Here is a 72,089-nt window from a genome sequence, read left to right on the forward strand (position 1 = left end):
GTTTACATTAGAGACGTGTGGTGCGTCTCCCTTTCTGCCACACATGTGACAGTTAGCGCGACCCTTTTTTAAATGTTGCTTATGTTTTTTTTTTCAGAAATTGGATGTGGGTGTTGAGGACACTTGTTTGTATGTGTCAGCTTAATCCTATCTATGTACGTGGTATTTCTTTTTATAAATGATGTAACGTCTTTTAATAGATCTTGACCATCAAATTTATAATCTGATGGCTAGACTAATTTTGTTGATGTGGATTAACGTGAAGCCTCTTATGGTGCGTCCAATTAGTAAATACTATACCATTGATGGCGCGCGTTGTTGCTCCCGTCTATTTTTAGTGTTTTATAATAGTGAGATAGGAACTTTTTGAAGTACACGGAGATAAGATCAACTATGAAAAATTCTAAAATAGACTGAAACAAGTTGTTTCATGAAGTAGCAAGTAAAAACGGAAAAGCTACTGATATTGTACCGTACAAAGCTAGGATGGAGATACATCTGCTTTCACTCAGTGAATAGTAACCTTAAGCAAGAATTTGCAGAGAATTGCAAGAATGCATAAGAGATATCATTGACTCACACTTGTCATTGCAGTTTTTACCCATCTACAGGGAGAAAGATTTTAGATTGCAACAATTACTGTGAAGATGGAAGTAAAATCTTCATATTATGATTTTAGCTTTGCATACATGATACATCTTTCCTGAGAAACATGTCCTCTGCTGGATCCTAATTAAATTGATAAGAGCACGTTTTTAGCACAAACACACTAAGACAAAATTCATTACTATTGCTGTCTCGATCATGTCATTTTTGCAAGAATAAAAAACTCACTACCCTAAACACAAGAGGGAATGAAGTCTGAACTAGATATTTTCTCTACCTTCTGCAACTCCACAATATGGATGGCAACCCTATGGGCACAGGTACCGGTGAGTTCCATGGACATCCTTCGTTAGCTCGGTTACAATCCAGGTAGCGGCTCAATGGAAATAACAATCGACCGCTGCATCCAACACTGATGGGAAAGAAGACAACCAATCATCACATATTTGGTGCGTGAAAAAAGATCATCATGATGTTGCTACAAGTACAACCTTCAGAACACCAATATACTGGAAATGCTCATAAGCCATAATCATCTTCATACAGCGCTCAGTGCTGTAAAAAATCATTTGCAAGTAACACATGATAAAAGAAAAGCTACATACTAAGAGAAGTTGCATAAGCTTCTGTTCATTTCTTCACAAGGAATTTATGTATATACACTCAAGGACCATGGACTGCCAGTGAAGATAGATATCTTGATAGATATCTTTTTTTTTCTCTCTCTCGACAGGTGATGTAAGTACCAAAATTTTGCTGAAAATGGATTACACATACATGTACTAAATAAACCCGCTCACATAAAAATTTCCTACCCCGTCAATAGTATCAAATATTTGTATTAATTAACTAAGGGTTTTGGATCGCCAAGGCCATTAAAATGATATCTAACGTATACGCCAATATAGAGCCACATAAACATAGTGATGATCAAGATGGATGTATGGTTCTGATACATATAGGAAGATGTATCAGTCCAAAAAGTACGTGCACTGGTGCATCAGCAAAGAACTAACGGATATCTCAAAAGTAAAAAAAATTGTCAATATATTTTGAGCAAGTCAGCCGGTGCCAGTTTTATCCTAATTAACTACTTGACCATTCACAGTATAGTAAAGTACTATATGCATCACAATTTCCTAGCATATAACAGTATAGTAAGACTAAAAGACTCTCGGTAATGGGGTTGACCATTCGAGCAACCAATTTCATCACAGGTTTCCAGATATCTAGAGACAACACGTGTATGGAAATATATCACAACTAAGAAACAAAATCAGGAGATGAATAATTTCAACAAAGAATGAAGCTAAGAACAGCCGAATGTACAACACACTGACCTGATTTGCTAGTTTTGCAGCACCGTGTCTTGTTGGATGCTGGCCTCCTCCTGACCAATCAATCGATGCAATGGTCTTACTAAAACTGTATGAGAAGGAAATCATGGTGGCAAATGCAAAACCTAGGAAAGGAGATCAAGGAACCAAATTAAATTCTGAAAAAATCGGACCTCGCAATGAAACCTTACAAGGGGGTGAGGAGTGCAGGAGGATCAAAGATGGGATGCATCCAGATTTTGGCTGATGGTGAAGCTGAGAGTCACATAGGGGTCATATCCATCGCTCGGAAACAGGAGCAAGGCAATTGTCGTGGTCATCGCTGTCGTGTTGCAACCGAGGTTACCAGATGCCCCAGCCGATGAGGCACCACAGCGGCCAGCTGTTAGGTTGCCTCGAGGATCTGCTCCCGAATCCCAGCCGGCACGCCCTGACTATCAGCGACACCTCCTCGCCCACGCGGATCCGTCGCCCGCTCATCTTCGCTGCTGATCATGGGAGTAAGGCAAAAAATTTAAAAGGTTGGCGATTTTCTCTTTGGCTTTTTTACAGTACGTGGTGGAGCACAGGGCGGTGGCGGTGGCGGTTGCGGTGGCTGAGCAGATGGAAGGCAAGCAGCAGGGATGGCAATGCCGCAAACGCCAGCTGCGGACCTGAATCAACCAGAGTGTTCTGATTTTGCTACGGGAATAGCGGCACTTATGGCGTCAGCCCAGTCCGTCGCCCATTCTGGAGTGGAAGATGATCCGCGGCCCATGCGTGCATTGACCAAGGTCCAAGGCGTCTAATGGCAAGGAACGCCTAAAACAGCCGATCCAATGGCCAAAATTGCTAGTGCTTTTCCACAGCCATCCCGTGTTGACTCAGCAATAAGAATAGACACCGTGGAGGAGTGGAGATACAGAGGGCATGAGCCTCCCCCGTCGTTGTAATCTGATAGTTTCAGAGCTACTGTGTAACCAGACCATCAAATCAACTACTAACAAATTCCCTCACACAAAAATACATACAGTTTAACCAGATCCCAATTTAAAATCTTTCAATGAGAGCATGAGGGGAAGGAGGCGCGGGGAAGCTGGGGTGGGATACTTCTGAGTACAGACAGGAACACGGGGCATCTGCACAATCGATAATCAGATTGGCAACAACCGGGTCAGGGCCGGAGGACGAGCGAGACGACGGGTTGGGTCGGGAGGAGGTGGGAAGGAGGGAGACCTTGCAGGTGGCGCGTTGAGGTCAGGCGACGGCGACGCTTCCTGGCTGCTACATCCGCCTCGTCGCTTCCAAATTGATGGACAAGCGGGACAGGCACGGATGTACCCGCTAAGGATCTTCATGCTCGCCAAGTATTCTTCCTTTTCTGCCGGACAGAGTGGTGGCGCGAGGACTGGGAGCCTGGGAGGGATCTCGGCCACCACGGACATCTCTAATCGCAAAGGAAGCGAGGCGGCGTGGGGAGGGCGTCGGGCGAAGGGAGAGAGGTGGCGTTTGATGTTTTTTTCCTTGTGATGTTTATTAGGGCTTTGTGCGAGATGGCCCAATTAACCACAGCCCCCCAATTTTGTCGCACGAGTAGCTGCCCACTCCAGCCGCGAGAAGTACCGTGGTAGACTTTCATTGGACGGTCGAAACGCTGAAAAACTATAGATCCGATCAAGAAAGACCAAAACTGAAGATCCAACGGATACAAACGCAAATAGCCTGAGATGGCTGGAAAAGTGCACAGTTATAATGTCTTTAAATAAGAAGTATCACCAATTTGACAAAAGATTACTGGAATCTACATGCCTTCACAAATTTTTTTTTGAAAAGGAGGATGACCCCGGCCTCTGCATCTAGAAGATGCATGCAGCCATTTTATTAATTATTCACGAAGACCTTACAAAGCAGTACATCAATATGTCTGAATCCACCATCTTGGCAACATCTGTCGCTTCTCCTATCCACTTGATGAAGGGGTGCAGAAATACCGAGCCAAATACCCAGATCTCTCATCTAAGCCTAACAGCTAAAATCGGAGGCCCCGGCCTGCCACATACTGGGTTTGGGACACAGACCGGTTCGACGCACTCTGAAAGGTCGTCGCCGCCATCTTCCACCAATTCATCTTCAGAGCAAGTGCTGATGCATCGACCTTGCTAGGCCTGCCATCAACGTCGCCACAACGCCAAACAGCGCCACCGCCCTGCCCTCGCCCATCCAGCCGCATTCGTTGTCGAGATCCAGCTGCACTATGCCACAAATACTCGTCGTCATGGACGCGGTAGATACAACGCCGTCCTCCTACCAACCTTCACACCGTTGCCGCTGCTGGACCTACGCGGAGACCACCACCCATAGCATCTCTCGCTCGAACATCCGAGCCTCCCAAGACGGCACCTCCATGGAGGGTACGACGCGCAGGACGCCGTCGCCGCCCAATCTAGTACGAATTTTGGATGTTCGTCTCGGAGGGGTTCGGAGGTGTATAGGAGGGACCTCGGCTTTGCCTCCAGGGAGGGTAACAGCGTCGAAGGACGCCGCCGATGCCGGGCCAGCGCAGCCGAATAAATTTTCCTTCGGTCCCCAACCTATACCACCAAACCTCCAGCTGCTCTAGAACTGACAACGAGCCATGAACCTAAACCAGCAGAGATGAAAGTGCCATGGGGCTCAACCCACCATCAAGGAGGGTCGAGAAGAGCAACCGTCGTAGATCTCCAGGCATCGGATCTAGCGATCTGAGGTGGCCAACGACGAAGACCACCACCCTCCGCCGGCCCACAACGTCCAAGCATCGGATCCAGAGGGATCTGGTCTGAACACGACGGCGCTTGTGACGACCACACAGCCACCACGTCGCAGTGAACTCACATCCGAGCCACCGCCGCCGCACTGTGCACGCCGCCAACAAGAGTTGCTCGCCCTCCGTGCCGCCGACGTCCGCGCTAGCCTGACGCCTCCTCGCAATCTGTCCATCCCGCGCCACCTGAGACGGTTGAAGGGTGGAAAGCCCCACCGCCGCCCTGCCAGCCAGGCTTTGCCCAGCGTCATTGCGGACGGCGGCGAGGAAGGGAGGGGGCGGACGGGGTCGAGGAACGGCGGCTAGGGTTCCCCCGGGATCAAGAGGAGGAGGGGGTCCTTCAGAAATTGATCAGTGATAAGCTCACTAGATCGTGATACATGTATGAGTAAACCACCAACGGCAATCAAGCAGGGGCCATCGGAGCATCTTCAAGTGCCAAGTTGAAACAAGTAACGGAGATGCGCTAGGGGAGCGCCTATAGGGTGCAGCACGCGCTACGAAGGAAGCGGGCACACACCCTCCGCTCCCCTTCTGGGCCGGCCCATGTGTGGCCGGGACGCTGCCTGTTTTTTTTTGCGGATGTTTCCTTTTTCTTTTTTTTTCCTTTTCTTGTTTTCTTTTTTCAATAATTCGGGATATCAAAAGGTCCTAAATTTCAGAAAACTTCCTAATTTTGGATAAAACAATCATGAGTTCAAAAAATTATGATTTCCAAAAAAGATGCTCGGTAATGCAAAACTTGTTCATGAATTTGGCAAAAAATCTTCACAAATTTTAAAAATGTTCATGAATTTACAACAATGCTCATGATTTCAAAAAAATGTTCGTGAAATTGAAAAATCATCACAAAATAGGTAAATCACGATTACAGAAAAATGCTCTGGAATTCAAAAACTGTTCACGAGTTTTAAAAAAATGTTCACAAAATGACAAAAAATTCATAATTTAAAAAATGCAAACAAATGTCCGCTAATTCAAAAAATGTTCACGAATTTGAAAAAAAATGTTCATGGTTCAAAAAAATGTTCTCGAATTTGGCAAAAATGTTCACGATTCAAAAAAATTTCTCGAATATGTAAAAATTATTCATGATTTTGAAAAAGTAGTCTTTAATTTTAAAATGTTCACTATTTCAAAAAAAATGTTCATGACTTAAGAGAATGTTCACAAATTTCTATAAAAAATTGTTCATGATTTTAGAAAAATGTTTGTGAGTTTTTAAAAAATGTTCACAGTTTCAAAAAAAATGTTCATGATTTAAGAGTTTGATTTATAAAAAAAACCATGATTTTTAGGAAAAATGCTCATCATTAAAAAAATACGATTTTAGAAACAAATCGTGAATTAATAGATTTTTGGAAATTGAAAAACATGAATAAAAATGAAAACATAAAAGTAAAGAAAAACTGAAAAGAAAACAGAAAAAGGAAAAGAAAAACGAAAAAAGAAAAAGAAAAATCGAAAGAAAAACATAAAAACCCGGTTCAGGGAAGGTTCTAGAACCTTCCCAAAACCGGTTGGGGATAAACCCCGAACTGGGCCGGCCCATAGAAACAGCAGCGGGCGAGGGGGGGTACACGCCGTATAGGATCCCTGATGCGCCAGCCAGATCCTATTCGGCGCCTTTAGCGCCCGATACAGTGGTTTTCGCAAACGGGCGCACACCCCTCCTCCCTCCCTTCGCTACTAACAGGCCGGCCCATCTCCCCTTATAGGTTTTATAAGGCAAAAAAGGGTGATCGAGGGATAATCGAACCTCCAACCTTCAAGCTTCGACGGAGGCCGAACTAACCACCAGGCCACCCGCCCGGCTATGATAATGCAAATCTTTTTTATCCTTTCTACTTCTCTCGTTCCTTTTTCCAAATTTTCTTTTCCAAAATCGAGATTTTTTTTCTTTTTTTCATGTTTTTTCTGCAAAATGAATGACCTTTTTTTTTCAAATTCAACGAACTTTTTCCAAATTCGTTGACCTTTTTCCAGTTTTGATGAACTTTTTTCAAATTTGATGAACTTTTTTCAAATTCAGTGAACTTTTTTCAAATTTGACGAACTTTTCTTCCACTTCGATGAATTTTATTTCAAATTCGTTGAACTTTTTTCAAATCCAATGAACTTTTTTTCAAATTTGATGAAGTTTTTCCTAAATCGATGAACTTTTCTACAAATCCAATGAACTTTTTTCGAAAGTGTTGAACTTTTTTCATGAACTATTTTCAAATCAATGAACTTTTTTGAAGTTTGTGAACTTTTCCTCAAAAATGATGAACGTTTTCAAATTCACGATTTTTTCAAAATAATTCAAAAATTGAAGAGCGCGGCCACACTTGCTCTTAATATTTTGCGCTACTAGTGTCATGGATGTCCAGTGGCTATAGTGGTTAGCTAAACTTGGATAAGAATGCAACGACCTAAGTTCGAATCTAGTTGAAGGCGTTTTTTTGCTCATTTTTTGGCGTTATAGATCGCTGCGCTCTGCCTTCACGGGCCGGCCCAACAGGGTTCCGCTGCGTGCGCCAGTCAACTTGATCGATGGAGCGAGCGAGCGAGTGGCGGGGAGCGAGGGAGCGAAGGCAGAGTGGGCTGGCCCATAAAGGGAGCTCGCGTGGGCGCCGGAACTCCTTACGGGCGCTGAAGGCGTCTTTGATCTGTATCCTTGTGGGAAACCACACGGCGCTTTTTAGCGGTAGTCACACGCAGCAACACACTTGGGCCGGCCCAACGCGCTCGCTCGGTGTGTTCCTTCCGTTGGCCACTTCCTTCGCTCCTGCACTGTTGACTGGGCGGTTCCCTCAAAAAAAAAATGTTGACTGGGCGGCGCGCTGGTTTCGCGTTGTGGTTGACCTGTCACTGTTGACTTTATAAAAAAATCCTAAAACAATTTACAAAAATTCATGAATTCTAAAATGTTCATGGATTTAATAAAAGTTCACAAATTTGTAAAAAATAATCGAATTTGAAATAAAATTCACTACTTTAAGAAAATTCATCTTTTTTCAAAAAGCTCATGAATTTGAAAAAAAAGTTCCTCAATTTGGAAAAAGGCAAACAAGTTTAAAAAAAAGTTCATCCATTTTGAAAAAAAAGTTAATCAATTTGGTAAAAAAAAAACCTAAAAACAATTCATCAGTTTTAATTTTTTTCACGATTTTGACTTTTTAACATATAAGAAAAACAAAAAGGCCCAAATAAAAATTAAAAATGAAAAGGAATGTGAAAAAAGAAAAAGGAACAAGAAACTAAAGGAAAATAACAATGAAGAAACCATCCGAAATAATGTTCAGCGAACCAGAAATAACCAGTTAAACCGGGGGCTTTCCACTTCCCCTACCAGCCCTACCTACATCACCTTTCATATGGAACAGGCATGCTGAACCGAGATAGAATAAAATGAAATGAAGAAGTATGAAGGCACATGCATTAGTTGTCCCTAGTGGTTAATGCGGTTTAGACTTAACGAATAAATCGCAGGTTCGATTCACGACGACGCAAATGGGCCGACCCAGCACAAGGTGGGTGTGCGCATTTCTGGTAAATGCACAGTGACGGGCACCTGAAGCGCCAAATAGAAATGCCACTACCGGGAAGGCAAGGAGGCGCAAGACGATGACGCTAACAAAATTTTGGGTACGACGCATCGCTAATTTATTTGCATCGCTAATCACCGCCACTGGCCTCAATAGCATGCTAAAATTCGCTAAATTGTACATTATGCTATTGGCGTGATTCCCCTCCAAACGTTATAGCCCGAGATAGCACGCTATTGATAAAACTTGGTTTTCTATTTCGCTGGATTGGTTCCGTTCGGTTTTGAACTCGGATCTCGCCAAGATTATAGAGTAAACGCAACACCTTCGAGCTAAAAAAGAGAGCCTTTGTATTAATAAAGAGGACGTGACGAATATATGATGCGATAGAACTTATATATGTGGAAAATGAAAAATCTTTCAGGAAGCAGACATATATTTGTGGGCGGTGAATGAGAAAGGGTCCTATAGGACCACGAAACTGCATTGATATTGAAACAACGGTACATTGCAGAAAGCAAAAGGACCCAAAACTAATCCTAATAGCAAACTGGTCATGCATTTTACGAAGAGGACCGCAACAACTAGATGACAAACGTAATCGGGTCCCTGGCATCTTCATCGTTGTAGCCAAGTCGTCGTTAGGGACAACACCTCTGGACGGAGAAGCTTCCGTGGCACCACGCCATATACACCATGGAGAAGATGACTAGATGAGTTACCTCCCTTTAGGCTCTTTGGCATGAAGGAAGAAATAAGAAGGCTGCCCTTCTGCCTGCATGTAAGGCGGCGAGATGGAGTCAAATTAGCCACCGAAGATGAGCACAAACCCGATCAGGATCACCATCTCCTCTTTCCTTCGATTACACCACCATGGTGACCTTGGAAGCTAGAGAGAGAGAGAGAGAGAGAGAGAGAGAGAGAGAGAGAGAGAGAGAGAGAGAGAACCATGGACCTTATTGGTGGAGGCACCGGCTTTGTGTTCCATAGAAGCAGCTGACCTCCAGCCAACACCGCCAGGATCGCCAACACCGAAGGCCACCAACTGATGCTCGCTTGCCTCCAAACCGGGATTTTTTTTTTTAGGAAAGCGGGATTATGGTTGGTTTTATAGTGTTGGTAATTATCTGGAAACTTTAGTAGGAAGAGTATATATAACCGGGTGCCTCAAACCCGCCTCATACGCCCGTGCGGGTCGCCCGGGCACAATTTTTTGATCCAGACGGGTTCCATAAACGGGCCTCAGAAGCCCGGGCTGACTGGCACCCCTCATATCCAGTCCAAATATGGGACATATATAGGGGCGCTCGGGCACTCCCGCCCCATCGGACCTGACAGCCCGACCCCACCGCAAATTTCACCAAATCCACCAAACTCTTCCTCCTCCTCTTACCGCCCTCCAACATTTACCGCATCCGAAGCCCCGCCGTCCCCCACCCTTGCTCCCAATCCTCACCACCGGTCCCGATCCACCGCCGGATATGACGTCCAACCCCACCCAGACCACCGCGATGGAGAAGGAGTCCACCTTGTCCATCGGCGGGGTCCCTTCATTGTCAACGACTTGCAAGGCGGAGAACGTCGCCTAGAAGTTGATGCGACGCCGGCAGTGAGAGGGAGGCGGTGGTGACGTCGCAGGGCGGTTCAGACATGGTGGAGCAGGCGTCTCCTCTGTCGCACCCAGATCCCCGCACCCTTCCATCCGAGTGCTGATGCGGATTACGCCGTCCGACCCCGTTGGGACAGAGGACGATTCGACGGCCGGCTGGGACATTTCGGAGAGCTTTCCGCCCACGCAAATGCTGGCGGTTGACGTATGTGACTCGCTGCAGCTCGTTCGGGCGTGGATGAGCACGAGCACCGACAGTGCCCGGGCTACCCTCCACATGTTCGATGGGATGACCGAACAAGAGTCAGTGTGTTTTGTTTGCTCCTGTCGGTTCAGATTTTTGCATAGATCACTAGTTCATTTCACACATGATGAATGCTTTCAAACTATAGTCATGTAGGAGGCGTTCTTGTCGAACATGATTGAGGCAGTCCTGGACTAAGGGGTCCTCGGGCGGGCGGCCTATTTTATATGGGCCGGACTAATGGGCCGTGAATACGGAGGCAGAAGATCATCCCCCATGTCCGGGTAGGACTCCTGTATGCGTGAACGACAAGATTGGTGTCCGGATATGCTATTTCCTTTCTCTGGGAACCAACTCTGTACAACCCTATGCCCCTCCGGTGTCTATATAAACAGGAAGGTTTAGTTCGTAGAGGCAATCATAACATTCATAGGCTAGACAAGTTAGGGTTTAGCCATTACGATCTCGAGGTAGATCAACTCTTGTAACCCCTATACTCATCAAATACAATGAAGCGGGATGTAGGGTTTTACCTCCTTTAAGAGGGCCCGAACCTGGGTAAACATTGTGTCCCATTGTCCATTGTTACCATTGATCCTTAGACGCACAACTTGGGCCCCCCTACCCGAGATCTGCCGGTTTTGACTCCGACATTGGTGCTTTCATTGAGAGCTCCGCTGTGTTGTCAACAGAAGGATTGATGGCTTGCCTCTTCATCAACTATGATGTTGTGTCCGTGGAGACCTTTCTCCCTGGACATGTCTTTGTGTTCGGCGGCTTCGTGCTACATGCCAACTCAACCGACCACCTTGATTAGGTCGATAGTTACGCCCCCGGTCACCAGATTAGGTTTGGAAACCTGAACTACGTCGCTGATATCCGAGGAGATATGATCTTCGAGGGGTTCACGGCCTTGGCTGCCGCTCCCTACCCTCATGAAGAAGGCCCTTAGGATCCGCTATTAGATCCCGTCCAGGGGTTAACGCTCACACCTGCCTCGGCCTTAGATCCGGGGCAGATCATATTGTCCAAAGACGGGAGGATTGACCCCGCCGGACTCTTTCTTATTATGGAGCTCCCAACCGGAGACCCAGATGTGAACCCGAGACAAAGGGTTCAACGCTTCCTACCAAATCTTATAAGGAGGCATGGCTTGCCCGCCGGAGGAGGAAGCAGGGGCAGGTGCGCGCTGCAGGATGGCGAGGGCGGCTTGGGAGACGCCGGTGTGGGAGAAGTCAGCGCCGATCTCGTCCTGGAGGAGCATGCCAACTGCAACATGAAAGGGAACGAGAGTTTGAGATTTCTTGATGATTTTCGCCGTGACCTCATGACGGTCCTTGTTTACGCCGCGGAGGAGCTGAACAATGAGTTCATCATTATCCAACACCTTGCCGGCGTTTTTCAGCACATTTGCGATGGCCTTGAGGCGCGCAGAAGGAGGAGACAGGTGCATCTCCTTGTTTGACGGTGAAGAGCTCCGCCTTGAGCTGGAAGTGTCGAGAGTGCCGGTTGTTGACGAACAAGGACTCGATGGAGGACCACTGATGTGGCCACTAGTGCCATTGCTATGTTTCCGGCTCAACGGTGTACTGGTGCTGTCGTTACTATAAATCGCGAGCTTGATATGCAGCAGAACAATGGACCAAAAGATTGCAGGGCAGTCAAGCTAACGACGGAGCAAGCTTCAGGTAGCGCAGGGCATATGTTACGAATAGGGGACATGGTAATTAAAATACCAGTACAAGACAAGGTTGAGCCACGGTTTAGAACACCAAGCCAATACGTGATGGTAGGCACCATGAAAATCAAGATTTAGTTTATTTAAGGATATGTCACGTTGATTTCTTTTGGTCTAATAAAGAAGAGTCCTAGTTTTTCATAGGTTGCTATGTGATCAACGGTGCCGGATAATTAAGTTTGTTAATTTGTTAGTTGGGATAAGAGTAGGAGTCCAAGTCAGTTTAAGCTAGCTAGAGAGTCGGTTGTGTGCGCCTATATAAGGGGCCGGCTACGGCCGTGTACAGGGTCAGGTTTTATTTGAGAAGTTTTGTTTAGATCGTGAGTTGAATAAAAGTCAGAAAAGTCCCATGTCGGGGGACACCAAATATCGTGTTTGCTTTTGCTGATCCGTGACGGATTTTTTCGCTGCTACGCGTGGAGTTGATTCATCTACTCGACGCCAGTTTTTGATATTACGGTCTTGTATCTTTGCTCGATCGGAATTTCTTGTTGCTGCTAGTACCGTGAAAGTTCGGGCCGACGAACACCTCGCCATCTAGTCGAGTCTACATCAAGTGGTATTCAGAGCTAAGGTTGTTCACGGTATTGTGTTGATCAAGATGTCGACCTCGGTCAACAAGGAAGACGAGGTTGCTGCTGATTCTCAGGAAATTGTACGTCCAGTGTACGCGGATGATATTCCTCAAAATATTCGGGATGGTTTTGACCACACATGCAACTACATCAAGCAATGTCATGATGCGCTCGGCAAAAGGATAGATGTCCTGATCACTCGGTTCGATGGTTTGGCAGACATCATCAATATGCCGGCAACGAATTCTGCACCACCACAGACTGCTCCGGCTGCTCCACTGCGTTATGCACCACCGGCTCACGACGGACATGCCGGCGTGCATGATCGCCGTTTGGCGGCACCTCATGTTGGAGATGATGGTCTTGATGACGGCGTTGACCAGGCAGTGGGGTACGCTCCACGACCACGACACTATGAGCCTCGTCCTGAAACTTCCGCTCGTGGTGGAGCGCATGACCGTGTTGGTCAAGCTGTGCGTGTTCCTTTGGACGATGGAATTGGGCGCATAAAAATTTCAATCCCTTCTTTCTCCGGCAAGTGCGAACCAGAAGGCTATTTGGAGTGGGAGATGCGTGTTGATCAAATTTTTGATGCCCATCATTATAGTGAGGAGAAGAAAGTTCAACTTGCTGGAATTGAGTTCACCGGTTACGCGCTAATTTGGTGGAATCAAATTTGTCGTTCAAGACATCGCCCGACGACTTGGCGAGGTATGAAAGAATTCATGAGGCGACGTTTTGTTCCTGAGCACTATAAAAGAGATATGTACAACAAGTTGCAGCGGCTCTCTCAAGGTAATATGAGTGTGGATGAATATTACAAGGAGATGGAATTGCTTATGATACGTACAGGGACAACGGAGGATCCAGAGGCGACCATGGCACGTTTCTTTAACGGGCTAAATATCGAGGTGCAGGATCGTGTTGAGATGGTGGTCTACTACAACATACAAGATCTTGTGCACCAAGCTGTGCGTGCGGAACAACAGATTAAGCGACGCCAAGTCAACACAGTTTCCTGTGCCACTTTGAACACATGGCGACGCTCGCAGCATAAGAATGAGGATGACGGACCTAGCTCCAGGGCGACATCATCAAATCGCTCTCATGGTTCCGTGCAAAAGGATGCTCCAAAATCAGGACTGTCGATGGTTGATTCTAGTGCACAATCGACCGGCCGCACTAGTGGCATAGAGTGTTTCAAGTGTGGAGGAAGGGGACATATGAAGCGTGAATGTCCTAATGAGAAAAGAGTGTTGCTCACGAGAGATGGCTATGCATCCGCTAGTGATGAAGAGGCAGTTTCTGACACTTCTAGTGAAAAGTCTAAGGATACTGAAAATGTCGTTGCGAGTTTTGAAGCTGCTGAGTCATATCCTTCACTAATGGTGCAGCGAGTGCAAGACGATCGTATTGAGGATAAAGGACAGCGTTGGAATATTTTTCAAACTCAGTGCATGATCAACAACACAAGTTGCAAGCTAATCATAGATGGTGGAAGCTACACCAATGCGGTCAGCAAGGCATTGGTGGACGCATTAGAATTGCGAGCGTGGAAACACCCGCAGCCGCACTGCATCGAGTGGTTATATCAGTCTGGCAAATTAAAAGTTACTCACAAGGTGCGTGTCAATTTTTCAGTCGGTGACTATACAGATACAGTGATTTGCGATGTATTGCCAATGGATGCATGCCACTTATTGTTAGGTAGACCATGGCAATATGATCATCATGCTACACATGAAGGAAGATCCAATACTTATTCTTTCTGGGATGTTGGAAGACGGCGTGTGCTCCGACCGATGTTTTCTAGTGATATAAAGCAAGATGCTATTGATTCAGTCCCAAAATTTACCATGAAACCGAGGACGGCTTCATTCCAAGAGAGAGGGAATGATGTGGCCACTAGTGCCATTGCTATGTTTCCGGCTCAACGGTGTACTGGTGCTGTCGTTACTATAAATCGCGAGCTTGATATGCAGCAGAACAATGGACCAAAAGATTGCAGGGCAGTCAAGCTAACGACGGAGCAAGCTTCAGGTAGCGCAGGGCATATGTTACGAATAGGGGACATGGTAATTAAAATACCAGTACAAGACAAGGTTGAGCCACGGTTTAGAACACCAAGCCAATACGTGATGGTAGGCACCATGAAAATCAAGATTTAGTTTATTTAAGGATATGTCACGTTGATTTCTTTTGGTCTAATAAAGAAGAGTCCTAGTTTTTCATAGGTTGCTATGTGATCAACGGTGCCGGATAATTAAGTTTGTTAATTTGTTAGTTGGGATAAGAGTAGGAGTCCAAGTCAGTTTAAGCTAGCTAGAGAGTCGGTTGTGTGCGCCTATATAAGGGGCCGGCTACGGCCGTGTACAGGGTCAGGTTTTATTTGAGAAGTTTTGTTTAGATCGTGAGTTGAATAAAAGTCAGAAAAGTCCCATGTCGGGGGACACCAAATATCGTGTTTGCTTTTGCTGATCCGTGACGGATTTTTTCGCTGCTACGCGTGGAGTTGATTCATCTACTCGACGCCAGTTTTTGATATTACGGTCTTGTATCTTTGCTCGATCGGAATTTCTTGTTGCTGCTAGTACCGTGAAAGTTCGGGCCGACGAACGACTCGCCATCTAGTCGAGTCTACATCAACCACAGCTCAGTGGCCGTGGCTTCTCTGTTGAGGACGAAGCCGGCGAGCTCCGTGACCATGGATCCATAGAACCAGCGCTTGACGACTTTGTTGACGATGTTCCACGCCACATCGCCGGCACGGTTGGTGAAGTCCAGCGCGATCCAAGCCGCCACATCGTACTGGTTGATGACCTCGAGCATGAGGCCATGCCAAGTTGAGTAGTTGGCCCCTTTCATATCGAGGCGGACGCCGAGGTTGAAGTGGGCACTCTCGACGCGCATCGCGTGGACATAGGACGCAGAAGTAAAGCCGGCAACCGGCAGCGCGGTTTGGAGAGGGAGAGCCGTGTGTACAATGGGAGAGAGAGGAGGAGGAGGTGGAGGAGGAGGAGGCTGCGGGATGGAGCCCAGAGGTTGGGAAGAGGGTGCCGGAGGGGTAGCCGCAGCGGCAGCGGTGGCGGACTCGACGGCGGCGGCGGCGGCCATGGCGGAAGCGGTGGAAGGATCTAATCTGATACCATGATAGAAGATAGAGTAGGGTTGCAATGCATCACATACTCGTATTCATCCACAGTGGGATAATATATAATAGAGTACATGAAAGAGAGGGAAAGAGATACACACGCACGTAAACATGCTAACAATCGATCCTAGATCGATGGGGAAGATAGCGTGCGGCTAACAGCCTTGCATGCGCCATGCAAGGGCGGTAGGTGGGTGGAGCGTACGGCCAGCTCGGACTGGTAATACCAAGTCCAACAGTAGACCAAAGCATAGTCTAACAATGTATACCATTCACAATTTTAAAAACCATTGGAAAGAATAAACTTTGATATGGGCCGTACTAATGGGTTGTGAAGACGGAGGCAGAAGATCATCCTCGTGTACGGGTAGGACTCCTGTATGCGTGAACGGCAAGATTGGTGTCCGGATATGCTATTTCCTTTCTCTGTGAACCGACTCTGTACAACCCTAGATCCCTTCGGTGTCTATATAAACAGGAGGGTTTAGTCCATAGAGGCGATCCTAATATTCATAGGCTAGACAAGCTAGGGTGTAGCCATTACGATCTCGAGGTAGATCAACTCTTGTAACCCCTATACTCATCAAATACAATCAAGCAGGACGTAGGGTTTTACCTCCTTTAAAAGGGCCCAAACCTGGGTAAACATTGTGTCCCATTGTCCATTGTTACCATTGATCCTTATATGCACAGCTTGGGCCCCCCTACCCGAGATCTGCCAGTTTTGACTCCGACATTGGTGCTTTCATTGAGAGCTCTGCTGTGTTGTCAACATGAGGATCGATGGTTTGCCTCTTCATCAACGATGATGTTGTATCCTGGGAGACCTTTCTCCCTGGACAAGTCTTTGTGTTCGGCGGCTTCGTGCTACGTGCCTACTCGACCGGCCACCTTGAGCAGGTCGACAATTACGCCCCTGGTCACCAGATCAGGTTTGGAAACCTGAACTACGCCGCTAATATCCAGGAGATCCGATCTTCCAGGGGTTCGCGGCCTCAGCTGCCGCTCCCTACCCTCATGAAGAAGGCCCTTCGGATCCGCTATTAGATCCCGTCCAGAGGTCAACGCTCACACCTGCCTTGGCCTTAGATCCGCGGCAGATCGTATCGTCCGAAGACGGGATGATTGACCCCGCCGGACTCTTTCCTATCATGGAGCTCCCAACCGGAGACCCAGATGCGAACCCGAGACAAAGAGTTCAACGATTCCTACCAAATCTTACAAGGAGGCCTGGCTTGCCCGCCGGAGGAGGAAGCAGGGACAGGTGGGCGCTGCTGGATGGCGAGTGCGGCGTGGGAGATACCGATGTGGGAGAAGTCAGCGCCAGTCTCGTCTTGGAGGAGCATGCCAACTGCAACATCAAAGGGAACGAGAGTTTGAGATTTCTCGATGATTTTCGCCGTGACCTCATGACGGTCCTTGTTTATGCCTCGGAGGAGCTGAACAACGAGTTCAACATTGTTCAACACCTTGCCGGCGTTCCTCAGCGCGTCTGCAACGACCTTGAGGCGCGCGCAGAAGGAGGAGACCGATGCGTCTCCTTGCTTGACGGCGAAGAGCTCCGCCGTGAGCTGGAAGCGCCGAGAGTGCCGGTTGTTGACGAACAAGGACTCCATGGAGGACCACAGCTCAGCGGCCGTGGCTTCTCTGTTGAGGATGAAGCCGGCGAGCTCCGTGACCATGGAGCCATAGAACCAACGCTTGACGGCTTTGTTGATGATGTTCCACGCCACATCGCCGGCGCGGTTGGTGAAGTCTGGCGCGATCCAAGCCGCCACATCGTACTGGTCGATGACCTCGAGCATGAGGCCACGCCAAGTCGAGTAGTTGGCCCCTTTCATATCGAGGCGGACGCCGAGGTTGATGTGGGCACTCTCGACGCACATCGCGTGGACATAGGCCGCAGAAGTGAAGCCGGCAATCGTCGGCGCGGTTTGGAGAGGGAGAGCCGTGTTTACCACGGGGGAGAGAGGAGGAGGAGGTGGAGGAGGAGGAGGAGGCTGCGGGATGGATCCCAGAGGTTGGGAAGAGGGCGCCAGAGGGGTAGCCGCGGCGGCCTCGGCGGCGGCGGTGGCCATGGCGGAAGCGACGGAAGGATCTAATCTGATACTATGATAGAAGATAGACTAGGGTTGCAATGCATCACATACTCGTATGCATCCACAGTGGGGTAATATATAATAGAGTACATGAGAGAGAGAGGGAAAGAGATACACACGCACGTATAAACAGACTAACAATCGATCTATCGATCCTAGATCGATGGGGAAGATAGCGTGCGGCTAACAGCCTTGCATGCGCCATGCAAGGGTGGTAGGTGGGTGGAGCGTACGACCAGCTCTGACTGGTAACACCAAGTCCAACAATACACCAAAGCATAGTCTAACAATGTACACCATTCACAATTTTACAAACCATTGGAAACAATAAATTTTGATGTTCATTATCCAGTTCATTACAAATCATAGTGAAACAAACAAAACCAGTGTTCATCACTCCACAACATTACAAAACATATAGTAAGCAAATAAATCTGGTGTCCACAGTTCCACATTACAATTGCAGGCAGGCATGACATGATGGCTCGCCCACAATGCATCACAGCAAGGCACACAGAGCCACAAATCGCATACCCGGGCAGTTGGCAGCATATCATAACAATGGCGAGTCTTCGTCTTCAGCTCTGTCCGTATCATATGATTCCTGGTATTTCAATAGGTTAGTATAGATGTATTACAAAACTTATGTAGCAATCATGACGGTCATTTACTTGAAAGGGAGGGACCAAAGAGATTGATAGATGTATATACCTCCCAAAAAGTCATTGTCCATGGGAGCCTGACTTCAAAAGTTCCAGTTTTATTCACGCCAACATGCTGAATCTTTTCCCAGTTTGGATCACCTACTTGTTGGCACGACCTCATGAACACTTCATTGCAATCATGCACTTCAAACTTCATAAGAGACAAGGGAAGTTCTGGAAGTGATTTGAGGTGCAAGCAATTCATAATCATTAGGGTCTTGAGCGACCTGAGGTCCTTCATATTGTTTGGCATGCAGTCCCAGCTGCAGTCAGAAATGACGAGCTCACGAAGATGAATGAAGAACTCAAAAAGTTGGGGAGCTGGTCCCAATCGACTGCAGCCGCGGATCTTAAGTACATGTAGATGCTTTGGGCCGCCATTCTTCTCAGACACCATCCAATTTGGGTACCTCAATCCGTGGTAGTTCATGATTCCTAGACTTTTAAGATCCTTGGGTGGGCAAAGACCCTCAAGTACCTCTGCTTCAACTTCTGGCGTGCACGTCGAATCACAACTCCAGGACAGTCGCAGTCCTTGCAGTCCTTTCTTATCAGCTAGCTTTGCTTCATGTGCTTCCTCCTTACTTTTAACATTTTCAAGACTTTGGATTGCCAGACAGCTCCGAAGCTTGTTTAGGTCCCTCAACTGCTTTAACTCTTGCCCATGTTCCGTCCTCACTTGGAACACTTTTAATGTTTGGAGTGATGTTAGCCTCCCAATATTCGGAAAATATATTCCAATTTGACCACCGCTGATATGCCGCAAGTTGGTGAGGTTGCCCGTATTTATATCACTAGGGAATTCTGTATCGTGAACATACAAAATTAGAACCTGCAGATGGTAAAGCTTGGCTAATGTTTTAGGCAAAATCAACTTGGATTGGCCAAACATCCGTAAGGCAAGATAGCGCAGATGCTTTAAATGCACAATAGAATCTGGAATTTTGAACACTCTTCTTTCATTGATTTCTACAGCCAGTACCCGCAATTTTTGCAGCTTCTTAAACACTTTGGCAAAGAACTCTTCATTAAGTCGTGTAGACCATTCCTTACCATCAATAATGAGTGTGCGTAAGTTTTTCAATCCAAAAATCTTCTTAATGTTCATTCCCTCATTCCCAACAAAAAGATGGCGAACATCACGAGGAACTTCTCTTCTGGAGCCATTGTCCATTCTGAAACAATCACTCCCTGCTGCCTTCTTGGCTAAATCATGCATAAGATCATGGACTAAATAGTAGAAACTGCCTAGGTGGTATCCTCCTGGTTGCAGAAACGAGGTTGCCAATAACTCATCAAAGTAATCCCGACCAACAGCTTCCATGTCCTCTTCTGCATTAACAGTCTGTATGAACCCCTCTGCCACCCATAGTTTAACTAACTCATCCCGGTACAAGCGATGTCTTTCAGGAAAAATACTGCAGTAAGCAAAGCATCGCCTAACATTCTCATCAAGATGCTGGTAACTCCACCAGAGGGCCCCCAATGTCTCATTCAGAAGGTCCCGGTCTTGAACTTCTCTCCAAAAGCCAACATCATTTTTTCTTTTACGTAGTTGTCCCCCCACTGTACTAGCCGCCAAAGGTGAACCTTTCAGTTTCAGTGCAATAGCAGCCCCAATATCTTTCAGTTCTTTTTTATCTGAATCATCTGCATTTGTATTTTCAAGGGCATAATACATGAACAGTTCCAAGAAGACCTTTTCATCCAAGGCACTTATTGGGAAAACGGTACATGCCACACCAGGACCTAGATCTGAAAATGCATCTTTATTGCGACTAGTCGCTAGGATCTTGCTTCCTCTCTCTCCAAGCTTCAATGGAGAAAGTAACTTCGCCAGCTTCTGCTTATCAAAATCCTTATCGCACCAGATATCATCTAGTACCAAGAGGAATCTCTTGCCTTCTAGTTTCTTCTTCAATTCTTTTTCCAAAATATCAAGGCTACAGAATGTACGGCATGATTTCTCCTTATCTACTGAAGCTGCTTCAAACATCTCCTTGAAAATGTCACTCACACTAAAGTTGGGAGAAACATGAATCCACATAATAAGGTCGAAACGTTTTTCATCTTCCTCATACTTGCAAACATGTTGTGCAAGGGTTGTCTTCCCAGACCCTGAAATGCCATAAATGCCAATTACTGAGAAACATTCACTGATACTTGATCTTGAATTGCCATCACATTTTTCATCACGGAGCATTTCTGCTATCCGGTCACGATCCTCATCTCGGCCAATTACCGCTGCTGTTGGATCTGAAGTAGTGCTTGCCTGTGTATTTTTGGCAGTACCAGTTTTATCCTTGCTTGACGGCTCCGCGAGTGCAATAATATCTTGTGCTTTATCAATAAGTTCTTCTATCATGGCCATATTATCCTTCAAGCGATCATTTAAAGCTGCATTGAATGTCAAACTCGGTTCGACAAAAATATCCTGCGAAAGCGATCAACAGTTCAAAATTTAAACACAAGTCCAGTGAATTAATTTTGTAAACACTTTTTTCTCCTGAAAATCATCTTTCAATTTATTTATCGGATTTCCATGATTGTTCACCAAACAATTTGTATATGTGATGAAAACAATATGCATTAGGAGGCACATGACAAAAGGCGTGCCTGCGCCTCTGTTCCAGTAGAATAGATGCAAAGATGGATCTGCCGCTTGGCCTGGGTTAAAACTTGGGCATCATTGTATAGAGATGAGTGAATGAAGAAAGGCAATATGGTTCCTAAGATGAAAATGATTAAATCATAAATAAAATTTTGAAAATAAGTGAAGCCAATTACAGATATTAATGTTACTGTTTTCGGTATGTGTGCAAATTTTATCGGAAAAATAACATTTTTGCACCCTGTGAAAAAATTGATGCTACAAAAGTGAAGCATATTAAGCACTAAATCTTTTTAACTGCCAAAAATAATCTTTTTGCTATGAAATTTTGCAAGCACACAGCCGACTCACATTTATATGTCATTATCTTAGGAATTTTTGGACATTTTGAAAATTTTACTACTTTCCATCTTTGAACTATTTTGGGTGCATGCCTTATTTATAGAAAAAAAATACTGTCATATTGGCCATTAGCACGATCCATTCTACCAAAATACAAGAGGAAAACAGTACAACTTGACTATGATAAAGCAATAAAGACCGTGCAGGGTAGTTTACATCTACATAGCTGAAAATTGATAGTGGCAAGAAAGGACCTGGATCGAGGGACCGGCTTCAGCATCCAAAGTAATTATGGACTTTTTCTTCTCTATTTTTGACGAGAAACTTTTCTGCCTGTCCAGCTTCTCTTGATGACGAATGTACTCCAGCTCATCAAGGATATCTTCTATGGCATAGAAAGCAGATTTAAGGCCACTCACCATGTCCTCAAAGAGTGCCCTATGATTAATGGCATCTGCTGCTTCTAGAGTAAGCGTCAGGCGAGGAAGAACGTCTGTCAACAAGCGGTAAAGTGTCTTTTTTTTGTCATCTTTGCAGTAGGACAAGGCTTTGTCCAGAAGCCTCGAGATGATAGGGGACATGATCCATCCTGCGACGGATATGCCCCATGCAACACCTTCCACTGCCATTGAGACTTTGCAGAGGTAGAAGAGAAGAGATGGAAGAACTAGGCCATGTTGCTCAGAGAACCAACCCAGGAAATTGCCATGTATGTATTCTCAGAGCCAGCTGGTCAATGCCGTTCAGAGTGGAGAGAAAGCTAATCATTACCACGGATAGAATAATTAAATAAAACCGATGTTGCAACTTGCAAATCCTATGGAATGAAGTCGGTCAAAGTAAGCAACTTGGCATGTATGATATCACGTCAATAATTAAGAAAAAGTCAGAGCTCTATGGATGAACACGTTATTTCAAACAATTATTTGTGTCAGTTTGGGGAACATCCCACTGGCAAACAAGAAAAAGTCATGCTTGCATTGCTTAGAATCCCACTGGCAGCTGATAGAGAGAAAAAAAAAATACGTAGCTTGGTGTTAGTTTGTGTTCATCTGTCTGAACCAATGTGTGACAATCGGTGGATATCGGCGAAGTTCAGTGTCAAGGGTTAACCCAGACCTCAAGCAACCGAGTAGTCGTTGAACCTAATGTCTGCTGCTGCTGCCTGGGTATGACACAAACAGCGGATTTGTACTAACATTAATGTTTAATCTAATCTAGACATGGAATGGAAGCAATCATGCATAGAGCTCACAAGCATTAGGTGACTGGTGCTGTTGAGACTGTTTCACGCCGTGATATGGAAGACCACACATCCATCGTTCCCGACTGATTCAGACTACTCACCTATGCTACTCACAGTGAACTTCTCTAGACCGATGGAACCTAGTGGCTAGGCGTTGATTCATTATCTCTTGCATCAAGCACTGCTTTGATCTCAGGATCATTTTAACCCTAGTGACCAGATAGTTGAAGGTTTAGGACGCGGAGAATCTTGAACTCTCTAAGACAAGGCATACATTGGAATAATCTAAAAAAGTGAAGTGACCAAATTTGTGTCTTTCTGATGCTTGCTGGTATCTTGGCATATTTTGCATTGCCAAAGACGAGAGTAGTTGATGAAGCTTATGAGAAAGTGCTATATTCTTTCGATTGCAATCCACTACCACAATGAATTATCTTTTGCAGACTTGTGTGCAATAAGATCACGTACGACGTAACGGACTATACAGAACAATGCATTTGTGCCGTAGCTGATATATAAAGGTTGGATGAATGATCAAAATAAATTCCTGCAGCTTTCTCTAACAGTTCAAGATCTTGCCATTTTCCTTTTCTCGTAAGTATCACGAACATTTTTTGAAACCTCTGAACATTTTGTAAATGTCACATGTTTTTTTGAATACTACTAAATAATTTAAAATGATGTAACATTATTGAAACACGTGAACATTTGTTAAATGTCACAAACAATTTTTCAATGGTAGGATCATTTTTTAAAAGTTGCATGAACATTTGTTTTATATCGCATGAATAGTTTTAAATGTGCAATGAACACTTTAATAAATTTAAATAAATATTTGAAATATATATTTAGTTTCTTTTGCTCGGTTTTCTGTCCTTTTCTGTTTCTTTCTCGTTTTCCATTCTGTTTTATATTTTTAATCACAAATATATGTTTGTGTTCCTGAACTTTTATAAAATACCAGAACTAAAAAAAGAAAAACAAGTTTATAAGATTTGTCAGTTTGTGTTTTAAAAAAGTTCAGTGTATATTCAAAAATTTCACCATATATCAAAAAAAAGTTATGTTTGTATTAGAAAAATGTTCATCGCATAAAAAAGAACTGGAAAGTAGTTTTTAAGCCAGAGTAGAAGCCAACGAGAAATTCCAAGTGACGAGCATGTGGCCCGATCTAGTTGAGGCCATGAAACAGAGCCTGTTAATGGGACACCTTGTTCCACCAACAATCCAGATCTTGTCGGCGCCAGCCACCATGAACTTGGATAAGGAGCCGTAGCTCATCCGACTCTTACTCGGGGCAAGATCATCGATGTCCTTACGGTATTCACCGCTGCCTCAACACATGCATGTACCTTGCTCCATGTGATGTTTCCGTCGTTCGAATCTATAACATCGATGAGGCACACATATATGTTTCACAGGTGGGCATTTATGTACCCGTGCACTCTCCAAGCCATGGTGAATGACCAACTAAAGGAGGTTACATCAGTTATTTTTCAATGATAGGATCATTTTTCAAAAGTTGCATGAACATTTGTTTTATATCGCATGAATAGTTTTAAATATGCAATGAACACTTTAATAAATTTAAATAAATATTTGAAATATATATTTAGTTTCTTTCGCTCGGTTTTCTGGTTTTTCTGTCCTTTTCTGTTTCTTTCTCGTTTTCCATTCTGTTTTATGTTTTTAATCACAAATATATGTTTGCATTCCTGAACTTTTATAAAATACCAGAACTAAAAAAAGAAAAATAGATTTATAAGATTTGTCAGTTTGTGTTTTAGAAAAGTTCAGTGTATATATATCAAAAAAATGTTCTGTTTGTATCAGAAAAATGTTCATCGCATAAAAAAGAACTGAAAAGTAGTTTCTAAGCAATAGAAGCCGAAGAGAAAGTCCAAGTGACAAGAATGTGGCCCGATCTAGTTGAGGCCATGAAATAGAGCCTGTTAACGGGACATCCTGTTCCACCAACAATCCAGACCTTGTCGGCGCTAGCCACCATGAACTTGGATAAGGAGCCATAGCTCATCCGACTCTTACTCGGGGCAAGATCATCGATGTCCTTACGGTATTTGTCGCTGCCTCAACACATGCATGTACCTTGCTCTATGTCATGCTCCGTCGTTCGAATCTATAACATCGGTGAGGCACACATATATGTTTCACAGGTGGACATTTATGTACCCGTGCACTCTCCAAGCCATGGTGAATGACCAACTAAAGGAGGTTACATCAGTTATTGTCGCTTTACTTTTATTAAAACTTCTTACAAAACAATTATGTAAAAATTACAAAAATGTTAAACATGCATTTGAAAAGTGCTGAATATGTATATACCATTATTAATAATTTATAAAAATATAAACATGTATAAAAAAAGTTTCACATGTATAAAAAAATGTACGAAGTGTATTAAAAACTGTTTTATGAGTATACCAAAAATGTACAATGTGTATCAAAACAATAAACATCAAAACATATATTGGAAAAATATTAATCATATATTTAAAAAATGTTAAATGCATATTAAGAAAAGGTTAAAATGTGTATATATAATGTTTCAGATGTATAAGAAAAATGTATGATCTGTATGGAAAATGTAGACATCAACATATATATTTGAAAAAATGTTAATCATGTATATGAAAAAGAAATTATACATGTATAGTAAAAAAAATGATGAAATTCATGGGCACCAGAACCCATGGTTTATTGATATAGGAGAAGCATCCCTTGTGAGAAACCAGAAATTCGTCCCCGACGTGGCTCGAACCCTGGTTGCTGGAGACGCCACTGCGCTCCCTTGCCACAATGCTACAGCCTAGTTCTCCTATAGCAAATGTTTTACACATATGGAAAAAAATGTACACCGTGTACGGAAACAGTAGACATCAGAACATATTGGAAAAAATATGAATCATGTACCTGGAAAATGTTCTTGACGCATACGAAGAATGTATATTATTCGTGTGAAAAATGTACATGTCTTAGAAAAATGAAAAAAAATTTAAAGAAGGTCGAAGAGAAAAAGAAAAAGAATAGAGTAAAGCCATTGCAAAAATGAAAAATAAACAAAGAAAACCGGAGAAACCCATGAAAGAATAAAACCAAAGAAACCCAAAGAAAAATGAAAGAAAGTAAAAATGGCGAATACCAAGAAATAAACTATAGAACTAGTGAAAAAAAAGAAAACAAAAAAATAAGAGAACCAGAACAGGTCGAACATCGCGAGTATATACGGATATAATATACTCACTATAAGTGAGATATAGCATTCACGGCTTGTAGCCGGGGACGAACATCACGTAGCTAAAGCGGGTCAGTAGACCTCTACATGGCCCTAGGCCAGGGCAAACCCTAAACGGCGCCTTAAGTGCCCGTTTATGGGTTATTCGCAAATAGCGCACACCCCCTGCCTTCCTTTCGATCTAAATGTGCCGGCCCATTTACGTGTTTTTCTATCTTCAAAAGAGTAAAAAAGGGGGTGCCTTCCTTTCGATCTAAATGTGCCGACCCATTTACGTTTTTTTCTATCTTCAAAAGAGTAAAAAAGAAGTACACAGGGCCAGCGAGAATCGAACATGCGACCTCCGCCTTCCTGGATCCACCACGCCACCCAAATTCATGTGCGTATGTACGTCTTTCTCAACCTTTTCATCATTTAGTTTCCTTTTTCCTTTTTTTTCTTCTTCCTGGTTCAAAGATCTTTTCAATTTTTCGTGAACCTATTAAAAAACCAATGGACTAATTTTTATGAACTTTTTTTGAATCAATGATTTTTTTCTCAAATTTGATGAACAGTTTTTCAAATTTTCGATGAACTTTTTTCAAATCTGATGAATTTCTTCAAATTCGATGAACTTTTCTTTCAAAATAAGTGAAAAAATTTCAAATTCGATGAACTTTTTTCAAAACCGATGAACTTTCTTCAAATTCGATGAACTTTTTCCAAATATGATGATTTGTTTTTTCAGAATCAGTGATCTTTTGTCAAAACCGCGTAAACTTTTTTCAAAGTCGATGAACTTTTTCCAAATTTTCAATTTTTTTTGAAAATTGATGAACTTTTTTTCAATTTTTATGAGCCTTTTGAAATCATGAATGTTTTTTGAATACATGAACTTTTTTTTCTAATTCGTGATGTTTTTTAAAACCTGTGGAGATTCAAAATTTGATCACATTTCTTTTCTAAATAGTGCAGATGAATTATACTCATCTTTTTGTTCTTTTCTTCACTTTTTTATACTCATTTTTATTCCTTTTTTGATATTTCACTAAAAAAGATCGTTAAAACCCATTAATATGGGATCTAGTTTCAAATGTATCGATGCGAGAAATCCAACAATGAAAATAGTTTGGTATTTGGACACGCAGTTCAAGAGATAAAATGTTTTACAAAATGAATCTACTAATAAAAGAAACTCCTAGGTTGCGACAAGCACTACTGCAGGAGTGTCTACGAATGGCGGGCGCAGAAGGACCAGCAGTGACATGCGAGGCTCTCAGGGCTGCCACTGCTAACATGGCATTAGTGGTGGATGCCCGCTCGCCAGTGATAAAGATCTAGCAGTGTCGGGCTTTACCGAGCATCCGCCGCTACTAATCCACTAACGACACACACTACCAATGGCGGTCGTCAATTTTCACCTTCTACTCACAAGGGGAACATACATGTGGCGGTCCTTATTTCCCACCCGCCATTGGTATGTGATTTTGGAAATTAGAAAACAAATGATGCACCTCCCGGCGGTGCAGCAGAGGAACTCCATGGTGCGGCCTTACCCCTGCTCGGGAAGATCGCAGCTATGCACGCATGTGACACCTTGGCAGACAACACCGTTGCGCGTGCTAGATCTGCCGCCGCGAGTGTTCGATCTATCGTGCATGCGCCTGCTGGATCTACCACCGCGCTCGATCCTCTGCCACACACCTGCTAGATCCGTCGTCACATGTGCCCGTTGCATCTGCTACCGCGCTGGATCCGTCGCGGCGCACCCACTGGCTCCTCCACCGCACGCTCTGGATCTTCCCTCCATCCACTGCAGCCCCTTCGGAGCCGCTGTCGGTCGCTCGTTGGATCTGCCTCCTCGCACCCTTCTTCCCTCCATCCATCACAGACACGCTAGATTCGTCTCCTCGCCCCTTCTGCTCCATCCGGTCACCTACACGGACAACCGTTACCGCAGCTCCATGCCGCCGCATTTGAAAGGACTTCGAGAGAGAGAGAGGGAGGGAGTTTGGGAGAGAGAGAGGAGATGGAGGCTAGGTAGGCAGATGAATTGGAGGAAGAGAAAATGGACGGCCAGGATGGACTACCAGGATGTCGATCCGTGGGAGGGCCGCCTCAGGCACCTGCCACTGGTAAGATGCCACTTTGCCACTGTTACCACTTAGCTAGGGCGCTAGAGTGTGCGACTTTACCACTATTACTTAGTAGAAAAAATATCAGTGGCTGGCAGGTAAAAAATATGCGCCTTCCACTGGTACAAAAAAGTTATCAGTGGCAACAGAAAATATTACTAGTGGCGGAGGCATAACAACGCTAGCCATTCCTACTTGACTTACCCATAGCGGGCATGTATTGCGGCCCGTCACTGATATTTTTGAACAAATTACCGTCGGACAAATAATTTCAGTGACGGGTACGTAGCGCAGCCCACCACTGGTAACCGGAGTAGCGGTGTCAGGCGTTGTTTCGTGCCTATCATTGGTAACATTTGTCCCAGAAAAATCTGGACGGCTGTTACCAAGTGGCAGGTGCAAACTGGTACCTACCACTGATAAGCCTATAGCAGTGGCAGACATTGGCTGCGTCACTTATCAAACCAAAAAAGGTGCGAACCAACCTGCGGTTTAATGGTTAAGAGGATAGTGCTATCCCAAGCCCATCAGGGTTCAAGTCCTAAACTTTGACACTGGTAGTCGCAATATTCTGAATTTATTTCAGGCCTTCTGGTGATGTGCATTTAGTGAGAGGAGATGTTTCCGTCGACTATGACTACGAATTAAACTGACACACGTGCTGGTCTATCAGTAGCAGATTTCGGTGCGGCTTGAGCTAATCTGCTACTATCTCGATCTTTAGCATTTTTCTGATTTGCATGTATCTAGACCTATTTTACTGTGTATGTTCACTTATTTTAATTCATATATAGTCTACACTGAAATTATCTAACACATCTTATATTTAGGAACAAAGGGAGTACTACCTGCTACGTACATGTACCCCACTCAATAAACAGAAACAGACACCTGTAACCTGCTAGCCTCCATTTGACTTTGCCCATTGAGGATGAATACGCCATGTCTGGGGTGTACATTAGCGAAGATAGCTTTCAGTCTTGCTCAAGTTTCTGCAGAAATGTCGGATGGTTGCTGCATCTTCATTGGTGAAGTCAAGTAACTTTCTTTACTTGATGACCAAACTTGTCTATTAACACAAGTTACACAGACAGACACTAATAACTGGAAATAGAAAAAAAAAATAGGGCAGAAAAATAGCGAGCGAGCTATACTGTGACAGTGGCAAAGTCTGAAGATGAAGGAATTTCAATTGAATCCAAACAAATCCATGAAGGATTTCGTTAATTCGCCTAATTTCATTCTCTCTCTATCTAGTAATTTTGAAACCAACACCAAGAATTTGAATGGCCTAAACAAAAGCATAAATGCTGGCCTATATCAATGTTATAACAGACGGAATCACAAAAGGTGGAGAAGAAAATAAAGGTGACAAACTGAAGGAATTGTGCTGTTGAACTTTCCTTGGGCACGCTGCCGATCGAGCTCACCTTCACAGACAGAGATCCAAGGAGGAATCCGCTTCTGTCTGGGAGGATGACGGCGATGAGGCAGCAGCTGAGGACTCCACTCCAGCTGCACCGGCATTGGCATCATGGGTTAACTCGCCACCTTGGGGCTTCTGGGTGTCGAGGTTGACTCCGAACAGCCGCACCCGCTTCCGGGCCGCCCTCGACGGCCTGTCTAACTTTGGCAACTAATCATTTACTATGGCCCGGTGTTTCCAGTCTATGAAGAGCCGGCCCCGCGTGGCCTCAGTCGCGCCCCGGCAGAAGGAAATGGTGTCCCCAGCATTGAGTCTCTTCTCCATGACAAAGCGGCTCCACCCGTTTGTGATGACGTAGCTCTGGCTGCTGTCCCAGTAGGAGTAGCGGAACCGCCAGAGCTTGCCCCCACGGTCCTCGAAGCTGAGCATGGTGCCCTTCTCGTTCGCCGCCGCATCCAGCGGCGGGAAGTGCTTCGGCACCACCAGCCGGTTCAGCTTCCCCACGTCGCTTGGCTTGACCACCTTGTCGAACATGTGTTCCCGCCCCTCATCACTGCCGCTTGGTGTAATTTCTGGAAAAATAATGCCAGGTTAAGACATCTTCTTTGGTGCAGTAACTTCAAAGGCAAAACTTCTCTATCAGCAGAAGTTGACTACAGATATAACTGCATCATCCAGCCTCGAAGAAGACTCCATAGGTTGACAGATAGAAAAGGCTGGAGATTGCCTCAAGTACGCGTGCGTAATTGATCCGCGAACAAGCAGCAACAGAAGATGGCGTGAACTATTCCGGCCAATGAACAAGAAGTTTTTCCTTTATATTTCTCAGCAAGAATGCTCCTCTCTTGATCATTGTTGAAGTGCCTCTGTTGGGGACGCATCTTATTTCTCATTTGCTTTTAGCATTGTTAGAAATTATATCTTCCCTGGTTAAGAATTAAGACCAGTTTTTTTGTTTGCAGGGAAGACCGTTTGGTTGTTGCAAAAAAAAAAGGCTTTTTTGTTGTTGCATCCCCACATGTCCATGCTGGATTATGAAATTTCTTATTTGCTAATGAAATTTCTTGCTACCACTATTCAGTTGTGAAATTTTGTTTGAAAATTTTCACTCCACAATAGTTATTGGGCCCAATTTTACAGTTCGCCCGGGGCCTCTGGAAAGTCAGGACCGGCCCTTCCCAAACCTCCGGGTGGACTGACCGGTCATTGACCGAAAACAACCCAGCCCGACGCCTCAAACCGTCCTCAAACGTCCAGGTTGTCCGGCGCCCCTCATATCTAGCCCAAATCTAGGGCGGATATGTGGTGGCCCGAGCGCGTCCGGCACGTCGGCCTAGGCCAGCCTTGCCCAACAAATATACGAATCCAAAGAACCCTAGATCAAAGTCAATCCGTCAGTCCACTGCACTCCCTTCTCCGTTCAATCCAATCGTGGTCCCCTTCGATCCGAATCGATGGTCGGCGATGGAAACAGCGCGAGCTCCGGTGATGAATCTGGCGGCTTCGACGACTGGTCGAGCCCGGTGCGCAACGCGGAGCCCGGCGATGTGGAGGCGGTCACCCTTCGCATCGTGTGGAGGCGTTCGCGTCTCGACCAAGGCTGTAGCAGCAACGACAACTCCTGCTCTGCAGCGCCAGCGACACCCCCATCCCTTCACGCCTGTCATGCAGCTTTGGCCGCTCCACAGCCATGCTGGTACTTCGTCCACCTCCACCTATGTGCATTCAATCTCGTCCGGAGGTGGTACCGGGGCACCGTTGGGTCCTCGTGCCCGTGTTGGCGTCGTTGCGCACGTGGACGCCCGAATCGGAGGCAAGGGCAGCCCGCCGTGAGTGGCAGCGGGTGAGGGAGCGGGCAGAGGCCGGGGAGGCACTAGCCGCGTGTTGGGCATGCACGCCAGTGGATCTCGAGGCCATGCTCCTCTTGTTGGTCCTCCACTGCTCTCTCACGATGGTGGAGATGGATGAGCGCCGCCTCCGACGCAAGTATGCAAAGGTGCTCCGGCTCGTCATTGAGTTGTTGAAGGCGTGCCGACGGGCATTTGAGGGGCCAAATTTGCGTACGGTGGCTATAGATGTTTGGCCTAGGACGGCCAGATCAAGAAAACGGACGGCCATAATTCCATAAACACATGTGGCGTGTGAGGTCTCGGATTATGTGCAGTACTCTTAGTGTCCTAAATTTTCAAACCAGTACTAATGAAGTTGGGTGATGGCCTTTGCGTCATAAGTTCATGCAGCAAGTACCCCTTTGATCTAAGTGGTAATTTTATATTTGCTAAAATTATTTATTAACATTCACAATATCATTAGATTTACCATAAAATACATTTTCATATGGTATATACTTGGTACTGTACATGCTTATATCTTTTAATAAACTTCTTCGGATAGTTTGGAAAGTTGACTTTAGAAGAATATTGTATGCACTATAATTTGACGAGAGGGAGTATGAAAATAGGATTTTCGCAGGTGACAGGGCAGCTGGGCAGGGCATTTACAGTGCTAGGAGCGCAGTGATCATTACATACACGCATGTCAGCGTATAGCAGACAGTATAAAGACAACACGAAAAGAATATTTCATTCGACAACTGTTCTCTCGGTCGTTCGTTATCCATTTCAAATTGAACATGCAAAAAGGAAAAATAGAGCATGCAAAATACAAAACATCTGGTATAAAGTGAAAAGAAAATGATAGCACGCCATAGACGTGGTCAGCCATCTTCAAATCATTAAAAAAAAGGATAGAAATTAGAAAACCTGTAATGCCATGCGCTGACATGATGCGTGGTCAGTCGCCGTGACGCTGCAGCTTACTTATAGCCGCCGCCATGCGCTGGCTGTAGTTTTGTTTGCTGCAGGTACGTGTCATGCTCAGACGCATCATGTCAACATTGAATTCATCATCCCAGAACAGAATGTTAGAAATCAATGGTAAACAAGCTCACAAAATAAAACCAAACCAGTGTATATTATTCGTCAGTATTACAAACCAGCCATTGGAAGCAAAACAAGCAAATATGGTGTCCATCATCCCAATTATTACAAACCATACAAAACCACAAATATTTATTGCAAACCATATGAAGAACGCAAATCTGGTGTTCACAGTTCCACATTATCATTGCAGATAGCCATGACTAGCTGGATCGCCCACATGGCTTGACAGGACGAGAATAGAACCCAGAGCCACAAATCACCACCTGGTCAATTGCCAGCATATCCTAGCGATGGCCACTCTTGTCTTCAGATGTTGCTATAGGGTAGAACCCCCCCTAAAACCAATATCCTTCACATCAACATGCTGAATCTTTTGCCAGTTTGAATGATCTTTTTCTTCACACGACCTCATGAAACTTTCATCACAGTCCTTCAATTTAAACTTCTGAAGAGACCCAGGAAGTTCTGGAAGGGATTTAAGATGCAAACATCGCAAAATCTTTAGGCGCTTCAGGTAACTAAGGTCCTTCATATTGTCTGGCAAGTGGTCCAAGCTGCAGCTCGAAATGGTGAGCTCACGAAGATGAATGAAGAAATTAAAAATCTCAGGAGCAGGTCCCTTGGATCTGCAGAGCCGAAGTTGATGTAGGTTCTTCGGGCCGCCATTCTGCTCACCCACCATCCAACTTGGGTATCTCTGACTTTCATAACCCCAGATTTCCAGACTTTTAAGACCCTTGGGTGGGCAAAGACCCTCAAGTACCTCTTCCTGAACTTCTAGGCAAGTCGGATCATTATACCAGTGCAGTTTCAGTCCTGTTAGTCTTTCCTTATCAACCAGCTTTGCTTCCTCGGCTTCCTCCTTGCTTTCAACATTTTCAAGACCGTTGATCTTCAGATTACCGCGAAGCTTGTTTAGGTTACTCAGCTGGTGTAACTCATACCCATGTCCCATCTTTACTCCAAAACATTCTAATGTTTGTAATGATGTTATCCTGCCCATGTTCGGAACATGCATTGTCATTTCGCCAATAATATGCCGCAAGTTGGTGAGGTTACTCATATTTGTACCAGGGGAAACTTGCACATCACTTGAATAACAAAACTTTAGCACCTGCAAATGGTAAAGATTGGCTAATGTTTTTGGAAAAACATGCCCTGCTTCGAAGATCACTAAACCAAGATAGCGTAAATGCTTTAAATGACCAATACTTTCAGGAAGTTTCAGATCGAAATTATCTTTCCATGCGGTTTCTACAGCTAGTACCCGCAATTTCTTCAGTTTCTTGAACACTTTCTCAAAGAATTTATTGTTAACTGGTGCAAGCCACTCTGTATCATCAACAATGAGAGTGCGTAGGTTTTCCAGTTCGAAAATGTCCTTGGTAACCATTGCTGCATTCGCAACATAAAGATGGCGAACATGACGAGGAACCTTTGATCTTAAGCCATTCTCGATTCTGAAGCAATCACTCCCTGCCACCTTCTCCGCTAAATCATGCATAAGATCATGGACAATATAGCAATCACTCCCTTGGTAATATCCTCCTGGTTGCACAAATGAGGTTGCCAGTAACTCGTGAAAGTAATCCCGACCAACAGCTTCCATGTCCTTCTCTGCATCAGTAGTTTGTATGAACCCTTCTGCCACCCACAGTTTAACCAACTCATCACGGTTGAGCCGGTGTCTTCTGGGAAAAATACTGCAGTAAGCAAAGCATCGCCTGACCTGCTCATCAAGATGCTGGTAACTCCACCACAGTGCCCCTGTCGTCTCATTCACAAGATCCCCATCTCGAACTTCTCTCCAAAACTCAACATCTTTTTGTCTTGCACGTAGTTGTCCTCCCACTGTGCTGGCTGCTAGAGGAGATCCTTTCAGCTTCTTTGCAATTTCAGCCCCAATAGTTTTGAGATCTATTTGATCTGGATCATCTGCATTTGCGTCTTCAAGAGCATAATACATGAACAGATTCAAGAAAGCTTCATCATCCAAGGCACGTATTGGAAAAACTTTACGTTTCACACCAGAACCTAGATCTGAAAATGCATCTTCATTTCGACTTGTCGCTAGGATCTTGCTTCCTTGCTTTCCAAGATTCAGTGGAGAAAGTAACCTCGCTAGCTTCTGTTCATGGACATCCTTATTGCACCAAATATCATCTAGTACCAAGAGAAAACGTTTGCCTTTCAGCTTATTCTCCAATTCGTTTTCTAACATATCAAGTCCACTGAAGGCACGGCATGAATTCTTATCTACAGCCTCTAACATCTCCCTGAAAATGTCACCCACACTGTAGTTCTGAGAAACATGAATCCACATAACAAGGTCAAAATAATCATTATCTTTCTCAGACTTGCAAACATGTTGTGCGAGGGTTGTCTTCCCAGACCCTGAAATGCCATAAATCCCAATTGCAGAGAAACATCTATTGTCACTTGAGCTTGGATTGACCTCATCTTTATCATGTAACATTTTTGCTATCTGGTCACGATCCTCATCTCTACCGGTTACCTTTTCTGTTGGAGTTGAAGTAGTGTGTGTCTGTATATTTCTGGCAGTTGAAGTTTCGCCCTTGCTTGGCGGCTTTGCCAGTGCAATAATACCCTGTGCTGCAACAATGAGTTCTTCTATCTTCGCAATATGATTTTTCAAACGACGATTTAAATCTCCCGTGAGAGTCAAACCGGGTTCAATACAAATGTCCTGCAAAAGCAACCAACATCATGAATTTCAAAATACAAGTTAAACCCAACATTTCTGGAACATTAGGCTGATAGGTGGGTAGATACATGTTGTAACGATGGGGGTAAAAATAGTAGATCTGCCTCATTTGCTTTGCATTTGAAATACATGTAAGAAAGATTAAAATCCAACGACCACTTTATTAAATATTCTAACATGGGAACGGTAAACCGTTAATATTTTACTAAATCTCCCAAATTGTAACTTGTGGGACCCCTTTGTTGGCCTCTGTTGTACTTTTCAATAGACAAATATTGATCATTAAACTCTTTTCATACAGCACCAGAAACAAATCTCTTCACCACGAAATTTTACAAGCAAATAATGGACTCGGACATTTATTATGTATCTAATCATGATAGGCTTTTTGACATTTCAGCAAAAAATTCCACCTTGAATTACTTTGGGGCAAATGTCTTCGCTATAATAATAATAAAAAATACACAGATAGGCCATTAACATGACCCAATCTATCAGATTCAAAGGAAAAAAACAGAATAAATTTACTAGGATAAAAGGTACTGTGCAGGTATGAGGAAATATGCATTTACATAGCTAGAGATTGAGGCTGACCTGGTTTGACGGGCCAGCTTCAGCATATGAAGCAATTTTGGTCCTCTTTGATGGAGACCTTTTCTGTTTGTCCAGCTTCTTTTGGTGACGAATATACTCCAGTTCATCAAGGATGTCTTCAATGTCATAGAAAGCAGATTTGAGACGCCTCACGGTCCACCCTAAGAATAGCCTGTGATTGATGGCATCCGCCGCTTCTAGAGTAAGTGTCAGGCGAGGGAGTTTTTTTTTTCGAAAAGGGGGGCTTCCCCGGCCTCTGCATCAGCATGATGCATACGGCCATCTTATTAAGCATAAAATAGTCCACAAAGTCTCCAAGTCTCAAGGTTGTCAACAAGAAAAGTAAGAAAAGGCTCACACAGAGCCCGAAGGCTAGATACACAAGCTAGCCAAAGCACTTATACATCACAGCCGTTTGGCTCCAAAATAGACAGGTAAACTAATTGCCTATCCTGTTACACGACCGCCATCCAAACCGGCTGAATATATCCCGAGCTACCATCTCCCATCGGATAGCAGCAGTAACCAAAAGCTCCCTGGCCTCCGTCGGAGTGAGTAGCGACCAGGAACGGATAAGAGCCGTTGCTCGGAAGATAACCTGCAAAACATGGATATTTGTTGATCTGTTAAAGACGAAGTCATTTCTGCAATTCCAAAGCGCCCACAAAAAAGCGCAAACCCCCAAGCGAATATATTTTGCTAACCCGGGCTCTACCCTAGTTAGCCATGTCCCAAACAACATGTTAACCGACCTTGGTGGGGTAATATTGAAAGCGACTTGAATAGTCGTCCAAAGAATTCTAGCTAGTGGGCAGTCAAAGAAAAGATGTTTAATGGTTTCACCCTGATCACAGAAACTACACCTAGTAGGTCCTGTCCAATTACGCTTAATAAGATTATCCTTTGTTAAGATCACCTGTTTATGTAGAAACCACATAAACACCTTGATCTTTAAAGGAACTCTGACGTCCCACACATGCTTTGAAGTAGGAATCGAGCTGGAATTAATAACATCAACATACATTGATTTAACCGTGAATCCCCCCGACCTAGTGAGATTCCAGCGTAATTTATCAGGTTGTTGAGATAGTTGTACCTGCATCAGTCTCCTAACTAGATGCAGCCACTCTTCCCAACGATTGCCCACTAACGATCTTCTAAACTGGATATCCAGGGGTATCGAGGCGAAGACCGATGCAACCAAAGCATCGCGCCTTCGAACTATACGATACAGAGATGGATACTGGATTGCTAGGGGAGCCTCTCCAAGCCAAGTATCCTCCCAGAATCTCGTGCTTGCACCATTACCAACTAAATTCTTTGACCTCTGAAAAAATGAAAGCTTCACTTTCATAAGCCCTTTCCAAAAGGGTGAATCAGTTGGTCTAACCGACACCTGAGCCAAAGTTTTGGTTTGGAGATACTTGTTACGCAGGATTTGAGCCCACATGGCGTCAGTTCCTGAGGATAACTTCCACAACCACTTACTAAGAAGGCACCGGTTCTTGACTTCGAGATTCTCAATCCCCATACCCCCTTGGTCTTTCGGTCTACAAATGATATCCCACTTCGCTAACCGATATTTTCTCTTAGGCTCCTCCCCCTGCCAAAAGAACCTCGATCGATAGAAGTCCAGTCGTTTCCTAACTCCAACTGGGACTTCAAAGAAGGACAAAAGGAACATGGGCATGCTCGTGAGCACCGAATTAATAAGAATTAAACGACCTCCATACGACATGAGCTTGCCCTTCCAACAACTTAGCTTCTTCTCGAAACGATCCTCAATACACTTCCATTCATTATTCGTGAGCTTGCGGTGATGAATAGGAATTCCTAAGTAGGTAAAAGGCAGCTCACCCAAACCACATCCGAACAACTGCTTGTAATCCTCTTGTTCCTCTTTGGCTCTCCCAAAGCAGAACAACTCACTTTTGTGGAAGTTAATTTTGAGCCCACTTAGCTGCTCAAACAAACAAAGCAGCAGCTTCAGATTTCTAGCTTTTACCAAGTCATGCTCCATGAAGATGATAGTGTCATCAGCGTATTGCAGGATGGATATACCCCCATCCACTAAGTGTGGCACCAGGCCCCCTATTTGGCCAACTTCCTTGGCTCTCCCTAACAACACCGCCAACATATCGGCTACTATGTTGAACAGAATAGGGGACATCGGATCTCCCTGCCGCAGGCCCTTATGTGTCTGGAAGTAATGACCGACATCGTCATTCACTTTTATGCCAACACTACCCTTTTGCGTAAAAGTTTCAATCTGGCTCCTCCAGCCCTCGTGGAAACCTTTCATACGCAAAGCTTGTTGCAGAAAAGGCCATTTAACTTTGTCATACGCTTTCTCAAAATCTACTTTAAAGATGACTCCATCAAGTTTCTTAGAGTGAATTTCCTGGAGCGTTCATGCAACACCACCACCCCTTCAAGGATGTTTCTGTCTGGCATGAAAGCTGTTTGGGATTGCTGCACCACAGAATGCGCAATCTGTGTGAGCCTATTAGTCCCAACCTTGGTAAAAATTTTGAAACTGACATTCAAGAGGCAGATAGGACGGAACTGCTCAATCCTGAGAGCGTCGGTCTTCTTTGGAAGCAACGTTATCGTTCCAAAGTTCAAATGAAAAAGTTGAAGCCGTCCAGCAAAAAGGTCGTGGAACATGGGTAGCAGATCCCCTTTGATGATATGCCAACATCTTTTGTAAAACTCCGCCGGGAACCCATCCGGCCCGGGAGCCTTATTGTTCTCCATCTGAGAGATGGCATCGAAAACCTCCTTTTCCGTAAACGGCGCAACTAGCATGTCATTATCAGCAGCAGTTAATTGAGGCACATCCTCAGTCCTGGACTCATCGAGGGACACAGCGCTATCCTCCGGCGGTCCAAATAACTGCTTGTAGTATTCGGTGATGTATAACTTAAGATTATCGTGACCAACAATTGTGCCTTCATCTTGCTCGAGCTGAAATATTTTTTTCTTTCTGTGTTTGCCATTCGCAATCAGATGAAAGAATTGAGTGTTCGCATCCCCTTGGATTACTTTGCGAACCTTTGCTCTGAGCGCCCACTTCAGCTCTTCTTCGCGGAGAAGTTCGTTCAACCTCTTTTCCGCATCAATCTTACAGCACATATCCGCAGATTGAAGAACCGCTGATTCAGCTTTAACATCTAGGTATTGAATAATCTCCAGGAGTCTGTCTTTCTCAACCTTATAAACTCCACTTAGATGTTTAGCCCAACCTCGAAGAAAGCACCTCAAATGCCTAATCTTATTCTGCCATCTCTCGACAGGCGATCTACCCCTAGACTCTCTAGCCCACTCTCTGGCAACAATATCCAAGAAACCTTCTCTTTCAAACCATGTCGTTTCAAAGGAGAAAGTATTCTTGTTTCCCACATGCCTTGGCTCCCCTGAGTCAACAAATAGCGGTGTGTGGTCCGAAATTCCTCGCGTTAGAGCCTGCACCGTGACCAGAGGGAACTTCTGCTCCCATTCGGCACTGGCAAGAACCCGATCCAACTTCTCATATGTCGGGTTTGGTAAAGAGTTAGCCCAGGTAAATTGTCTACCAGAGAGTTCGATTTCTCTCAAATCCAAACTCTCAATGATGGTATTAAACATAAAGGACCATCGCCCATCAAAATTATCGTTATTCTTTTCATCCCGCCTCCTAATAATGTTGAAGTCCCCCCCAACCAGGATAGGGAGTTGTTCGGACCCACAAATTCGAACCAGGTCAGCCAAAAATTCAGGTTTAAGCTCAGGTTGTGCAGCCCCGTAGACCGCCACCAACACCCAGTTAAACCCATCTATTTTGGACCTGACTCTGAATTTCACTGCAAAGTCACCCATAACAACACTCCGGACTTCAAGGGAATCACATCTCACACCCAGCAAGATGCCCCCAGACCTCCCTCTTGGAGGAAGACAATGCCAATCGAATTCCACCCCTCCCGACAACGTGTTAAGAAACTGAGGTGCAAAATTATCCCTACCAGTTTCAGAGAGAGCAATGAAATCTAAACGGTGCTCTAAAGATGCCTCCGCTAGAAACCTACGTTTAGCCAAGTCCTTAAGACCTCTGCTATTCCAGAATATTCCTTTCATAGGTCATCATGGAATTTTTTGGCCTTACGAATTCTAGCACTCCTGCGTACCGCGGATGCAGGGTACACCTTCCGCTTCCACTTACGTTTAGGAATGTTATCACCTGTAGCCCGGTCCTCATAACCGTGCTCTGGTTGAACATGAGCTGCATCATCTACCTGGAGTTCATCCTCATCAGGCTCCGCAGACGGAGGAACAAGATCCGCGCAGAATTTATCAAGCACCCTAACACCCAAGGCCTCAATCTCCGCATCATTCAAAGGTTTTACAGCCGCTAGGTTTCTAATAGACTCCAAGGCCCGTTCCGCTTCCAAATCTAAAAGATCATTAACCGAGTTTTCAATTTCCAAATTATTATTCCCAAGAGACACCCCCACTTGGTTTGCATTATTAATAATCTCATCCTTAGAGAAATGCAGAATAGAATTTGAAACATTAACTGACATACCTGTTGTGCTCTCCACATCACGCAGCTTGGCCGCCCGCATAGCGCACCTCTGCTGCAAATCATCAACCTCCGGAAGGTCCTGGAGACGAGAGCTCGTCCGCCTCCTCTCGGAAGCAGGGTCTCGGATCCCTCCGAACGCGATCACCTCCTCCCGAGTAGCGGCTCCCGGAGTAGGTCTGGGAGAGGGGGACCGCGTAGGAGATGTGGAGATGCCTGACGGAGCTGGCACCAGGGCCTCCTGCCCTAGTCCGACCCCCCCAGCCGACGCCGTGGCAGCCGTGCGCTCCACCTGCAGGACCGCCGTCGGTACTAGAGGGTCAGGGGCCACCTGCCCCTGACGCCTGCCTAGCACCTCCGGCGACCCCACCACCAACGAGGCTCCCGCGAGACGGACCTCCAGGGCCTCCTGCCCCAAAGATATGTCGCCCCGGCTGGACACAGGTACCTGCGCCGCCTGCTGTGAAACAGAAGAATGAGAGGGAGTCGTGGCCACCTGCCCAGACGCCCCTCCCCTCCGCGAGGAAACCGAAGACCTAGATCGCCCTGGCGACTCCTGAGGCTCCACCTCTTGAACAACACGGGCACTGAAGCTGGCCGACTGCCGGGGTGACCGCCCAAAGTCCAAGACCGGTAACGAATGCTCGAACGCATTGTCAGAGTCAACCCGATCACTCCACAGACGAGGAGGCGCCGACGACGGCAGAAAAGATCCAAACCGCAGTGAGTTATGAGGCAAAGACGAAGCCGGGGACTGCTCCATCCCGGCTCCGTTCTCCGGCTCCTGAGCAGCAGGCCCCGATCCATTGGGCTCCTGTGCTGCCTCATCCGCCTGCTCCCTGGGAGCACCTGTATCATCACCCCCATCGTGCATATCCACGTCAGTGCCAGCAGCAACCTCAGCAAACAACTCTGCATCCTCAAACTCAATATCAAGTGGAAACACCTCGCCTCTATAGGTCCAGTTGATGACGTCCGGGACATACTCAATATCCAGAATGCTAACTCGCAGTCGAGCCACCCCCTGAGCTCTAGTGAACGCCATATCCACTTTCTCCGTCTTACCAACCATAATCCCCAAACTAGCCACCACACGCACATCAGAAAGAGCCTCAGACGGTGCCCCCGAGAAACGCAGCCACACCTGAGTAAGAGGCTTCCCCTTAGGCTCAACTTTCTTCCACTCGTGGAACTCCAAAATACCTTTGGTGCCTGGCACCTTACACATCCCAAAGCTCAACAAACGCTGCAAGTCCTCAATCGAAGGAAACTCCACTCTGAATACTCTATCCTCAACGGGTACAAGGTCCCACTGAAAATCACCCGGAGCCAACTCCTGAAGTCTCTGCACAATCTGAGCCTGGGAGACATCTCCCTGTGTCACCTTGACCAAACCAGAAGTAAGGCTCTGTGTATCAGCTGGGATCTCCCTCGCAGCCGCTGACTCGAAGAACATCAGCTCCGCACAGTACACACCATATACAGTAAGAGCTGGAATATGGTCCCTCAGCAAAGGACAATCCCCTGAAGCATGCGCAGGCTTACCACAAGATTCGCACATCTGGGCCACACACTCCGCGATGAAGTGCCCCTTCTCTCCGCACCGGTAACAAAGCATTCTCTCTTTCTTCCGAGCGTACTTGGATGCCCTCTCAGAATCAGCCACTTGAACCACCTCAGCCTCCTTCGCAATCTCAGGAACCTCAGCAACCGCAAGTGCATTCACCACCTCCATCGCCTGGGGAGGTAGCTCCTGTGGTGTCTGATCAGTCTCCATCGCCGCCCCGTCAGAGTCAACATGTCTAGGGGGAGGCGGCCGGCGGAACCTTCCGCGGCCTCCACCACGACCACGGTATCCGCGATAACCTCCTCTGTGCCTGTTATCAGGTCCTGAGGCCCCCTCAACGAAGCCTCCATCCGGCCCCAGGAACGGTCTCTCTGCAGACCCGTCACTCTGCCAAGCATAACCCCGACCTCCTCCCGCTGAAGATGAGCCCCGATGCTGGCCTACTCCATACGCATCAAACCCGTCATCACCCCACTTGCCTCGAGGTGCATCAGTCGGTCTCCCACTGGTATTACTCTGATTACTCTGAACCTGATTCTGCCCCGAACGATTCTGCGCCTGACGAACCGCAAGGTGTGGCGGGGGTGCACGCTGACCCCCGGTAGTTGCCGCCACCGGATCAGCAGCGACACCGGCAGCCACCGTGGCCCCCGGCGTCTCGGCCCTCAGAGCAGCCATCCCCGCCGCCGACGCGTTACGAGCCGGCACCACCGGCGGTGCAGGGCGAGGAGCTCCACGGCCAGTATTAACCATACCAGTCGTCATCGACCCAGGAGCCGGCGCCGCCGGCGGCGGAGGGCGAGGGCCTCCCCGGCCGACCCCAGCAGCATGAGATGGCACCGGGGGTCTATGCGCTGCCCGGCCAGCCGTCGTTGGCTGCGCCTCAGGAGCCCGAACTCCCGGAGCGCCCAGCTGCTGCCGCGGCTGGAGAGCGCCTCCACGACCTGCAGCACCCGACGCAAGTGCCGGCGGCTGCTGTCCGGCCGGCGGTCGAGCCCTTCCAGCCCCCCCCCCCCGCGGTACTCGCAGCAGGAGGGGGTCCCGCTCCACGTCCAGCCATTAGCAGCGGCGGGATCCTCCTCGCCCTGCCCGATCCACACTGCGGGAAACCACGACTCCCCTGGCGATGAACCCTAGCGGCACGTACCGACTGCGCTGGGACGATCGAAGGATCGGACGTGCATGGCAGAAAACACTCAACGGACCGGCCTTGATAGACATAATGGGCCTCATACCCATTATTGTCCGGCCCATTGGCAACGAGGCCCGAAGGCTCCCGATCCAGCCCGGCCGCACCAAGCAGCTGAGCGAGCGCGGTCGCCCTCGTCGATCGAATCTCGGTCGCCGTGGCCTCCATGGCCGGCGCCGGCGGACGCACATTCCGGGACAACAACCTCCGTCCTTTCTTCCTCTTAACCGTAACCCACGCATCCGGTCGGATCAGATCAAACACAGTGAGCTTCGGCAAACATACCTTGGGTAAAGGTCCCTTCCATGGACGAAGCGCCGACGGCGCCGTCCTTCTATGCACGATCCGGCGAACAATCTCGATCTTCTCTCCATCGTGCAGCCCCTCACGAGCCAGATCGTCTCTGGGAACCACCTTGTCCACCGTGGTCGCTACTTCCTCTTCCGAGTAACCTGAATGAAAGAATTCACAGATTAGGTCCGACGGCGTAGGAGACGGCGGTGACTCCTCCGGCGGCTCCGCTCCATCCTCGTCCGCATCATCATCGTCAGATCCGGCGAGGGCCCAGAAGCGACCGCCCACCCGGCGGCGATCGCCGGCATCGGGCGGTGGCTCCGCCGTCGGGCGCGGAGATCGCCCCGGATCGCCTCCCTGTCGCCTAACGGTCATTCGTAGGGTTGTGCCACATGGCATCCTCTCTGTAGTTATATTAGTGTCATATATGATAAACAAGCAAGCAACAACTAGATCAGATGAAAATAGAGCGTTGTTTGATTATTCTGCATAGCTGCACTTATTCACTTGGCTTCCACACAAATGCTTTGGTAAAATTGAGGAGTTTAGTTTTGTTTTGCACCACCTCAGGCGAGGGAGTACATCCGTCAACAAATGGCGAAGCGTCTCTTCTTTGTCGAATTTGCAGTAGGACAAGACTTTGTCTAGAAGCTTGGAGATAATAGGTGACATGATCCATCCTGCGACGGATATGCCCCACGCAACACCTTGGACCGCCATTGACGCTTTTTAGAGGTAGGATGGAAGACATGAGAGCATTAGGCCATGCTTTTCAGAGAACCAACCTACGAAATGGCTATGTGTCTGTTCTAAGAACCAGGCTGACGCTGGTCAGAGAAGAGAGAAAGCTTTGGCCATCATCACAGGTACAATAATTAAGCCAAGGAACCAGAAACCATAATGTAATAAACGTGGGGATCACGCCCTGTGGAAGAAAGTCAAATTAAGCAAAGGAAGCAACTTGGCATGTATAATATCACGTGAATAGTTAAGGAAGTTTCGGAGCTCTAAGTAATGCTTAGAATACAACTAGCTAGTGGCATGCTGCCCTGCTGGCACCTAATTAAAACACATAACAATAAACAATTGAGAGGGAACTGGTTTGTATTAGAATAATATACTGGGGTATGGAGTTATAGTATGCATCTACGCCGGCTCAGTTGACTTCCATCATGGTAGGAAGTTTCCATTCATGTTCCCAAAAATTGAGGGTTTTTTTTTAAAAGGAGGTTAAACCCCGGACCTCTGCATCAATTGATGCATGCAGCCATCTTTATTGATTACTCCACAAAGGTCTGACAAGAACATACATCAATCCACCCGAAGGCACCACTCACACCTACAAACTCGATAATGTGAAGTGCTCTCACTTCCCATATCTAAAACCGGTGTCGTCGCCATTCCATCCACATAACGCGCAGCCCACCTAAAGCGCACACCACATGCATATGTTTTAGAAGCCGCCATCATCATCGAACCACTTACCCATCTTCAGGAGAGAGATCCGCATCATCCTTGCCAGTACGGACATCCGTCGACGCCACCATGGCGCCCAATGACGCCACTGTCCTGCGCTCGTCCGTCCAGGCGTGGAGACTCTAGAAGATCCATCGTGCGTAGCACCTGCCAACCAGGCATCACTTAGCGTAGCACCTGTCGGCCAGGCACAACTTGACAGCTCCACCGAAGCTCCGTGCAAGACGAAGCCGCTCCACCTCGTGCCTCTGTCTTCCAGCGCTGCTCCACAAACGATACTCCCAAGAGAGAAACGGCACCGTAGTACCGCCATCGTTTGATCTGGAAGACCAGATCCTAGGGTTTCCCCCAAAGCAGCACGAGTGGGTCGACAACAGGTACACGACGATGCCTTCACCAAGGTAACGGCGCAAAACTCCACCATCCCCCGCCAACGGCTCGGGTTTCACCGGCAACTATGTCTGCCTGACTCGTAGCCGGGACTAGATGACGAATCTCGAGATCCGACCACCCAGCCCCCGGCCGGCCATCTTTGACGGAAGAGATGACCACCACCGCTAGCTGCACCGGTTAGAACAGATCTAATCGGAGGTGCCACCGACGCGACTACCAGGTCCTCCATGCTGCCGCCGCCGATCCAAAGGCAGGTGGCGCGCCGCCACCACGCCCGCGGCCTGCGTTGCCTCCGATGCAGCCGCGCCCCAGCCATCGCCGTCGCCAACACTGCCACCACAACCATCATTAGGACGCCGGTCGGCCGCCACACCGCCGTAGTCCAGATCTTGGCCGTCATGAACCGGATCGGCGCTGCCGCAGTCTAGATCGGGGTCACACCCTCGAGCCAGGGCGCCCCGCGTCACCCTATGACCCGCGAGAGGGAGGAGTGTCTCCGCCGCCGCCGTCGCACGCACAGTCTATGCCCGGCGCCGACCACCGGCGGCGGCGGAGAGGAGGGAGAGGAAGGAGCGGTGACCCGGCGGCTAGGGTTGGAGCCCCTCGGTCGCCCGCGCCGGGGGGGGGGGGGGGGGTACGGAGGGGAGGGGAGAGATCTCCCACAAATTGAAGTAGAAACAGCTTCCTGCTACCACCTTGGTATGTGTTTTGTGCATGAATCAGTCTTGATAGGACTGCGTAGTTATATACTGCTCCTACAGCTACCAATGTAAAAGTCAGTTATGAGGAAAATAACTCTTGAAATGTTCTCCATAACTCTTTGTCCAATTTCTCGGAACTGGCAGATTTGTAAAGAGATTAATCATGACTACATAACGCAAGCACTCGTGCACAACAGGTACAGGGATTAGCACAAGAAAATCTTGAATTCATTGTTTGAGAATGACTCATTGCAGTCTCACACTAGTGTGCCAACAGCAGAGTTTAGTTAACTGAAAAGACTCTGATAGAAAACTACGGGCGTCCACCCCACCGACCACGGCCATTGAATTTATTTATAAAATGCAACTTTTTACATTACGTTGCCCTGGTTTCAGCGGTGAAGTGGCTTCATCGCCTGCTTCTACATCATCATCCTTCTCCTCAAGGTCATCTCTCTGGTTCTTCGTCCCATGCAATGGACCTTGATACTGCGAACCTGATCCCTAACTTCTCCTTGCTACCGACCATCTTATACTCTCTTTGAAAGGTAGGCGGCCATCTGCATCTCTCTCAGCCGGGCAGGGATATAAAGCTCCTGACTGACCCAACAATCCACATGAGAAGAAGAAATATGGAAGATTTTCAGCGATGCACGAACATTTTTTTTGAAATTTCTGTACAATTTTGTAACATATGAATATTAGCATTTTATAAACAAAATTTGTCAAGGCGGATATTTTCTTGAAAATTTGAACAAATTTTTAGAAGCGCGGTGATTTTTTTGAAAAAGAAAAAGGAAACATAAAACATAAAACAAAAAATGAATTGGAAAAAAGATAAAGACATAGTGGGAAGAAGACTGCTTTGCTACAATACCGGTCGCTAAGGGATAGTTCTAGTAGTATGCGTTTTTGTAGTTAGACACTAAAGCTTATCAGCTCACGTGCCGAGAACGAGGTCATCAATGGGAGTTTGATGACTCGCCCTGCCACTTCTTTTTTGATGAAATTTTCCCTGTTTGCGGGCGCGACAAATGGGCCGGCCCAGTCGGTCGGTCTGTGTGTGGTGCCGTCTATATGGCTCCATTCCCCGAAAGGTGAACCCTATTTGCCGCGCATGACCGTTAAACAATCGCGGCTTCGCTGAAGCGAAGCCACCGGCTGACACGGGCAACCGGTTTTGGGAACCTTCTAAAAGGTTCCCTAAGTGTTTTTACTGTTTTGTTTTCTCTGTAGGTTTGTTTAGTTTTCTTCATGTTTCTATTTTTTGTTGTTTTGCTTATTTCTTTATTTATTTTTACCTTTTTTCTATTTCTTTTTACTGTTTCCTTTTGGTTTTCCATAAATTAAAAACTTCCATAAATTGTTCAAAATTTTCAATATCTGTTTGAACTTTTAGAAAATATTTGAAATTCCAAATTTTGTTCACATTTTGTAGATTTATTCACGTTTCAAAAAATGGAATTCCAATAAAAATTGAAATTCCAAGTTTTTTATTTTCCAAAATGTGTTCATGTTTTTTTTTTGAAAAAACCCATCTTATTGGAAAAAATGTTCATCATACATTGAAAAAATGTTCACTATACAAAAATGTTCATTTTGTTAAGCGGGCATTTGCAAAAATTTCACTGTATATTTAAAAAATGTTCAGTGTGTAACTAAATAAAGTTCACTATAAACTAAGAAAATGTTCGGTGTGTACTTTAGATTCGCTTTTATAAAACTTGTTCAGATTTCGAAATTTGTTCATGATTAAAAGAAATGCTAGCAATAAAAAATCTAACTTTTTTTAGATTTTGATTTTTTTCCCATTTTTATGAAATTTATTCACATTTGTTTTTAAAAAATATTAAAAAAGCTAGATATTCCAATTTAATTAGTACTTTAAGTTCAGTGCTGCATTTAAGTCGTGATCCGTCCCTAGTTTGGTTGGCCTGCACACACAGTGTGCCTGGCATGATCCATCCCTAGCATGCATGGCGAGGTTGTGAGTTCGATTCACACATATAAAAATACATGTAATAATTTTTGAAAGGTCTGTACTGCCCTTTATACGTTTAGGAGGAGTGTTGTACTGAAGCGTGACTCTTATAACATTTTTATTTTTACATCTCATTATCACAAAATTTAATACTATTTACATTATATATGACAATATTTAACACATGTTTACATTGCAATACTTGAAACTTTAGACATTTCTAGTAAACAACACAAACTTCCATCATGAAAATAATATTTTAATTTTCAAAGAGTATTCAATGTTGTTTTGTTGAAATAAATTATATCGATCTAAATCAAAAAAAAAAATCGCATGCATACATCAGTGGATTATTTTATTCCATTTGTTTAGAGATAAGAGAAGAAGGACATATGTTGGATCTAGTTTGGATGGCCTGCACACGCAGTGTGCCTGGCCCTGTCGTTTCTATATACATTATAGTGCATTTGTACATGTTTTATCTCTAAATATTTTGATGGAGGATCCTACACAATGCATGAGTATAAGAAATATGTTGTGATTATTTCGTCACCATTTTTTTGTAGGAATTTTATCACCAATTTCAATATTAGCCTATTTATTAGTTTGGTGATCTTCACTTCCATTCTTGAACCGGGAGGATGTTTAGTGATGTTTCATTGACGTTTGGTTACATTCTACTTTATACATCTGTCGGTGAAACAGATATTAGTGGACGGGTTCTTTTGTATACAAGAACACAAATTGTCTTGTCTTGGTAGGTATGCGGCAATCATATCATCGGAGTTCAGACTCTAGAGTTGACATATGGGATTAAATAAGGCAATCTAGTCGAATCGAAATGCAATTACAAGAGGGCATGTAATACACAAAATATCTATCAAATACAAAAGAAGAGTTAGCCCCAAACTGCTCGTGGTAGTATAAAAGATGAAATAAATGGTACTGCTAAAGTCTTAGCAAGAACAAAAGGAAACTAAAAGTGAGCAGAGCAAAACCCTTTCTCAATGCATATATATAGATTCACCCCTGTACCTATTTCCTATAATCTAATATATTTCCTGTTGTATATATATCCTCTTATTCTTCGTGTTGTATGGATTTTATTGTGGAAATGAAATCCATTTGAATGAAATTCAAATTAACTGAAGCTTGAACAAGCAGCTAATCCCCATCTCCCTGTGACGGTATTGTGATAATCTCTCCAAAGGAGGGACCCATAAAAAAAATTCGACACCTCTTGGCAATGGCCTCCTTGGCCCATGCTGTGGGTTGTGTTTATTTTCATAAAAGCTCAACCGAAAGCGATAAATTAGAACCTTCTCCTCAGGATTCGCCGGCAGCAATCGCCCAATGACGCAAATAACACCCAGCGTGAATCACGACGTCGGGAACGACATGGGCATGATGAAGGGTGGCAGGAACGGAGCCCGGCAGAGCGGGCAGGTGCGGTGGCCGTGAGCGGACCAGCGGTTGAGGCAGCCACAGTGAAAGACGCGTCGGCACCCCGGTGGTTGGCGCACACGCGCGGCACCGTGGAAGTCGCTGAGGCACAACACGCAGCCCTCCAGAAGGATTAGCGTCTTGGCGCTGGACGCGGAGAGCTCATTGAAGTGCACGGCCGGGCAGTGCTCCTCGAGGCCATGGTCGTCGTGGTACTGCCACTGATGGTGGTTGTCCTCGTTCAAGTCGGAGGTGTTTGGGTGCTAATGGAAGCCGAGGTCGTGGTGGTCGGTGCTGGCGCCTGCGAGGCGGAGCAGCCAGGAGGAGAGGCGGCGGAGGTGGGAGAGCAGGAGGACGGGGTTCGGCAGCAGCCTGGGGACCTCCAGGTCAGAGTTTTGGATTTCGTCTGAGATTTCCGATTTTCGTCCGAAATCCGTCAATTTTGTCAAGGCCCGGTATAAATATGGGCCGGCCAAAAAATTCGGCCCTTTTTGAACTTTTGGTGCGGCCCATGGATCCACCGTAGGCCACAGATGTCCCCGATGGTATAAAAGGCCATCCTGAACCCTTCGAACCCTAATTTTATCCTTTCGTCCTCCACTTTGTCGCCGCTGAGCCTGGCCAATAAATCAATGTTGGAGTCACTAACTTGATATTGGAACTTCCAAAAGGCATGCCAGCCAGTACTCCATGCCAAACCGAAGTGGTGCTAGGAAGGGATTGGGATGGAATCATCCCACCATAGATCGCCAATATAGTCATTGGGAGGCCACCCATGCTGCGGCACAGATCTGGTCGCTCCACTACACACCGGCGTGAACCAACCTGCAACATCCACCATGTCCATGGGGCGGGATGAATAGAGGTAGATGTTGCATAGCTTCATGTTGATGGAAAAATCCGGCGCACGCCAGCCCCATCAGCATTGTCTTGCACCGGGAGCAGAATACTTGGTGACGCCCATCAAAGTCAGATGCGCCGCCACCCCGACGCCGCATGTACCACGCGCAGGGCCATCGTCGCTCCTGCCGCATCATCCCCTGTGCAATGATTTGATGCTAATAGTTGTCGTGCCGCTGGAACATCATCCCGCACCGCTAGGGTTTCCACTCGTAGACAACGTGCATAGCAAGCAACACCTTCATTGCATCCCACCCTGCCTTGGAGAAGACACCCCGTCAACTCATACGACCACATTAGGCCACTGGGAGACCCACCAAACGCCGCTATCACGCCACTATGCAACGGCTAGCTTGGAGAAACAATCTAGGAGATGCTACAAATTGAAGCATAACGAGGACCATGGAGTAGAAGATATTGCCAAGGGAAGAGTTGCAGTTCCCTTGGCAATACCCGGCTCTGGGTGTACTTGTCAATACCCAAGCTCGTTGTGGACACGTTTTATGTTCTCAGAGTTTCTTTCCCCACGTGTGTAAGTTGCATCTCCTCACTCTCCCATGTGTCTTCTCTATGCAAAGACAATAATCCTAAACACACGGAACCCAGGCTCCTTCCATATATCTAAAACTAACCCTGTAAAACCCCTGTAAAGGTCCATTAATGTAGCATTAACGATGCGGGGAAGATAGAAGTGTAATACGAAAATTGCTCCTTTACTCTACAGTCTACACCCAGTTGGAAAAGCTAAGCACAAGAGAGGATCTGGTTGTGCTTAAACCATCATGTACAAGGAGATAATTAAGGCACGAGAGACAGACGATGATCTGGTTCTACACAATTCCAAATGGCACATCCCTCTTTATGTAGCTGTACTGTACGTGGGAGCTCCTCCCGCTCAGCTACGTAATGCATGATGGTTACGCTGTACTAGTAGTTTGTGGCTGAAGTGGCGCAAGGAGAAGAGCTGGATGGATGCTCAACCTGTTGTGGAGGAACTGGTTGTCGTCCAACGTTCACCGCCCCATGGAAGAAGAATAAACTCCGGCACGGCCTGTCGAACCATCAGCATCAGCATCAGGGCCTGCAACGCTCGTGGAGAATGTCGGCACGGGCATCTTTCGAGGAAGAACAGGCAATGGAGCCTCAAGCTGAAGCACGCCTAGCGCTTGCTTGATGGACGGCCGCACACCGCGGTCCGGGTGCGCGCACCAGAGACCCACGACCAGCACGCGTTGCATCTGCGCTTGGTCCAAGTCGCCGTCCAGCCGCTTGTCAGCAGCCTCCAGAGCTGCGCCCCGGCCGTAGAGGTCCCAGACCCACTCCAGCAGGGAGGGCTTGACGGAGTCGTCCCGGGGCCTCCTGCCGCAGCACATCTCCAGCAACACGATGCCGAAGCTATAGACGTCAGATGCGGTGCTTGCTCTGCCGGAGGCCGTGTACTCTGGGTCCATGTACCCCATGGTTCCTGCCAGAACCACGGTCGGCAAGCTGCTCCCGTGGTCGAGGAGCTTCGCAAGCCCGAAGTCGCCGAGCTTGGCACCCAAGGACGCGTCCAGCATGACGTTGCTGGGCTTGACATCCCTGTGCACCACGCATTTCTTGCACTCTACATGCAGGTAGAGCAGTGCCGAGCCAAGCCCCAGCGCGATCTCGTACCTGCTCGGCCACCGCAACACGCTGCCACCCTTGCCGTAGAGGCGGGCATCAAGGCTGCCGTTAGGCACCAGCTCGTAGACGAGCAGGAGCTCGCCGTTGCTGTGGCACCAGCCGACGAGCTCGACCAGGTTCCGGTGTCGTAGGCGGCTTATGATGGTGACCTCGGAGACATACTCCTTCCTCCCCTGCCGGGAGCTCTTGGATATCCTCTTGACGGCGACGTCGACACCCAGGTCGCTCAAGGACCCCTTGTACACCGACCCGAAGCCACCTTCTCCGAGCTTTCCATCCTCGGAGATGTTGTTGGTCGCAGCGGCCAGTTCGCCATAGCGAAATCGCCTTGGGCCGGCGCCATTTTCGAACTTGAGCTCGTCGTCCATGCTGCAAACTTCCAAGTCCGCTATCGCCTGCTCCTCGTTCATCCGCCGGCGCCTCCTCATCATTAGAAACCACCGGATCAACACGCCCACAAAGGCAACTGATATCAGCATGGCAGCGCCAGCTGCCCCGGCAACCACCCAGATCATACGTTTTGAGGGAAAATGAGGGACCTTATTGGGCATCGGCCGTGTTCCCGCAGGCACCAAATTCATCTCCATCAATGTGGAGTTGAAAGACCATGCGAGCACACGGTGCAGCTCCGTGGAATACCCGCTAGCAGCAGAGAACCCGATGGCCACCTCCGGGGGGAGCAAGCTCTTCAGGTCAACGGTGCTGTTGAGCTCGTACCTCATGCCGCCATCAGTGCGCTCCAGTTGTAGGGCGACGGCGAGAAGTTTCATGCTGCTGTTGTAGCTCACCAGCGCAATCATGGGCTCGCTACGATCCGTGAGTGTGCCCATGGGCAGCACCTCCACGGCGGTCGAGTTGATGGAGTTGACGTCGATCCCGATGTGATCGGTGTACGGGTCCCAATCATTGTGGAACGTGTCGAATTCCACCGCTACGACAGCCGGAGTGGCATTGGTGCTTCCGTCGACGAGACCGAGGTACTTGCCGCCATGGTAGGGCGGCAATTCTGGCGGGTAGGAGGATAGGAAGAAGGCGATCCCGTCGCTGGCACTGGTGGAAAAAGGGCCTTTGGTCGCGGTTCGCAACTGCCATTAGTCGCGGTTGCGCAACCGCGACCGCACGGGCGCGACTAAAGGCCCCCCCCCCTTTAGTCGCGGTTGCTTAAAAACCGCGACTAAAGGCCCGTCCACGTGGGCGCCAGGTGGCCTTCGGGGCGGAGGACCTTTAGTCGCGGTTCTTGTGGCTAACCGCGACTAAAGGCCACCACAGGTTTTTGAAAAAAAAATTGAATTTTTTTCTTTCAAATTTCTGAATTATTTTAACCTCTAGTCTCTAATCACCACCCCTCATCACTTCTCAATTTATTCTTTTATCACCCCTCATCATTCCAAATCATCTAACTTCCCAACCGGTCACCCATCCCTCTCACTACTCCAGCCCAAGCACGCTTAACTTCCGGGTTCTATTCTCCCACGCTCCAAGTCTGCACTTGTTGTTTTCCTGACAATAATAAGATGTCAATCCTATTAACCTTCAGGAATTTTGCTTGAGCATGAAGTGACACATTTCACTGTTTGAGTTTGAAACTATTGTTTTAAAAAACAATAATTATTTAGTAACACTAATATTTCTTGAATAATTAGTTTGACCATTGTTTGACCACAGTTTGACCACAGTTGACCACAGTTTGACCAGATTTGACCAAAATTGAAATAATTAAAATAATTATTTAGTAACACTAATATTCTAGAATAATTAGTTTGACCATTGTTTGACCATAGTTTGCCCACTGTTTGAATATTTTTCAATGTTTTCCACTCTAGATCTTACAAGCCCCGTAACTTTTTTTCTATTAGGTTTTTGAGGATTTTGAAAATGTTTAACGGGGTTCCCCCCGGTTAAATTTGGATGTAACTTTTCGAGTAGATGATTTTTCATATAAAAAACTTTTTCATCCGAGTTAGTATGCAAAAGTTATGCCCATTTTTACAAATTTCAGAGAGATTTTGCAAATAAAGTCAAAATTCACATTTGCAAATTTTCCCAACAACTAGACCACATATCACATGAGAAACTTATTTTCTTTTATTTTTTTGACATTTCCATTATTTTCTTTTATTTTTTTTAAAACTGAAAAGGCGATCCCGGGGGGGGGGGGGGGTAGAGTTTGAAAATGGGACCTTTAGTACCGGTTCGTGGCACGAACCGGGACTAAAGGTCTCAACCCCATTAGTTCCGGTTCGTGCCACAAACCGCGACTAAAAGGGAGGAGCTTTAGTCGCGGTTGGCCTGGCCAACCGCGACTAAAGGCCTTTGGGCACCTTTAGTCACGGTTGGCCTGGCCAACCGCGACTAAAGCCCGCGAGCGCCCTGGGCCCAGGCATTTGGTCGCGGTTCATCTGCCGAACCGCGACTAAAGACTTCATTAGTCGCGGTTCCTACAGTTTCGCGACTAATGGGGCTGGACGGAAGCCTCTTTTTCTATCAGTGTGGGTTTGTATGTGACACCGGAATGTCCGGGTAACTGCTTGATGGCGAAGGAGAAACGCGTCGTGAAACTTGTCACCTCGCCGGTGGCCTTGTCCCAGAGGAGCATTGGCTTGCTATATGTGGCCCGGCCCACTGCGTTGGATACTCCTTCCACTGTAGGGTCGGGATTCTGGGTGAGCTCTATCAGGCTAACATCTTTTTGTGCAAGAGTTGCAGTTCCAACAGTTATGATGTTGGAACCATCGAAAGTGCGAGGGTCGGAGAAGTTGTAGCTGAATGACAGTGGTCTACAGGGAGGTAGCGTGGATATGAACAAGAATGAGATGAGGAGAGGGACAACTGTTGTTGAACTCATTGCCACTACCATCAATTTGGGAAGAAACACAAATGGCCGGCGCATGGGATGAAGAAGAACCACTCCACATGCTTGTAGCCAGCTAGCTACTTAAGTTGAAATGAATCTCACACATCAAATAATCCTCTCCGCTCACGTCTGTCCTGTCAACACGACAACAACGTGCATGGGAGCCCACCATTCACTGATTAACTACCTGCAACTTTATCTTTTAGTTAATTGTTCACTAGTTTGGCTTATGGAAGAAAACATCAACAAAATGAGTGCATTGGTGATCTTATAAAATTTACCTTGAGCTTGGTCATGATGTATTTAAAGAAAAAATTTCAAAGTTTGTTGATGTGTGTCCTTTTAATATTGATCATGACAGGATTTCTCAACAGCGAGAAAAAGAAAATGTTATTAGTATGCATTTTATGAGTATTATCTATGCAATGACATGGAAAGCTATAAGTTTGGAGGATAATTTTGTAAACTCTTTTTCTATTGATGATGATGCTTATGATATGCCCAACAATTACTCCATGCTGCTCACAGAACCAACCCAAGAGCTGTTGCCCAGAGTTGAGAGAAGCTTTGGGCAATACAAAAGTTTTAAATAGCCAGCTCTTATGGTATAGCTCCGTTATAGCTGTTTAATCAGGGTGCCGCTAAATGACCAGCTAGAGGATCATGTATAATTATTGCAATAAAATTATAAAATAGCCGGATATAGCCTCGCTATAGGCCCACGACAGCTGATTTGGAGGATCACTGCTGTTTGGCATAGCCCGCTATCTAAGACAATGGGCAATACTTGGATATAGTTATCATCACAGGTATAGTAATTAGCTTAAGCCATAACCTCATGGACGTGGGAATTCACCAACCCTGCAGAAAAAGTCGGTCAAATTAAGCAGCCGAAGCAACTTGACATGTATAAAACGAACCAACTGAGAGAGATGTTTGAATTAACACACTTGTTTGTTTCGGAACAAGTTGAACAGGTGATTAAGGTACGTCTGCGCGGCGCAGCTGTCTCGTCGTATTATGAAATTTCCCACCCATGTCCCTACAAGTTGCCACACATTAAAACAGAAAAGGCTACCTGCTACCTCCTTTATTAGTTGCCGTGCATGACTGTGTCTTGATTAAGACTATATTGTTATGCAGAACTAGCATACACCCTATGTGAAACAACATCAAGGAAAATGACTCTTGGACTTATCTGCATAAGTCTTGGTCCCATTTGTTTAAAAATAACGGCCGGCTACTGCATCTTCTTTGGTCGCGCTTTACGGTGTTCTCTCTCAAATGTGGAAACAGCGCAGAAAAACATATGAGATATTTAAAAGCCTCCATGGGGGATATAAAAATGAAGGTTTGAGAAAAACAAAGCAGGCTGGTGCTAGTTTGTAGTGTAATGACCTGTCTGAATCCCTATGTGACGATGTTTCTGACTGGAAATCGGATGCAACCTCCAGATCGAACGACAACAAGTATCAGAGATGTCCTTGGGCGGATAGTGGCCTCCTAAGTATGACGCGCACATCATAATTGTACAAACATTAATGCTGGAGAAGGGATGGAAGTATTCATGCATAAAACTTGCACTCAATCGAGTGCATACGTTAGGAAATTTCCGCTCGTGTTCCTACAAATCCCCACACATTAAACTAAATAGAAACAGCTACCTGATATCACCTCTTTCAGTTGCGTGAATGAACCAGTCCTGATTGGAATAAATAATTATACAGAACTAGCATACAACCTATGTGGAAACAAAGTCAAGGAAGATGACCCTTGGGCTAATCTGCACAAGTCTTGGTCCCATTTGTTTAAATATAACGGCCGGGTACTGGAACTTCCTTGGTCGCATTACGGAGTTCTCTCTCAAATGTGAAAACAACGGAGGAGGAAAACATATGGGATATGTAAAAACCTCATGGAGGATAAAAAAAAAGAAGGGTTTGAGGAAAATAAACGGATTGGTGCTAGTTTGTATTGTAATAACCTGTCTGAATCCCTATGTGGCGAAGTTTCTGACTAGAAATCGGATGGGAACCTCTGGAACGGACGACAACAAGTATCAGAGATGTAGTGGCAGAGCTTAGTGCAACCCTGCAGGGGCCACGGCCCCCTCAGGTTTGAGTAAATTAGTGAAGAAATTTTTTCTGGGACAACATAGATTAGAGGAAACAGTCTGCTTGCCCCCCCCCCCCCCCCCCCAAATGTTCGTATTTTCTAATTCCCCCCCCCCCCCCCCCCCCCCCCCCCCCCCCCCCACATTGATCCTTGTCAAGCTCAGCCAGTGCAGAGATGTCCTTGGGCGGATGGTGGCCTCCTAAGTATGATGCACACATCATAGTTGTACAAACATTAATGTTGGACATGGGATGGAAGTATTCATGCATAAAACTTAAACTCAACTATGCATACATTAGGAAATTTACAATCATGTTCCTACCAATCCCCACACATTAAACTAAATAGAAACAGCTACCTGATATCACCTCCTTCAGTTGCCGTGAATGAACCAGTCCTGATTGGAATAAATAATTATACAGAACTAGCATACAACCTATGTGGAAACAAAATCAAGGAAGATGACCCTTGGGCTAATCTGCACAAGTCTTGGTCCCATTTGTTTAAATATAACGGCCGGCTAGTGGAACTTCGTTGGTCGCATTAGGGAGTTCTCTCTCAAATGTGAAAACAGAGGAGAAGGAAAACACATGAGATATCTAAAAACCTTCACGGAGGACAAAAAAACTGAAGGGTTTGAGAAAAAAAAACCAAGCTTTGTGCTGGTTTTTAGTGTAAAGACCTGTGTGACGAACACCTATGTGGCGAAGTTTTTGACCGGAAATCGGAAGCAACCTCCGGAACGGACGTCAACAAGCATCAGAATGTCGATGGCCTCCTGAGTATGAGACAAACATTAGTGTTGGCCAAGGGATGGAAGTATTCATGCATAAAACTTGCACTGAACGAGAACATGGGCTGATGTAGCTCAGTTGGTGGCTGGCAGAGATACTTGATGGGTGGTCGCGAGTTCAATTCCTCAAAAAAAAAAACCTTACACTGAACAAGTGCATACACTAAGACAAGAAGACTCACTCGCACCACTCATCGTGGATTTTTCAAGACCGACAACAATAGAGAGAATGAAACAAATGGGTTTCGAATGAAGATAGACAGAGTGTGAAAAAAAAACAGACAACAAGAGAGGGAATGAAACAAATTGGCTACGAATGAAGATAAACAGAGTGTGAAAAAAATAACAGAGTTTGATCAACTAAAAAGATTCAGACAAAATGGCATCTCTAAATCACCGGTGTCCAAGAAGCAGCCGTAATAGAGGATGAAGAAGACCTCATGGATCTTGTGGATTTCGAGGAGCTCCAGGTGGGCAGAAAGTGGCCGGAGAGGAGAGGGCAGAGACTCAGAGATGAATGACGTGGGAGTGGGAGTGGGAGGAGGCTGAGGAGATGAGCTCGATTCCCATGGAGGAGAGGTTTATGGGATCCGCCTGACAGCTCTGCCGCTGCGGTACATGGAGCGCAGGTGCGCGGCGGCGCTCACCCCCCGGAGGTGGGGGAGACAGCGGCGGCCACTGGAGTGGTAGCACATGGGCCTTTTGGCTAAGAACAAAAATTTCAAATTTATTTTGATCTCGATAGCACGTCCTAACTGGGCCTCCAGAATTTGGCCTGTAGATTGTTCTACATAAAACCATATTTTCAAATTCCCGTAGAAACCCCACATTTTGGAAACACTGCAAACTAAGCTCGGTGATGGCCCCTGACTCAAAAATGTCCCTGCATCATATTTATACCTTCTGGTTCTGAATTAATTCTGCGTAATCGCCGGACAATTTCAAAATCAACTACTCTCTCCGATCTTTTTGGTGGTCTGCGTATTAGGTGGAATGTAGACAACTAGAAAGGTTATGTCAGATTGGAAAAGAATCTCCAAAATAAATATGCCCTCTGGCATAAAATACTCCATTGAAGGAAAAATTATTACTCTGGCAATTCAACGTACAACAATGAACAAGAGTTGCACGTCCTGGGTACACAAATGATCCTCAAGCTATTCTACGTACAAGAATGAACAAGAATTACACATCATGGGTCCACAGAAAACAGCTCACACGTTTGGGCACACAACAACTAGATCATTGTAGATTAAGCATTGGTGTGTTCCCTACGGGCCATTCTTTCCGCTCCTGCTCCCCAACCTAGGTGACAGGAGGCGATGGCTGATCTACCTTACTCTTTGTAGAGTTCGAGGTCCTCATCTTCCCCCGTCTGTCACACACACACATACGATGGGAAGAGGACTCCAGTGATTCGGTCTGGTGGTGCTAGGGTTAGGAATAAGTTTAGGGTTGTCTTCCTTCGGCCGTGGCGAGATGATGGTGTTGTCTCGAAACAGGCTTTCGCCATGCTTTATAGAGGAGTGACAAATGTCAAAGTGATTGAAGGCTCAAACACATTATTTTGGAAAGACTTGTGGTTGGATGAAGTATTGGAAGACAACTGTACGTATCCATAATTTTGCATGTAATGTTGTTTCAGCCTAAATGATAATTTTCTTTCTATTTTAGTGGGAATTTTTCATTGACTTACTGTCAAGGTTTTGGTTACCGAATGAAGCAATTTTACCGAGGGGAACGGGTAAATGTGGTTACCACGGTTACCGACGAATACCGAGAAATACCGAGAATATTTCGAGCGAATTTTATAGTTGAATTTTGAATTCAGATAAGTGAATGAATGAATATTCGAACCAGAGACCTCTCAAAACAGGAACTACGTTGCTACCAACATGCCAGAACCAACTCCCATGGCATTAATAAGATCCGAGGTACTTTACTGTAAATTGAGTGTTTAAATTCAAAAATTTCAAATAACTGATATTTTTGGCTCGGTATGGTGATTTACCGAGGGGCACGGAAATACGCGGTAACCATGGAAAATCTTGAAATTTTGACCGGTAACCAAAACCTTGCTTACTGTGCAACACCATAATAATTCAATCTCTATTTTTTCTGTCCATACATTTTTATTTTACCCGCGTTTAATATGCTGACATTCAGGAAGCACTGAGCTGCTGCATTGGAAATACGAGGAGCTTCATCAGTGCAAGAAGTTGAGATTCACTCAACGAAAATAAATAGTCTCATGTTTTTCTTCCAAATAGTATGTACCATTCCCCACTTTGATACTTATGAACACCCATTTGAGATATCCTTCCTAGTTACAATTCATCCAGATCACGAGTAGGATTTATGGTTCATGATCCAACTAAAAGAGGTGTAATATCCTCTGCCCTTGACATCATATGGTGCATACTGTTATTTCCCTACCTGTCTCCAAATTCATATATTGGTTAATTTCGATTCGAGTTTTCTATCTTGAAAGATCATGCTATCTTCAATTTGCTCAAGAACATCTGAAATGCACCTAGACATTATATTTCAGAGTACTGACAATGAAACTTTACCAGGAAAGGCTTATTACCAGCAGCTATGCTCAAGATATGAATGCTCCGTTATAACAATTTACATGACAAAGATATGTTCAGGGGCTCCTATCATAGGCCATACTATATGTCATCTTAATTTAGTTACTCCTTTTACTACTTGCTTCTTGGAATTTCCTATTGTCTAATTATCTAGTACTTAACAGTTCTTGTGTATTCCTCATATTTGAGCTCATCGTGTTCTCTGATGTCTACTACACAACCTTCTTCTTGTAGACGTTGTTGGGCCTGCAAGTGCACAGGTTTGTAGGACAGTAGCAAATTTCCCTCAAGTGGATGACCTAAGGTTTATCAATCCGTAGGAGGCGGAGGATGAAGATGGTCTCTCTCAAACAACCCTGCAACCAAATAACAAAAAGTCTCTTGTGTCCCCAACACACCCAATACAATGGTAAATTGTATAGGTGCACTAGTTCGGCGAAGAGATGGTGATACAAGTGCAAAATAGATAGTAGATATAGGTTTTTTTAATCTGAAATAATAAAAACAGCAAGGTAACAAATGATAAAAGTGAGCGTAAACGGTATTGCAGTGGTAGGAAACAAGGCCTAGGGTTCATACTTTCACTAGTGCAAGTTCTCTCAACAATAATAACATAGATAGATCATATAACAAGCCCTCAACATGCAACAAAGAGTCACTCCAAAACCACTAATAGCCGAGAACAAACATAGAGATTATCGTAGGGTACGAAACCACCTCAAAGTTATTCTTTCGGATCAATCTATAAAAGAGTTTGTACTAGAATAACACCTTAAGACACAAATCAACCAAAACCCTAATGTCGCCTAGATACTCCATTGTCACCTCAAGTATCCGTGGGCATGATTATACGATATGCATCACACAATCTCAGATTCATCCAACCAACATAAAGTACTTCAAAGAGTGCCCCAAAGTTTCTACCGGAGAGTTAAGAACGTGTGCCAACCCCTATGCATAGGTTCCCAATGTCACAAAACCCGCAAGTTGATCACCAAAACATACATCAAGTGGCACATGATATCCCATTGTCACCACAGATAAACACGGCAAGACATACATCAAGTGTTCTCATAAAAGACTCAATCTGATAAGATAACTTCAAAGGGGAAACTCAATTCATCACAAGAGAGTAGAGGGGGAGAAGAAACATAAGATCCAACTACAATAGCAAAGCTCGGGATACATCAAGATCGTGCCATAGAGGGAGCACGAGAGAGAACACGAGAGAGAGAGAGAGAGAGAGAGAGAGAGAGAGAGAGAGAGAGAGAGAGAGAGAGAGAGAGAGAGAGAGAGAGAGAGAGATCAAACACATAGCTACTGGTACATACCCTCAGCCCCGAGGGTGAACTACTCCCACCTCGTCATGGATAGCGCCGGGATGATGAAGATGGCCACCGGTGATGGGATCCCCCTCCGGCAGGGTGCCGAAACGGGCTCCCGAGAGGTTTTTGGTGGCTACAGAGGCTTGCGGCGGCGGAACTCCCGATCTATCTTCTGTTCTGGAAGTTTTAGGGTACGTAGGTATAGATGGGTGTAGGGGGTATGTCGGTGGAGCTACAGGGGCCCCACGAGGTAGGGGGCGCGCCCGGTGGGGGGGGGGGGTGGGTGGGTGCGCCCCCCACCCTCGTGAGCACCTCCCGTATCTTCTAACGTGGGATCCAAGTCCATCAGGTGGGTTTCCTTCCAAAAATAACTTCTCCAGTTGATTTCGTTCCGTTTTGACTCCGTCTGATATTCCTTTTCCTCGAAATACTGAAATAGGCATAATCTGGGCTGGGCCTCCAGTTAATAGGTTAGTCCCAAAAATAATATAAAAGTGGATAATAAAGCCCAATATTACCTAAAACAGTAGATAAAGTAGCATGGAGCAATCAAAAATTATAGATACGTTGGAGACGTATCATTCTCCCTTCTCCCTTAAGTGTTATTTTGTTTTATTTCTTATATTAAAGATTGAACAATTGCAGTGCAAGCACACAATTCATTGTTACAGCTGGAGAAGGTGCACAATCTTGCCGAGTTCCACACAATCAATTAAAATGGTATATTTGTACATTGCTGGAACTAGTTGATTGTAGCTCTTAGTTGGACAAGTTGGATGCAAGTGTCTGGGTGCAATGACCCGTAGATATTGCATTTCTCCGAAAATTATGAGTACATTGCATAGATGAATGGATGTCACTCCTTACATTGTTGTTCTAAACTTCTGTACTAATTTACTGAAGCATCAAGTAACAACTATCCTCTGTTTGGGTCAACCGATTCCCTAGTAGTGTTGCATTCTATTTCCTTATTATTTTTTGATTGTCTTACTATCTAGTACATAGAGGTTAAAGCAGGTGGTTGAGGTATCACTCAATTTCAAGAAATTGAATAAGATTCTTCCAAATGAAGTGGCACCATTTCCTTTTCATATTTTGTTGTTCTATGCACATGAACCCAGAGATTAAATATATATTGATCAACACCTGATTGATGTCTTATTTTTCTTGTTTGCAATTCATTCTTATTAGGAGCAAAATTCAAGATTGTGTATCTGTAAGAGATGCAAGAGCCTCTAATCAAGGTATTTTTTACTTTTGCTTTCACCATCATCCGTGAAGTTTTATTAGGAATAATTGTCAGTCAAGTTTTCTCACGAGTTTAGAGGGCGGACGACAACAAAACATTTGTTGCAAAGATGGTTAGTGAGTAGATCAGACGGCCATCTGCAGCTCCATCCAATGGCCAGGCAGGTGATCGATCTTTTTTTGTTATCCGCCGATGGACGCGTAGCGTCGCCCAAAAAATATCTACCTTTACTAGATCAAATTAATATAATACGCCAAATGGTTCCTGGCCTTACCGCTGTCATGGCCGTGTCCCTGCGTGGACTCCCGACAGCCCGGCCCAAATGACACTTTTCATGATGTCCACGTGCAAGCCCGGCCCGAAGCCCGAAAGCCCTGCATAAAATCACGGAAAAGAGAAGCATGAGCATGGCCCGAACTTCTTTCGGGCTGGAAAATGAAGACAGACCCGGCCTGACCCGGGTTTTGTGCTGGGTCGTCAGGCCGGGCTCTCCATGCTCAGGTTTACTCACATTCATAATCTGCCGCCCCGCGTCGACCCACTGCCATGCTGGCCAGTGTTTTTCTACTCCCGGGTGCACCTACACCAGCATTAACAGTACACTTGAAAAAAATACGAAGCAAAATCGAAAAAGTTTGAAATTTTGGGACATCAAACTAGATCAAAAGTTTTAACGTCTTGCAAAATTTTGTGACCAAATAACGTTCGAGGAGCCCTCACCAGAAATAATTTTTTGGTCACGGATTTTTGCACAAAGCCAAAACTTTTAATCTAGTTTGATGTCAAAAAAACTTCAGCTTTTTTGTTTTCTATTTTTTTCTCAAGTGTACTGTTCATGCAGGTGCACCTACACGTACACCCGGGAGCAGCCACATCTTTCTCCAAATCTAAGGTCGAGATTGAGCGAGATTGTCAGCGAATACAGGGCGCCAATTTTAGGATTCCACTAGTTTAAAGAATTTTTTTCAGGCTTTCTTCTTCTTTCGCAGCTCCCTAGGGGCAGCACGGAATCGACCTAGAGTCCCATCGTCGCTGCATTTTCCGGGGCGTCGACCCAAGCCAACATCCATTCGTTTGGATTTTGTTCCGAGAAACCGCTTGGTGGGTAAGGCACTCGCCGACGGCTGCTGTACATCGATAGCCTTTTTCTTGCCGGTTGCCTTTTCATTTCCGGTTACCTTTGGGACCGGATGGAACCATGCGAGAGTCGGTGGCCCAATTGTAATTATGTAAAAGGTGAGTGCGCTTCCATCAGCAATTCCTAAGAGCATCTCCAACAGACGCGTTATAAACGCGCCACGCCGAAAAAGTAGTGGTTTTAGCGCGTGCGCTACCGTTCCTGGCGCTCCAGCGGATGCGCAAAAATCGCGCGCGTGGCATACGTAATTCAGCGCGCGGGCGAAAATGCCATCGTGCGCCGCTTATTCGCTGCGCCCTCTCCCGCGCGCTGGACTCTCGAGCCCTCGCTTGCAGATCCACCAACCCATCCAGCCGCGCCGCCCCCGCCGCCCCGCGCCACCCCATTTTTTCCGGCGACCATTCCGGCGCTTCCCCGTTCTCTTCCCGCGCGAGCGCGGCTTCCTCCCTCTCTCTCTAGTCAGCGCCGCCATCGCGCGCGGCAGTCTCCGACGAACAGTGCCCGGCTGCCCACCACCGCTTTGGCGCCCGCAAGGTGTTCGACAAAACGCCCGCAAGGTATGTATTGCTTCCAACTTCCACTTTTTTGCATGAAATTTGGTGCATGTTGTTTATAGCCTAGTTTTGAACATTTTAGATGAGTTCGGGCTATAACTCTTCTGAAGAAGAATTTGATATGAAAGATGAGGAGGATCTCGAAATGATCCTAGCTATGCACATCAATAAAAAACCGAAGCATGGTGGTTCGGTTATGGGTCGGCAGAAAATTTGGAGGGATAGGATTGATGCCCACAATAGATTGATGAGGCACTATTTTGTGGAGAATCCCACATACCCCGAGTCCTACTTTTGTCGCCGGTTTAGGATGAGCACCGAGTTATTCAGGCGCATTGCAGAGAAACTAGCGAGCCATGACCGGTTTTTTCAGCAGAGGAGGAATGCCGCCGGAGAGCTCGGGCATAGCACCTTTCAGAAGGTGACAGCCGCTTTGCGTATGTTGGCATACGGTATTCCGGCTGATCTAGTTGATGACCACTTGACCATGGGTGAGAGCCAAGCCATCATGTGTGTCAAGCGCTTCGCAGTCGGAATTGTGCAAGTGTTTGGCTCGGAGTATTTGAGAACTCCGAATGTTGAAGATGTCGCAAGGCTATTGGAGATGAACAAAGCTTGCGGGTTCCTAGGTATGCTAGGCTAAATAGATTGCATGCATTGGAGTTGGAAGAATTGTCCAAAGGCATGGCATGGACAATTCCACGGACAAAAAAAAGGTTCCACTATAATCCTTGAAGCCGTGGCCGATCACGAGACTTGGATTTGGCATGCTTTTTTTGGAATGCCTGGATCTTTGAATGACATCAACGTTGTCAAGCGGTCACCACTGATGATTAAGATTGCAAATGGTGAACTGCCACCAGTGCAGTTTGTAGCTAATGGTCGTACATACAATCATGGCTACTATCTTGAGGATGGCATCTATCCAAAGCGGCAAACATTTGTGAAGCCGTTGAAAAAATTGGAATGTAAGAAATATCTGATTTCCAAAATGCTCACCCAGCGGCTAGAAAAGATGTGGAGAGAGCTTTTGGGATTTTGCAAGCCCAATTTGCTATTGTGAGAGGACTGGCTAGATTTTGGGATCAGAAGATGCTTTGATACATAATGCATGCTTGTGTGATCATGCACAACATGATCATCGAGAATGAGCGTGGCCAAGATGTAGACTACTCTCAGTATGAGCTCTTGGGACATCCCGTGTGAGTGCGGCGGAGGGCTGAAAGGGTGGCCCGTTTTTTTGCCTCCTATCATGCCACTCGATGTCCGGCAGCGCATAATAAACTCAAGAAGGATCTTATTGAGGAGTGGTGGGCTTGGAATGGCCGCCGAAGATCATCATGATTTGTGCGTTTGATGTTGTATTGTTGAACTATTTGTTTTATTTCTCAAAATACTATTTGTTTGATGAGTTGTAATAAATTGAACTATTCATTTAAACTTGGTTGTGAATGATGTTTGTGATTTAAAAATTATGCCATGTCTTTGTTTTGTGTGAAAATGCAACAAATGTGGATGCGCAGCTGCTCGCGCGTGCTGCATTTTGGCGCACCGCTGGTGCTGCGCGCGCTGCATTTTGGCGCGGCTGCTGGAGCCAGCGCTGCGTCCCGCGCCAAACCTGACGTTGCGCATGCCGCAAACCAGATTTTTGCGCGCCATACGTTGGGCGCCTGTTGGAGATGCTCTAAGACTGTTACTGTTACTGTCACTGCACTGCATGTGTCACTTTGCTAGCTTCAAGCTATAATACCTCCTTTTTTGCCGTAAAATGCAGGCAGGAGCTCTGTTTGCTTAATTACAAGGAAGGGAATATGTAGGGTATGAAATGTAGTAAGACCTTTTACGACACTATCAGTGTCAAAAGAACATCTTACATTCTAGGATGGAGAAAGTACAAATTAAGGTGCCCAGAGGCGAAAACCAAACACGATGGAGCAAGCCGGCTCAAAAGGCAAAAGCCAGGTTCCTTCCTTTGGTCATATATCATGAACATGGAGGGCATAAATAAGTCAGTCTCCTTCCTGTTGGAGCAAGCACTCAGGAGGACGCAAAGCAGAAAGAAAGCAGTGATGGAGCACTGAAGAGGACAGAAAGCAGCTCGAAGCAGTGATGACGCAACCTAGTGATGTTGAGTCGCTGCTGTGATGCATAGACTGGTTGCTGCTTCTATGTCTAGTTTTGTATATAATATCATACTTTCTCCGATTCATAATAAGTGTCGCAGGTTTACTACAACTTTGTAGGGCATATTTATGTGCAAGAACAAAACTAGACCCCCAACATGCAAAGCTAATCTAGTTGCTCCCTCCGAGCATCTATGGCATGACCGCCTAATTTTGCCCTGTATGCCCGGAATCGTCCGTCCTCAGTGACAAGATACACCTCATTTACTTCTATCCGTAATCACCCCCCCCCCCCCCCCCCCCCCCATATGTCTGGCACAAATCTATACAAAAGCATGCAAGCTACATAGATCATCATACAACTTATAAACACAGCAATCCGACATAGATAGGGGATAAGTGTTAGAAATTTAGGGTTTGCGGTCTACCCCCTATTCCTTTGCGCTTATCCGTCATGCCGCTCACAATTCACATTGAGACTAGAGGGTAGGGACCTTCTTATATTGTCTTTCCAAAGAGTCCACCTCTTATACACATATAAGATTCCAAGTCTTATCCATTAGTTTTCGGGATAGAGTCCAGATCAGATAACCAACCACGATCATATTTGTCGGTTAACGGATTCTACCCGTTATGTCCCCGGAGCACGCACTTGAGAGCAATGCGCCATAATAGAGTGTAAATTCCTGTAATTATGTTGATCAACATTAGGGCTGTAATCTAACTATACGATCTAGCTCCTTCCAATCATCAGTGTACCCGGGTAGTCTTTTCAATACAAATAGTATATTGTATTCCACTGTCGACCAAATTTCTTAAGCATATAACTTAAGTATGTTCCAACAAGTGATAATTCCATCATAATCATGTAAAGTAATTCCATGCATAAATACATTTATAATTTCACAATGAGGTATTCCGGATATTAACAATTCCAAGTAATTTGAATATAGTTGTAGGACACATAATTCCAACATCTTCCACTTGTCCAAAACGATCATTCAAATATCCATAAGCCCATAGTATTAACATGCTTACCAAATACCTCCATCCCTCAATATGTTGTTGTGACACTTTAGTTTCCGCCTAATAATTCCAGCATCTCCCACTTGTACAAAACGATCATTCAAATATTCGTAATCCCATAGCCTTAACATGCTTATCAAATACCTCATGACTAATAGACTTAGTCAAGGGGTTAGCAACCAAATTAACACTACATTGAAAAATCTAAAGAAATATATAGTGATACCTTCCCTCAGTATGTTTCCTTGCTGTGACACTTAAGATCACTAGAGACCTTTAGTTTCCGCCTAATTATTCCAGCATAGCTGTCCTCGGCGCCTCGAGTATTCTTTCCTCGAGTGTAATTCCACCTTTATAGGCACCTTGAGTATTTTGCTTCCTCAAGTAAACTTCCGCATCAATTGTTTTCCATCACATATATCAATAATATGATTAATTCCACGTTGAGTCAAATAGATGATAACCATGTTGAATAAAAGTTTCAAAATCACATAAATATTAAATCCAATCAGTAAATGAAGCTTCGTAAGTAACCATGTTCTGAAACAAATTCCTGACTTCGATCAGTGAACCTGCACCATATTAGTACTGAAAATAATAATTGAATATGCGTACCTGGACTTACTTCTCATCTCGCAGATATAGTAATACCTCCCTCAATGTGTTTGTATTTAATATAAATTCCGGAACAAGTGACCGGTTGTGATGCACTTGCCACAATCTTATATGATGTGTGAGATTCCCTTAGCTGCTTGTCATTCCTTCCACTACTTGAATGCAGCATAAATTCCGACAGCTAAGTTATGATTGTATAATGAAGATACAGTAAATTTCCACACCATTATTATCCCTTTGTCCTCAGGAGTTCAAACATAATTGCTCACTGAGTTTGGTTCCAGGTACTTCAACAAGTTTGTAATTTTCCATAGGAAACGTTTCAAAAAATACCCTATGTTGTTCCACTCCTAAAATATAGGAAGCTTCAAACGTTCCTTCCATATGAAAGTTAAACATGACCAAGCTTTCACTTCCATCAATGTGACTTTATCGTTGCAAACAACAAAACAATGTTAACATATACAGTAATAATGAAAAATATTTCGCACATGCATTTGTAGATGACCTGCTATTCCATTGATGTGAAGCTTGTTATAAGACCATACATTAATATGTTCCATTAGCAAACTATCTCTTTAGTTGCTCTTCCCTATATTCCAGGAGAGAGAGAGTTTCCACAAAGTATATTTGTCTTTGTCCAAAGAACTTAATAGCAAGCGTGACATTATAATATTCCAATGAGACAATTTCCTCACAAATAAATAAAAAAACACTTACAAACAATGGGGCTTGCGGTTGTTTGGTACGATAATAGGTTCCTAAACTATATAATTCCTCATTGAGTTTATTTCTTCCACCCATAGTTGATAACGATGAAAAGTTTTAAGCCTTCTTAGGAGTCTTCCTCTACTATTTAGAGTGACTTCCCCCAAAAATCACATAACAATTATCCAGAGATTACATTCCAAGTTAATTCCTCCCACTTATCCTAAGCATGTCATGTTGGGAGTGTCACTTGTAGTTTCCTTGGGGTTAAGATTATATTCCAGTATGATTGTCAGTAATTCCACCCTTGATCATAAAAATGATTGTGTTCCTACTTTCCACTAGTATTCCTTTCCAGAGAACTAAGGAAACACCCTTTGATCCACTAGAAGGACCATGAAAAATTATTGGTGTGCGCTTTGTAATAGCTGAGAATTTTATGCCAAAATAGAAGATCTCCTTCCAACCAAGTGACTGTACTAGATGGAGAATGATATCAACAAATGATAGTACGCAATGCTTCTTTCCAAAGAAACAAGGGAGTATACAAGACAGTCAAATGCTCCATTCAATTGTGGAGTGTACAGTATATAACAATGGTGAATAATTCCATGCTATTTACATACAAACGATATATTCGTGAAGTGTACTTCCCCCACCAATAGGTTGTTAAAACTATGATATTATTTAATCAACTGATTTTCCACTTTAGTATAACATGTGACCAGCACAATAAAACCTTCCAACTTGTATAATAAAATATAAGCATAACCATGTAAAAGTGTAATCATGGAAGAGTGAGATGAAATAAATAATCTGACCTGGGATGTCCAAAGAAATACCGTAAGTATATGAAAAAGAAACGATGTGAAGCCCTTCCACCTTAATAAACAAGGTGTATTAAAAAAATCATATATGCTTCACATGTACCATAGTCCTCCCACTAAAGTTTAAAATTCCAGAATCAATAAGCCTCTTGATCCAGTTCCAAGATATGTGACCAAGTCGTTGATGATGTAGATAATAAGACTCCAAGCATGTGTTCCCATTGTCGATATTCCTCCATATGGAGTAATCTTTGCCCAATATAAAAAATTGGTCTATCAACTTCCAATGGACATCAAGAAAGATGGACCATTGTGTGAAAATCATAATGCACTAATTTAACCATTGAGCAATATTTCCACTCTTCCTTTTCCAAATAGTATGTCATAATCATTAGGTTCCAAGATGGTGGGGGACGCCGCACACAGCTAACAGTTATTGTTCTATGTTGTAGGCTCCCCCCGACATATATATATATAGGTTGGAGGGGAGGAGAGGCAGCCAAGGGGGCACCCTAAGTAGGAGGAATTCTACATGGGGTCCTCTCCCAATTCGGCCAACTCCCTTCTCCTATTCCTATTTGGAGTAGGAAGGGAAGAGGGGGAAGGGGGAATACTATTGCCCTTTTCCTTTCCTCCTTTCCCTTTCCTTCTCCAACTTGGCCAACCCATATGGGGGGTGCACCAGCCCCTTTGTGGCTGGTGTGTTTCCCGTCTTGGCCCATAAGGCCCATATCTTTTGCCGGGAGTGCCCGGAACCCCTTCCGGTGACCCGATAAGTACCCGGTGCTTCCCGAAACACTTCCGGTGTCCGAATACCATCGTCCTATATATCAATCTTTAAAGACTCCTCGTCATGTTGGTAGTCTCATCAGGGACTCCGAACAACATTCGGTCACCAAATCACATAACTCATATAATTCAATATCGTCATCGAACGTTAAGCGTGCGAACCCTACGGGTTCGACAGAACTATGTAGACATGATCAAGACACCTCTCGGCCAATAACCAATAGCGGAACCTGCATGCTCATATTGGCTCCCACATATTCTACGAAGATCTTTATCGGTCGAACCGTTATGACAATTTACATTATTCCTTTTGTCATCGGTATGTTACTTGCCCGAGATTCGATCGTCGGTATCTTCGTACCTAGTTCAATCTCGTTACCGGCAAGTCTTTTTACTCATTCTGTAATGCATCATCCTACAACTAACTCATTAATCACTTTGCTTGCAAAGCTTTTTAGGATGTGCATTACCGAGAGGCCTAGAGATACCTCTCCAATACTCAGAGTGACAAATCCTAATCTCGTCTATGCAAACCCAACAAACACCTTCGGAGATACCTGTAGAGCATCTTTATAATCACCTAGTTCTGTTGTGACATTTGATAGCACATAAGGCATTCCTCCGGTATCCCGGAGTTGCATAATCTCATAGTCGGAGGAATATGTATTTCACATGACGAAAGCAATAGCAATAAAATTGAACGATCATAATGCTAAGCTAACAAATGGGTCTTGTCCATCACATCATTCTCCTAATAATGTAATCCCGTTTATCAAATGACAACACATGTCTATGGTTAGGAAACTTAACCATCTTTGATCAACGAGCTAGTCTAGTAGAGGCTTACTAGGGACATAGTATTTTGTCTATGTATCCACACATGTATCAAGTTTCCGGTTAATACAATTATAGCATTAATAATAAACATTTATCATGATATAAGGAAATATAAAATAACAACTTTATTATTGCCTCGAGGGAATATTTCCTTCATTCAGATCCATTACACTACTAGGGAAAAGCCTATACACAGAATCTTATCAGCAACGCGCTTCAAAATAACTCGCTGCTGCTAACTAGCAGTAGCGCGCACAGACGAAACTAGCTGCTGAAACAAATATAGCAGTAGCGCGTCCTCTCAAAGACACGCTGCTGCTATAATTCCCACGAGGCCGCCGCGAGGCTAGTTATAGCAGCAACGCGTTATAGCGACGCGCGCTACTGCTATGTAGCATAGTAGCAGTGCATTTCTCAGATAAGCGCTACTGCTAAGTTTCCTACAAAAATTTAGTCCCACCTTGCTCCGTGAAGAGAGTTTCTACCACCTTAAATATGTTACTTCTCAAACTTTGACAAGCACTTGATCTTCATTGAACTCTATGTGTAGAATTTGTGGCTGCAATATGAGTCTTCACCTGTTCCTAAACCGGTGAGGACTCATATTGACGAATCAAATTGTACACAAAAAGATCGTTGATGATCAATGTATTTTTGATATATTGAACAAAGTCTATTTTTACATGCTGACACGTAGCAGTAGCGCTTTATTGTGAAAGGCGCTGCTGCTAGATAGCTTAGTAG

General features: G+C 45.4%; 3 protein-coding genes across 3 annotated transcripts; all 3 read right to left on the reverse strand.

Moving 5' to 3' along the window:
• Positions 1 to 18,334: 18,334 nt before the first annotated feature.
• Positions 18,335 to 21,995, reverse strand: LOC123083500 (putative disease resistance RPP13-like protein 1). The gene is made up of 2 exons (XM_044505531.1): positions 21,583 to 21,995; positions 18,335 to 20,809 (listed from the first exon to the last, which is right to left on the reverse strand). Exons 1-2 carry the CDS (start codon positions 21,955 to 21,957, stop codon positions 18,335 to 18,337), a joined length of 2,850 nt encoding a protein of 949 aa, XP_044361466.1. The 5' UTR covers positions 21,958 to 21,995.
• Positions 21,996 to 32,625: 10,630 nt separating this feature from the next.
• On the reverse strand, positions 32,626 to 43,956 carry LOC123084468 (putative disease resistance protein RGA1). The gene is made up of 4 exons (XM_044506056.1): positions 43,817 to 43,956; positions 35,629 to 35,851; positions 34,667 to 35,016; positions 32,626 to 34,603 (listed from the first exon to the last, which is right to left on the reverse strand). The coding sequence occupies exons 1-4, from the start codon at positions 43,954 to 43,956 to the stop codon at positions 32,626 to 32,628; spliced, it is 2,691 nt and encodes an 896-aa protein (XP_044361991.1).
• Positions 43,957 to 51,143: 7,187 nt separating this feature from the next.
• Positions 51,144 to 54,643, reverse strand: LOC123084469 (L-type lectin-domain containing receptor kinase IX.1-like). Its single transcript, XM_044506057.1, has 2 exons — positions 54,324 to 54,643; positions 51,144 to 52,848 (listed from the first exon to the last, which is right to left on the reverse strand). Exons 1-2 carry the CDS (start codon positions 54,641 to 54,643, stop codon positions 51,144 to 51,146), a joined length of 2,025 nt encoding a protein of 674 aa, XP_044361992.1.
• Between the last annotated feature and the right edge of the window lie 17,446 nt (positions 54,644 to 72,089).

Source organism: Triticum aestivum, chromosome 4A (genome assembly GCF_018294505.1).
Source record: "Triticum aestivum cultivar Chinese Spring chromosome 4A, IWGSC CS RefSeq v2.1, whole genome shotgun sequence".
NCBI lineage: Eukaryota > Viridiplantae > Streptophyta > Magnoliopsida > Poales > Poaceae > Triticum > Triticum aestivum.

Coding starts and splice junctions, on each gene's coding strand:
- LOC123084468 (XM_044506056.1), bottom strand. CDS start 43,956: ATGGCGGTCCAAGGTGTTGCGTGGGGCATATCCGTCGCAGGATGGATC. Junction 35,852..43,816: donor CGCCATTTGTTGACGGATGT/ACTCCCTCGCCT, acceptor TCGAAAAAAAAA/ACTCCCTCGCCTGACACTTA. Junction 34,604..34,666: donor CTCGCACAACATGTTTGCAA/GTCTGAGAAAGA, acceptor TCAGAACTACAG/TGTGGGTGACATTTTCAGGG.
- LOC123083500 (XM_044505531.1), bottom strand. CDS start 21,957: ATGGCAGTGGAAGGTGTTGCATGGGGCATATCCGTCGCAGGATGGATC. Junction 20,810..21,582: donor AAGCCGGTCCCTCGATCCAG/GTCCTTTCTTGC, acceptor TCGCTTTCGCAG/GATATTTTTGTCGAACCGAG.
- LOC123084469 (XM_044506057.1), bottom strand. CDS start 54,643: ATGAGTTCAACAACAGTTGTCCCTCTCCTCATCTCATTCTTGTTCATA. Junction 52,849..54,323: donor TTCTCCTTCGCCATCAAGCA/GTTACCCGGACA, acceptor TTTTTCCACCAG/TGCCAGCGACGGGATCGCCT.